The sequence below is a fragment of the Vigna angularis genome, chromosome 3, assembly GCF_016808095.1.
Source record: "Vigna angularis cultivar LongXiaoDou No.4 chromosome 3, ASM1680809v1, whole genome shotgun sequence".
In the NCBI taxonomy this organism is placed as follows: domain Eukaryota; kingdom Viridiplantae; phylum Streptophyta; class Magnoliopsida; order Fabales; family Fabaceae; genus Vigna; species Vigna angularis.
In genome coordinates this window covers 35,303,070-35,375,158 of record NC_068972.1, presented here as the reverse complement: position 1 = coordinate 35,375,158, position 72,089 = coordinate 35,303,070, and the positions used below count along the sequence as shown (strand labels likewise).

Below are 72,089 nucleotides of genomic sequence, written 5' to 3'. Positions count from 1 at the left end.
ATGTTCGTGATCTCATGTTACAATCTAATAAATTAGATGACTCGTTCGAGGTCTTGAGTACCACATTCGTGGTCTTACATTATAATTTAGTAACTCAGATGCCTCATTCTTGGTCTTGAGTGCCACATTCGTGGTTTGAGGTTACAATTTAGTAAATTGGATACATTATTCGAGGTCTTGAATACCATGTTCCTGGTCTTACATTACAATCTAGTGACTAAAATGTATCATTCGAGGTCTTGAGTACCACGTTCAGGGTTTTACGTTACAATCTAGTAACTCGAATGTCTCATTCAAGGTCTTAAGTACCACATTTGTGGTCTTTTGTTACAATCTAGTAACTCGGATGCCTAAATCGAGGTTTTGAGTATACCACGGTGCTGGCCATTACAATGTAATAACTCAGATGCCTTGTTCGAGGTCTTAAGTACCATGTTCATGGTCTTATCTTACAATCTAGTAACTCGGATGCCTTGTTCAAGGTCTTGAGTACCACATTCATGGTATTTCGCTACAATCTAGCAACTCAGATGCCTTAACCGAGGTTTTGAGTACCACGGTTATGGAATTACATTACAATCTAGCAACTCAAATGCCTCGTTCAAGGTCTTAAGTACCATGTTCATGGTGTTAGATTACACTCTAATAACATGAATGCCTCGTTTGAGGTCTTGAGTGCCTCATTTGAGGTCTTGTGTTATAATTAGTCATTCGGATTCTTCGTTCGAGGTCTTGAGTTCCACGTCCATGATCTTACGTTACAATCTGATAACTCAGGTACTATGTTCGAGGGTTTTAGTACCATGTTCGTGATCTCATGTTACAATTGGTAACTTCGATTACTCGTTTGAGGTCTTGAGTACCATGTTTGTGGTCTTACATTACCATTTAATAACCCAGATGCCTCATTCGGGAGGTCTTGAGTACCATGTTTGTGGTCTGAGGTTACAATGTAGTATTTTGTATGCTTTGTTCGAGGGCTTGAGTAACACGTTTCTAGTTTTACGTTACAGTCCAGTAACTAAAATGTCTCATTCGAGGTCTTGAGTACCACGTTTGTGGTTTTACGTAATAGTCTAGTAACTCAGATGCCTCGTTTAAGGTCTTAAATGCCACATTCATTGTCTTTCGTTACAATCTAGTAACTCAGATGCCTTGTTTAAGGTTTTGAGTACCATGTTCATGGTCTTAGGTTACACTCTAATAACTCGAATGCCTCGTTCAAGGTCTTGAGTACCACGTTCGTGGTCTTATGCTATAATTTAGTAATTCAGATGCCTTGTTTGAGGTTTTGAGTATCACCTTCGTGGTCTTACGTTACAATCTAGTAACTCAGATCTCATTCAAGGTCTTGAGTACTACGTTTGTGGTCTTACATTACAATTTAGTAACTTTGATGGTTCGTTTGAGGTCTTAGTACCACATTTGTGGTATTTCGTTATAGTATAGTAACTGAGATGTTTCGTTCCAAGTATTGAGTATCACGTTAGTGATCTTATGTTACAATGTAGTAACTCAAATGCCTTGTTCAAGGTTTTGAGTATCCCGTTCGTGATCTTTACGTAACAATTTAGTAACTTGGGTGCCTTGTTCAAGGTCTTGAGCATCACATTCATCGTCTTATGTTAAGGAACTTCAATATGAATAAAAAAAGGATTTTTATGAGGGATTAGGATGTGTCTCATTTAGACCTTGTCCGTCAAAACCCAACTTAGTGACAAAATCTGGGAAAAGGAAAAAAAGTATACACATCCTCATACCCTTAATTATAATGTGCGTGTCACTCCACATCCTTAGGATGAGTTTTCCTCCAAGCTCCTCTAACTTGTATGAATCGTTTTAGAGTGCATCAATTTTTCTTTGGTTTCCCTTTCTTTTTTCGCTTTGTCAACATGTAGGTTTTACACATTAATATAATTCTTTCTTTTCTTTTCTTTTCACTTGCTAAGTAATCACGTACACATGCAAAGTCTTCTGGGAGTGTAAAATATTTGCGTCAATATGTCGCATATCAAATCCATGCGTTTCTTTGATGGTAATATGTCTTTAAGTGCATGACACTCCACATCCTTAGGATGAGCTTTCATTCGAGCTCTTTTAGCTTGTAGGCACCGTTTTGGAGGGAATCCACTATAATTCATCTTAGTGGGGTGCAAACTTTATTTCTGCTTTATATTTCAATTATTTCTACAATCGAAAAAAAGACTTATAAAAATAGTTATTGCACAAACTGTCACGCCAATTTAAAAACTAAATTTATAATTTAGTTCTACTTTTAACTTGATATACACAAAAAAACTCATAGTGAAAAGAAGTTATGAAATATATTTTAAATTTATTCAAACTTTCTTTCATTATATATTATTTCTAATTAAAATATGGACATTATAGCGCAAACAATTTTAGGAGCAAGTGTGTTACTTTATTCACCAAGAACCAATTTTATATTTGTCAATATTAAAATGAAACTTTTCTTTCACATTTTTATTCTTGAAAAGATACATGATCTTTCAAATGATACATTGAGTTTTAAAAAGTTAAAAAAAACGTAAATTTTACGCATCAATAATCTAGAGAGATTAATTTATTTTGCATAATTACACGTGAGTCTTCATTAATGACGACATTCTAAAATATACCCTAAACCTTTCAAAGGATTGACTTTTAAATGTTAACAAGAGTCGTGTAAATTTTTATTTTTCAATTAATATTTAGATTTTGCACATTAATATTATAGATACCAACTTACTTTATATAGTTACAAGTATACCTTTATTAATGACAACATTTTAAAAGATATAATGAACCTCCTTCAAAGGAAGCATTGACTTTTACAAAATTAATAACATTTATGTAAATTTTTATTTTGTAATTAATATTTAGAGCTTACACATTAATATTCAAGAAAACGATTATTAATAACAATATTATAAGAGATATATTGAACCTTTCAAAAGATAAATATTGAATTTTACAAAAATTAATAAGATTTGTCAAATTCTTGTTTTTCAATTAGTTAATATTTAAAATTCATACTTTAATATTTCTGAAATCAGTTTATTTTATATAATTATACATGAATCTTCAACGATCACACTCTAAAAAGTAAAAATGATAGCATTTAAGTTTTTCATTAAATATATGTAAGAAGTTATATAAATAAAGTTTCAAGTTGAGCGTTTCAATAGGTTCAACTCTATTTCATGTATATAAAGACAAATGTACACAGACAGGTATTAAGCAAAAAACAGAAAGATTCTAAGAATGTCTCGTTATTCACTGATCTCAATTTTGCTAAAAGTTCTCCTTGCAGTTACGATGATTGTCGTAATTTCATCTGGTATGTACAAATTATATTTTAGAACATATATTGCCAATATGTTTTAGATTTTTGTTGGCAAATTGATGTTATATATTTTTACTGAATGTGACGAACATATTAGATTTAATAATACCATAATTAATAAATAAATTGTATGTAAAATTGATAATCTAATAATATTATTGAACATTCTCAATGATTTCTTGAATCTTAAATTTTCACGTGCATGTACTTTTGGTTTTGACGATTTTTTGGTAATTTGAATTTTGAATAACCCATGAAATATTGTAGGAGTGATGAGCAGCAAACAAATCTGCCATGGAACATGCACTCAGTTTCCTGATTGCAATGGTCACTGCAAATTCTTAGGGTATGAGTCAGGCACATGCGTTCCATTTCCGCTTACAAGGGGAGCTAGTTGTTGTTGTTCCTAAGATTAAGATTATGTTGTAACCAAACAATGCATTCCTTCAATAATCATAAGCTCCACTATTCAAAATAAAAGGCATTATTAGCCATTCTCTTTAATATCTGCCAAGCTTGTCGAGCTTGCTTCCTGACTTTGATGAGCTTTTTCTTTTTCATTTTATTACATATCTTTTTTGTGAGTAATTTTTTTTTATAATTTTTTTGAAAAGCCGTCGATATTAGTGAGAGTTTTGAAAAAACCACCAGAATTAGCAGTAGTTTTGGAAAAACCGCCAGTATTAACGGAGGTTCTTAAAAAACCGCCGGTATTTGTAGGAGTTTTAAAAAAACCGTCGGAAATGTGTGCAGATTTATTTTGTTAGTTTTTGACTGTGATAAAATGAAATTATGATCAAATTAGTTTTAATAACCACACAGACAATAAAATAATATGAATTAAAACTGAATATTATGTATAAAATAAACTACATTATTCAATATATTAATATAATTCATACATGTAATTGTTCATATATAAAATTTAAAAAGAAAGATGAATACTAAATTAAAATACTAAAAATATAACTAAGAAAATGTTCATTAATAATGTTGATTTTGATACATAAAGTTCATAATAGACATAACCAGCGTGTTGTTCTCAATGATCAAGATCTTCAAGTTGATGCACACTTAACACAGCTGCACAAAATTCTTCAAAGTTCATCCTTTTATATTGTAATGAATTCAACTGTTATAAAAAGAAATATAAAGATGTAAAGTTGGTCCATTCATAAATAAATAATTTCCAGATTTAGTAAAGAAGTTATATTGACTCACAAAAAAAAAAAGGAAACTGAGAGACCAATAACGAGGGTGGAAAGTACCAACCTTGTTCTAACGAAGAAGCAATATAGAAAATATTTGACATGGTTTCATGATATCAACTCTCTAGACTCATTGCCACCAGGTATATAGTCAATGCAAATGTGATTCAAATTATTTACACCGAAAATATGAGAGTATATATAACTATATCAATACTTTTGATACTGCTAGTTTATTATTATTATCACACATTCTTAATCACCCTAATATACTTTTGTATCAAACCCATAGTATTTTATCACAAGGTCATATCAAAAATATCAAAACAAAAGACAATACTCGCGTCAGTATTGAACTAGAATTGAAACAAACTCATACTCGGGCACGCACACCGTCCCTCACCATTTCTGAATTGGTATATTTTGTTTTTGCTCATCAATATACAACCTTTATAAAAATTACTGCACCTAAACGCACTTTATTTCCCATTAATTCGCACTTTATTTTCCATTAATACTCTGGCGTTACAGAAAGAAAAGGACAAAAGGAAACCACGTAACCATTCAAATTCAAGTAAGACTTACTAAAAAAACATTTGTTACGTTAACATGTCTGCACCACTTAATAAAATAACATTCATAAATTCACCTAATAAAATCTCTTTCATAACTAATAAAATATCAAACGTATATATATCTAATATAATACGTTTATAACCTACATAATATAATATCTTTAACAATAAATAATAAAATATCTTTCTTAAATCTCTTTAATATAATACGTATATAAAACCTACCTAATATAATATAACGTAATTGATATAATATCATTCATAAATAATAAAATATCATATAAAAAAACTAATCATTCATGTATATTTATCAGTAGCATCCAAATAACCCAACTGATAACCAATTACTATTACACTATAAACCTGTTATATGCATTAGCTTTCAAAGATTTCCATATATCACTGTATGCGTTTAAACCTTTGACAATACAGAACACACCCTATGCTACAAGATCACGTTAAAGCCTCTAAAAGCAACTTTTACTGCAGGAGTATATAGCATCCTTAGAAAACACTGACCTAGGACACGTAAAACATACCAAACAATGCAGAGAAAATATGTGTGCACTGGTATAAAAAAAAACACAGGTAACAGTACAACCCAGAAGAAATGACTAAAATTTCCTGGCAAAACTTTTCGTTCGATCCTCCAAACTATCTTCCCAATGGTTTCTCACTCTCATACATCAATACGTTAATATCACAACAAGCCTACTATAGCATGTTAAAACTTCTAGACAAAAAAAAATTGCTCTCAGTCCAAAACAAATGCCCAACACTACTCATTCAATAAACATACCCTACATTATCCATTTTAGTACTATTACTAAAAACCTATTAGAAAAAAGAACTTTAATTAAAAGAACAAGTAAACAATTAACAATAAGTAAATAGATGACAGTATGATATCAAGCCTAAAAGTTAAAAGTAAATGAGACTTGCACGTAATAAGTGCAACAAACTAAACTAATGCAAGAGAGTAAAAATAAAAGGCAATAACAAATTTCTAAACCTGATAGAGCTGTATAACAGATTCAACATGTCTTCCTTAGCTTTTTCAAATTGACAAAGGACAACTACCTATAAAACAAGTAACCAGAAAATGCATGAAACGTTAAATGGAAGAGCTGGAAAAAAATTATAAAAATAGCATTGCCTCATGGTAGATCATCGTTAGATGAGATCTTAAAATGTCCACCTATTGCTTGTATAACACTGATAGGTTTCTAATCAAAAAACCTAGAGAATTCCTCACTAACACACGCACAAGACTCACTGAGCACTGGATAAGCTCCACTTCTTATTATTAACAACAAGAAAGTCAGAAATAGGGTATCTATGGGAGCCTAACCTCCCCCACAGGAATAACGAATCCTGTACAGAAAATGTAAGTAGTCCCAAAAGTGTCCTTTAGCAGATAACTACTTCCTATATATACAATTCTAACCCGCGCCCTTTCTAACTGTTAAGACCGTTAGAATAACTAACTCTACTAACTCTTCCTTCTCCTCTCATAGACTATTAGTCTCCTATCATTACCCCCTCCCTCATTAACAATCTTCCTCATTAACAATCTTGTCCCCAAGATTGAGCTCCGAATATTGGTCTTGGATGACCAATCTATCTTCCCATGTAGCTCCTTCTCGCCCACCTGCTTGCCACTCAACCAGGACTTGGGGGACTACATCTACTCCTTGCTGTAGTTGTCTTTCCTCAAGAATCCTGAGTGGCCAAAAGGTTGGCCCTTCTGCCTGCAGCCACTTTGCCCACCCTCTTGCCTGAAAGCTTGGGATGTATTCTATTCGAAATGGAGGCCTGTCGATGAGGTCTAATTTTCAAGTAGACCATATCACCTTTGTAAGGCCCCGGCAACTCACAGAGACCATCGACTGCCCCCACAGATCACCACCAGGCTTTCCAGTGTGCTTTGTCCTCACTCGCACACTTTCTGGGAAAACTTCCCAGAAGGTCACCCATCCCAGAATTTCTCCAAGCTAAGCACGCTTAACTATGGAGTTCTTATGAGTTAGGCTACCGAAAAGCAAATGCATTCGGTGATATGAGTAGCCAAATCAATCCCTTTAAGCTATCCTTCAACTGTATAGTCCCATACCTACACAGTCTCCAGATCCCTCTCATTCCGGTGTATGTTCGATTCGTCCATGTACCCCTTCCACTCGAAGCCTTCCCAGGAGCCGCTCCTTGTCTGTGCCCCCTACACCATGCCTCTTGCACCGGCGTCACTCCCCGCCCTCGTCAGTGCCCGGATGTCACAACCTTCCTTAAAACTGATCTCCTTTCTTTTCTTGTTGGCCTGTTGCACCATACTGTCTTGGGCCCGTCTTAAATGAAATTTTAATTGTTTAAGGGTCTCATCACGCGTCATCAAGTCTTGTGCCACCGCTTCCACAACCGTTTCTCCTGGAATAAACCTGCTGAAAGATGGGAGGGCCTACCATACACCGTTTCAAACGGTGTGCAACGGGCTGATACCTGGTAACTGGTATTGTACCAGTATTCGACCTAGGACAACATTTCATACCACCCCTTTGGCTGTTCCGAACAGAAACAACGCAGGTATCCCTCAACAATCCTATTCACCACCTTCGTCTGCCCATCCGTTTCGGGATGGTATGTAGTGCTCATTTTGAGTTGCGTTCCTTGCAACTTAAACAATTCCTTCCAAAATATGCTTAAGAATATGGGGTCTCGATCACTCACAATCGACACGGGAATCCCATGCAATCTTACTACTTCCCTTGCAAATATTTCTACCACTGTCTTAGCCGAGTAAGGGTGTTTTAACGCGATGAAGTGGCCGTATTTGCTCAATCTGTCTACGACCACAAGGATCACGTCATGGCCGTGTGATTTCGAAAGTTTAACTATAAAGTCCATGCTCATATCTTCCCATACCACCTGTGGAATAGGTAAGGGCTGTAGCAGCCCTTGGGGGGAAGCAGCCAAGTATTTATGCTGCTGGCACACCTCACACCTTGCAACATAATCTGTAACCATCTTCTTCATACCCACCAAATATAATGACTGGGCGATCCTTCTATAAGTGCGGTAAATTCCAGAATGGCCTCCTGTTCTAGTTACATGGAATTCAGCTAGCAGCTTAGGATCCATGCTGAACTCGCAGATATCACCATTCGACCCTTGTAATGCATACTATCATTCTCCAGTGTATAAGCCAGATGACTATCAGGGTTCTTCTTAATATCACCAATTAGCCTTTTCAATACTTCATCCTCCTCCACTTCCTTCAAAACGTCATTAAAATCTGGCCAGAACGGCCTGGATATCAATTGCAACTCCCCTTCCTTCGTATTACCCTCATCTCTTCGAGATAGAGCATCCGCCACTCTATTTGTGCTCCCCTTCTTGTAGACGATTTCGAAATCATACCCCATCAATTTAGCCAACCAATTTTGTTGGTTTTGGGTGACTATCCGCTGCTCCAGGAAGTATTTCAGACTTCGTTGATCCGTATGAACAATAAACCTTCTTCCTACTAAGTAGGGACGCCAATGCTGAATGGTCATGACTAAAGCCATCAATTCTTTTTCATACATTGATTTGTTCAATGACCCTGCAGATAATGCTTTGCTATAGAAAGCAATGGGTTTGCCCTCCTGAGTCAACACCGCCCCTACGCCCCACCTGAGGCGTCACACTCTATGTGGAAAGCTTGCTGGAAATCGGGTAATGCCATAACTTGAGCTGTGGTCAAAGCTGCTTTTAACTTGGCCGTGGCGGTGCTTGCTAGTTCTGACCACGCAAACTGACCCTTCTTCAATAAATCGGTCAGTGGTTTTGCTATCCTCCCATATCCCGACACGAAACGCCGGTAGTACCCTGTGAGGCCCAGGAACCCACGCAACTCCTTCAAACTCCTTGGTTCTCCCCATTTTAACACCGCGCTCACCTTATCCCCATCCATTTCGACCCCCATTTCAGAAATTTGGTGGCCCAGATAGCGAATTCGTTGCTTCCCGAACTCACACTTCTTACGATTGGCTACCCAACGTTGTTGTTCCAGTATGCTTAGCACCAGCTCTAGTTGCTTTAAGTGATCTCTCCACGTAGGGCTGTACACTAGTATATCATCGAAAAAAACTAGCACGAATTTCCTAAGATAATCCTGGAACAGCTTATTCATCGCTCCTTGAAACGTGGCTGGCGCATTCATGAGTCTGAAAGGCATCACCAGGAATTCAAAATGACCCTGGTGAGTGCGGAACACAGTCTTGGGTACATCGGCTTCATTCATTCTGATCTGATGGTAACCCGCTTTTAGATCAATCTTGGAGAAGTACTTCGCCCCTTTCAATTCGTCCAAAAGCTCTTCTATAACTAGAATGGGAAATTTATCAAGGACGGTGGCCCTGTTTAAGGCACAGTAGTCTACACAGAAACGCCAACTACCGTCCTTCTTTTTCACCAATATTACGGGGCTGGAAAATGGACTCGAACTGGGTCGGATGAACCCCGCCTTCGTCATGTCGGCAACCTGCTTCTCAATCTCGCTCTTCATAAAGTGCGGATACCTATATGGACGAAGATTTATAGGATCCACACCCTCCTTAAGGGTAATTCGGTGCTCCTTGTCACGTGATGGAGGTAACCCTTCTGTTTCTTGGAAAACGCCATAGTGCGGCTGCAGCAGCACCTCCATCTCTGCTTCCTGCTCTCCTGTCAAATCACCTTGCCACCCGTCACCCCTATCTTGCTCCACCTGATTCAGGCTCCACACTAATGCCCATGACTCAGCATCCACTATCTTGGATAACGTTCTGGGCTCTACCAGCTGTCGTGCCAACGTTGGGTCACCCTTTATCTTAATCTTCCTGCCTTCCACGTTGTATATCATGGTCATCTCCCCCAGGTAACTCTTACTTCACCCAATCCTCCCAGCCATGCAACGCCCAAAATGACGTCCACTTCCCCGAGTTCGAAGATAAAAAACTCCTCCTCTACTGTGGCTTCTCCCAACTCCACTATGATCTTCTCACAGCGGCCACGCGTCACCCTCTTGTGCTCGTCCCCCAAACTAACCGAATATGGTCGCGTATCAACCGTGGGATGTTCCAACTCCTCCACCAACTTTCGGCTAATGTAATTGTGGCTCGCGCCGCTATCTATGAGCACCACTATTTCCCTCCAATTCTTCCTCTTATTAGCTTCAGGGTCTTGGGTGTTGTTAACCCTTAAGCGGAGCATGCAGACAACTCCATGGGTTTCTCCTCTGTACTATCCACTTCTTCGAAAGCCTCTTCTTCCTCATCCTCTGCTAATAGCAACACTCGCAGGCTCTTCTCAGTACACCTCTTGTCGGGTGCAAACGGTCCCTTGCAACGGAAGCACCAACCTTCCTCCTCCCTTTTGAGAAATTCCGGATATGGTAGATTTCTCACCATCCGTCCTCTGTTTTCGTTCCCGACTAGTTGCCCCGCTCTCGCATTTGCATGCATCGTCGCACCATCCCTTCTCACTGATCTTGTACTCTCTGTTCTCCCCGTTTGTGGCGTAGTGTTTCGACTGGGTTCCGATCGCAGCACACTCCCCGTTGATAGTGTTCCCAGTAGGTTAAATTTAAACCCATTCGCGTATCCTCCTTGTGCCTGCATGATAGCCCCCTCGACATCTCGAGCAATCCGCATCGCCTCCATCAATTCCGATGGGTTTTGGATTCGCACCTGGCTCTTCACATCGTCACGCAATCCCGCAAGGAAGTAACCCAGTACCTGCTCATCGGGTATGCCCCTCGTCTGGCCCATCAACACCTCAAAATCACGAACGAACTCCTCCACTATACCCGTCTGGCGTAAGGTCGCTAGCCTCTCGAACACCGTTCCCCTGAAACCTCCCCCGAAACGGTTGATCATGGCTGCCTTCAGTCCCTCCCATGATCGATTTCTCGCTATTTCCGTCCAAAGGTGAACCAATACGCCGCACTCCCCTCCATACCGACGTACGCAATTTCCACTTTCTCATCGTCGCTCGTCACCTTCTGTATATTGAAAAATCTCTCCGCTCTATGGAGCCAACTCAGGGGTTCTGCACTGTCGAAAGTGGGTAACTCCACTCTTTTCCTCCATGGTCTCTGTTCGTCACTCCCAATGCCAGTTCCTTCGCCTCCGACCTCCCTCACTACTCTTTGTCGATTGTCGTTCACGGAACTATCATCGGAGCTCCCTTCTGCCTAATCGGCCTGCTTCCCCAAGATCTTCATGATTTGTTGTAAGTCCCTCCTTACCGTCGCCGATTCTGCCTTCATCCCTTCCATCGTTATCTCAATCGCTTCCAACCTCGCCTCCGTCGCACTCTCCATTTCTCGCGTCATCACCCCAACTTGGATCCGGCAGGTCGGACCAAATTAATAGGTTTCTAATCAAGAAACCTAGAGAATTCCTCACTAACACACGCACAAGACTCACTAAGCACTGGATAAGCTCCACTTCTTATTATTAACAGCAAGAAAGTCAGAAATAGGGTATCTATAGGAGCCTAACCTCCCCCACAGGAATAACGAATCTTGTACAGAAAATGTAAGCAGTCCCAAAAGTGTCCTTTAGCAGATAACTACTTCCTATATATACAATTCTAACCCGCGCCCTTTCTAACTGTTAAGATCGTTATAATAACTAACTCTACTAACTCTTCCTTCTCCTCTCATAGACTATTAGTCTCCTATCAAACACTATTTATCTTCTTAATCCATTCAACCTTATCAGATGCACTTTCAGCCTTCAAAACAAACACTATGTGCTACAACATAAAAACATAGTAATTAAAATGGTTTCAAAAATTTGTCAGAAATAAAAGTGTGCATGTTCCATTGACGACTATATTAACAGAGGATTTTACCTTTCAGAACAGATTTATAAGGAACTCTATTGGTAATTTTTGTTCACCTATCATGAACAAGAACTGCAATGTCACATGATGCCAAAGACTCCTTATTGGACAGGAGCTCCTAACTCCATCTTCTCGTATCTCTCTCAGCACAAGATATTTTTGTTTTCCTGAAAAAGAAACAATTTACTAAGAGACGAAACAAAAGTTCAGATTTATAAAATGAATAAAATAGAAGTAGGGGCAGGTACTGAAACAAATAAGAAAGACAGTTTTTTTGCCTTGTAAGTAGTGCTATTGAAAAATGTCAACCAGGTATCACTTATCATAGGAACATCAACTACATTTACACCATAACGATCTTCATTGGTTGGATTGTAACCTTCAGAGTATGGCCTACATTATTGATTAAACAAGGTATAAGGTGTTGGAAATTATAATATCAATAAGCTTAAAGGTAACACAAAAAAGGAAAAACCTTTCAATAAAAGAATTCAATAATGTAGATTTCCCAACCTTCCTAGGCCCAAAAACAAAGCACTGCAAAATGTTTCTATCTGAATGTTGCTTCTTGCGATCCAAAAGCCGCTTCTTTGTCACACGGACAACATATGATAGATCACCAGGATAACCAATGTGAATCAGATTCTCCATGCTAAAAGTTGAGTTTAGAAGTGTCATAAGTGACCACTGTGAAGAAAAAGTTAAATTTTGTTAAAACAAACAACAATCAATGTCAATGCAAATAAGGAATTCGGAATAAAGGATATCAACATAATATGTTAAAAGGTGCGCTAACGAAGAACGAGAACGTCGTTGTAAAACAGGTTTCTTCTCAAATCCCCAACCTACTTCTCCGGTTTCCCTCCCAACCGGTTGGATAATCAATGTCCTTCATGTAGGTCTCCTCCATGGTGGCTAGCCTATCCAGATCGAGGTCGGCGGAGGAAGATGGCCGGTCCTCGAGCCACGTCACCTGCGCGACCAGGTAGGGTTTGGTGCACACCACACTATTCACTCGGAACCGTTCCTGGCCCTTACAGATGAGGAAAAAGCGATCATCCACGAGGCTCTCATGCTTTATGACTTCGTCGACGCAGCCAACGGCGACAGTTCCGGAGACGACATCCGTGTAGATGACGCCGAAGCGAAAATCTGTTTGAAGGAATGCTTGCATCATGATGCGGTAGCAGAACTCAAAGATCTGCAAGGGGAGGATGGCACAGGGGAAGAGCACCAGAGGGAGAGGAAAGAGAGGAAGCTCGACAATGTCATCGGAGTTGGGGGAGTTTGCGTGATGCTTCTCAGAGAAGGAAGAGGAAAAGCAGCGGAGAGTGGAATTAAGCTTCCGGCAGTGGTGGCGGAGAATGGCGAGATTGATATGGTGCTTGTGGTGCAGTGAAATGAAGATTATGGTTTGGGAGAAAATGAAGGCGGAATGGAGATGAAGATAGTGGTTTGGGGGAAATGTAGGCAACGGGGAGGGATTAGAGTTTGAAAAAAAAAAGCAGAAGGAATGAAGGCGCAGAAAAATTATTTTTAAAATCAAAAAACAAAAATGTTAGGGGCAGTTTGTGTTCTGAACCGCCGAAAATTTTCGGGGTTTCAAAAACCACCGAAAAATAACCTCTCCTAAAATTAATTATTTTTGTAGTGTTAGATTTTTTTTATAAATATAGAAAAATTTTATTTATAATGCTACAGTAAAATATGTATAATACTTCCATGAAATACGTACGATGCTATAGTGAGAATACATTGTGAAACATGTGTTGTTATACAATACTGTTACAGTAAAGATGTAGTACAATTACAATACTGCTATAGTGAAATGTAGTATAACTACAGGACTGATATAGTAACCTTAACTTCAATTATAAATAAGGATGAGAAAATGAAGTTTTTCATAAAAAGAGCGAAATTGAGAAAGAGTTTAGTAGTAAATAATGAGATTTTAGGGTTAAAATATGAGTTGTAGAGAAGGTAGAAAGAGCTCCTGAAGAAGTGTTCTTCATCGAGGAAGTAGAATCAGGTAAGAGAAATTGACCTTTCTTTGTTATTATTTTGTAATGAACATTGATAGTTTAATATTGTTGTGATTTGGGAGTAACTATCCTTATTATTGGTTTTCTGTGTGAGCATTGTTGATGAAAATTGTTTGTGATTTTGTATTGAATCTATGAATGTGCAAATGCTAATATTGTAAGTAGATGCTAATTTTCTTTTGATTGTTCTATGTTCTTTGATTCAAAATATATTATGGGTGAAACTTTTGGGTTGTGAAAGTTTGATTACTTTATTGATTTTTTTTTAGACGAGGATAATGTGAAAATTGGGAGAAACTAGTTGGGGTACTTTGGCTAAGGAAAGACAATGTACTTAAGTTGTTCATTGAGACACTCATCTCTTTCTTGGAAATGTACTTAACAAGCTTTCACTTATTTATTTTCCTCCTTCAAAAGTGAAAAATAATTTTTCATATAGAAATAATCAATAATGTGAGGATTTGGATTTTTTTTTATTAGGTCTTTCTTATTTTTTCCATTTTCTAAGTTACTTTAGTAAAACCTTAATTTCTAATTAGTCTACTGTTGGATCAACATGAAAATTTTATATGTGGTTCATAAAACATAGTTCCACTTTGACCATCAAGATTTATAATTTAAGATATGTATTTAGAGAAATTAATTTTGAAATTTTTGAGTAAAATGACCACCACTTTCTTTATGTCTCTAAGTAACCTAGGTAAAGTCTCAATCCCCACTTCATTTACCGTTAGATTAAGTTAAAATTTTGATTTATTATTCTTGAGATATATTACTATACTTTGACCATTCAGATTTTCAACTAGATGTTTGTACTTAGGAGAATTAATTTCGCATCTTAGGTAGAATATTATTGAGATAATGTCCATTAGTCCATAACTACGTGTGAAGGACAAGAATTGAGATGAGTCCAATAGTTGCGTGTGACAGACTAGTGTCCATTAACTGTGTGTGAAGGACAAAAACTAAGATGGGTCCAATAGTTGTGTGTGAAGGACCAATGTCTAATAATTATGTGTGAAGGACGAGAATTGAGTCATGTCTAAAACTGCATGAGGATTGATTTGTTTTGCTTGGTAAAGTATGAGAAATTATGAATGTTTTACATTTGAAGATGTAGTGATAGAGGGATTAGATTAACTAGTACAAATATAATCCGAGTAGATTATGAATAAGATAATGACCCTTTATTGGCACTTTAATACTATTGAAAATAACTTGAATTGGATGTTTTGAGTTGTGAATATGAATGTGACTTGTGATTTATATTTGTGGTCAACTCAACCCTACTTGTTTGTATTGTGCGATGATCGTTTAATGTATGTGTTGTACGAGAGTCGATAAAATTTTAGGAGAGACAAGAGATGTTTAACGCAACGAGATGTGCTGAGAAATTTATTTGGGATTTTGGAAATGTATTTGAATAATGTTATTTTTGTAATGTAATTTTAAACAATATTCCAGTTTGGATTTTTTGATGAACTGTTATGTTTTAAGTTTAATATTTGTATGGTATCACACCATATTATATCAAATGAATGTATACTACCTATGAAAATCAACCATGGCAAGAATTGAAGTATGTGTTTAAGAAAAAAAAAATTGAGTGACATAAAAATAAATATTTACAAATTGATTATGTTAAGATTTTGAATCTAAAATAATTTCATTATATATATATATATATATATTTATGAGTTAACTTATAACTTACATGGTATCAAATTTTCCTATATCTCTTCTAGTAAGAAATTAACAAAAATCAAACAAACCTTTATCCATATGAGAAAACCTTAACTCCTCTCAGTGACATGGGAGACACTTCATATGATCAATTATTTGATGATTATGATAAAGACAAATTTAAACGACGTTACTCAAGCTTATGAAGTCATATCTAATACTTATTGAAGTTTTCAAAAATCTAAAAATTCAAAATATTTCCAAAGAGTTTGAGAATTTAGACAAAGCTTTTTAAAAGCATAACCTTTAGTTTGGTACTATGAACAAAATTTGAGTTAGGAGAAAAAAAAGTTTGTTGAATAACCTTAAAGCTTAGGACGAATATATTCTGATAAATTAAACAAAATTTTTTTTTGAATTATTAAAAGTATTGAATAAAAAACTAAAGTAGAAGATGCTAACAAGACAATAACAAAACAATAAACTATCTACTATGTGAGAATGCTTAATTAAGAAAAATCCTATCGTGATATACTATTGGATGACAATATCTCAATCTTCTTACAAGAAAATCAAAGAGACCCCATGATAAAACAAGGATTGGTTTTGAACAAAATTTCCTTATTAAAGTGTGTGCATCATCTAAAACATCATAATGCATCATTTAGTAGTCTTTGTAAGTAGGAACCGTACATAAACTTACTAACTAAGAGGATCCAATGTTGTGTGGATACCTAAAAGTAGAATAATCCATTTGAATATATTTTCAATGGAAACATGAAGACCAGTACCAAAACGATAGATGCTCGCAATATATGACATACAAAAGGTATGTTTCAATAACTAAGAAATAAGAAAGGAGGTAGGATAATATTCAAAGAAAACAAACATGAGAGGATAACTTGAGTCGATCGAATAAGTACAAAATATTTACCATGTATTGAAAAAAAAAATCTTTTAGTAAATGGTGTGAATCACAATCTACTTAGTATTGTGTGTTAGTGAGTGTGATGTTGTTTTAAACAAATATTGATGCGTAGTTTGAAATATGGAAGAGACTAAATTGTTTACTTCATATAGATAAGGAAAACTTCATAAAATTGATGTGGATGAATTGTTTGCTTAGAAGATCTCTTGTGTCATGATTATTGAAGAAGATAATTGATTCTAACATATAAAGTGTGGAATGCTATCAAGAGGTCACTCTTAAACTAACAAAAACTAAACCTCGAAAGGAGTTTGCAAGTAATGTCATTCAAAGCAAATGCATGTGAATCACGTATATAATAAAGTAAGAAATTCAAAACCTATTTTAAAGGTATCAATGAAGTTCTCAAATACCTCTTGAGCTGATATATTTGGTCTTGTTTTGATGTATCGGAAATGATACAATCTAGTGATGTGTTTGTTGAAAGGTAGATGGATCTATCAACTCAAATAGGTGTTAAAGATGAAACAACCTTGGAGGTTGAAGACAGTTATAAAACATTAGAGAAACAAGGCAAAAATGTGATCAAAGTTACAAAAGAAAGTAGAAATTTGATTAAGGCTATAAAAGAGAAGAATACACCACCTTGAGAAGTAATTCCAATGTTAGGTGCAAGAGAATTTCACCACTTAAAAAATAATTTCAAAATAAGAATCAAAATAAAAAAGTTTCATACTCTTCAAGTATTCTCACAAATCTCTTTGATTTTCATATTCCAGTGTAAGTTTACCGGAAAGGCTTGACCTTATTTATATGATAGGGTTTTGACCAAAGCTTAAGTAAAATAGTAAAAGCAATGTAAGCATATGAAAAGGAAAAGTATGTGTGAACACACAAAGAAATGACTATTTAGAGTAGACATAATCTTAATGATGATGTTCAGCTAATTATTACACTTAATCTACCATTAATCCTATGATTAACATAAAGTTAACTTTCTAATCTTAGTTTAAGCAAATGAGATGTCTCTTGAAAGATGAAGATGTATTTAGACTAGCTATAATATTACATATTTGGAAATACCATGTGTAAGTTTGGAAAAAAAACTCACAGCTCGTGGGTATCTGCGGATAAAATCTATTACGAATAGTTAGTATATGCAGATATTTATGATCTACGGATAGTGGGTATTTTAATATCCGTTGCTTGTAAATAGGTCGGATGAGTATTATACTATCCGGCCTGCGAGTACCTGTCACCCATAAAAAGTAAAAATAAAAATTTAATTTATATTTTATTAAATTAAATTAAAGTTAAAATAAAATTATTTTATATTTTATTAGGTTAAATTTAATCAAAAATAAATTTATATTTAAATTTAATTTAATTTATATTTTATATACTTTTTTATAATTTTATTTCATTTTTATTTTAAAAATATATTTTATATATATATATATATATATATATATATATATATATTAATATTTGTCGGTATATACGGATACCAGTAAATTTTAAATAATATCCGTGAATTTTTTTAAAGATTTGAAAGTTTTTATATTATTTTTTATAATTTTTAAAAGTTGATTGATTTGTTAACATTTTATAAAGAAAGTTATATAAATTTGTTTTTCTTGTTTTAAATTGAATTTTTATAATTCAACTTATTAATATAAACGTAATAAGAGTAACCCATGTTTGCATTTTATAATATGTTTTAATAAGATAAACAAAAATCATTTATTTAGTTTTTGAGTGATTGAAATTATCTTTCCTTTTAGTTTCTTTAAAATTTCGATTTTTTTCTTTCTTTTCTTTATTATTATTTTTCTTTTCTTTTTCGATAAATAACTAATTCTTAAGATTTAATTCACAAAAATAAAAATCATAAAAGTCAAGATGGGTTTGCATTAATAATTAAGTATTCCAAATGATTTTCTTAATTTATTCATATTTTAATTTTATAATTTAATACAGAATATATTTATTCATATTTTGATTTAATTCAATTTTTTAGTTGAGGAAATGTTTTAGGTAAAACGAGGGAGACAGAAGGCGAGAAAAAACAAACAGACAAAACATCTTCAACGGCTTCAAATTTGGTTTTGAATGTATTTATTTTTTATTTTAAAAAATAATTGCTAAAGTTTCTCAACTGGAACGTTAGAAGTAAAAAAACACCATTTATATTTTATTGAACTACTTTTCTTATTTGATAATTCTTCTTAAATTTTATTTTTCTGGTTTATCATTTTCAAATTAAAAAAAAAATTGTTTTTACACCCCTTAAAAAAAGTTACTTCATTTAACAACCCAACTTTTATATTAGCAACATGAGGCAAGCAATTAGACTTCGCCATGTGTTCACTCCCAACAAATGCCTTGGCCTTAAGAAAACAGATTCTCAAGCATCATGAGCCGTCAGATCCATAACGGTCAAAAACACAGGACGGTGATTTCTACGCTATATATAGGCTCATTCCAAAGTTCAGAACCTCAGCATTCTTCTCTTCAAGATTCAGCCAGTGCGTTTGGGAACAGCTAGTGCATTCAAGGTTAGTTCTTCTTTCGCGCCTGTGTAAATTACATTGAATCTATTTAATCTATTTTGGTTCTTGAATTTGTTAGGGTTTTGTCTTCTCATCTTTCGAACTTATTGCATTGAAGTGATATAGAGCTTGCTTCTGTTTAGGGTTTGACAAATGATTGTGTTGATTTAATCATCCATTCCATCCTTTTGCATTGCTTGTTCGTCTATTAAACTGGTTAATGTTCAACCATTCAGACTTTGCAGTTCTCTTTAGAACAGTTTAAATTTAAATTAGGGTTCCAGTTATTTGAATGGTAAAACTCTAACGATTAGAGTTTTGAATTCTTGTTATAGTAAGGTAACTAGTATTGTTAGAGAGGTTTCTGTTTACCCTGCTGACATACCCAATTTCCCCTGCCTTCTGACATACGCATTTTGAATATCTATTAATTAATATTCTTAATTGATTATATACACATTTCACTATTATTTTATTTTTATTAATATAAATTATTTTATTTTTTTGGAATATAAGTTCTATAAATTTAATATTTTTATTTTAATAGTAATTAAAAGAACTCATTTTTATTTTTTATTATAATAAAAAAGTAAAATTAGGTTTATGGACTGTGATCGTTTATGTTTTTCTTCTAAAATTTATTAAAAACGCTAAACTAAAATTATTTTAAATTTGAATTGTTTTATTGACATAAAATAATTGTAAATTTTTGATTTAATATTAAATAATAGTTAATAATTTAAAATATTAGTTAATTATATTTTCTTCTCAATATAGATTGAGATTATTTTTCACTTAAAAGTTCATCAATAATTATTATTTCCTTATAATATAATTATTTTAATTTACATACATACAAATTATTCTTTTCAACATTCGTGGTATATTATTTTATGGTCACTGTTGCTCAGAAATTTCTTTTGATAGATCGATAACCGTACACAAAATTTTCTGTGAAAGTTATTTGCAAAATTTTCTCAATCAATATTATAAAATATTTTGATAAAACAATAATATGGTGTGATTTTGATAAAAAGGATTGATACTGTACACAATTTTCTGTGAAAGTTAGTTGACAATTTTCTCAATATTATAAAATATTTTGACTGATTTTGAAGAATAAAAAACATGGTGATTTTGATAAAACGATCTCAAGAAATGTGTTTAAAAAATAAAATTGTCATATTTTATTATAAATATAATATTTTAATAAATTTTGTATTTAAAAATAATTAAATTTACTCTCTCTTTCTCTAATAAAAATTTATTGTATTTACTATGCACAATTTTTTAATCAATTTTATTCTTTATCAGATTTTATTATCTTAAAATTTTTATAAATATACTTTTTGAACTTAATATAATTTTTTAGTTATCTTTAACTAGTGAAAAATATCCGTATAAATATAATTTTTTTTACTATAACAAAAATGTTAATAAGTTCTAAAATAATTTTTAGTTATTAAGATAAAAAATATAATGTAATTTTTTAATTTATAAAAATTATGTGATAATTTATTTGTTGTGTCTTTCGTGACACTTCAAATTCTCAGTAGACATTTCATAAATAATATAAATATCATACAACTTTACAATCATCCATTAAGGATAATAAAAGAGTTCAGACTGAAATACATTATTCTTTCAAACCTCACATAAAACACTCATACTTTTTCTTTTCTAAAACTATTTTCTATTAATTTGCTACGTCCTGCTTGGTTCAGACGTTGTTCCTTCATCTGCTCCTGTATAACATGTGCGTTATATGATCACCACAAAATATGATTTTTCCGGTACAAACAAATAAGTAAGGGTGAACTATCATGCAAAATTCTAAAAGGAGGCATAACATTATTATTATGCATAATGCATTCACCATAAATTCATGTAAGATGCAACTATTATACTAAACTCTATTTTCCGGATATAATGTTGATGAAAGTCTCGTGTGATCATGCACTTGTGGTGACCTCTACTCCTCTCACAACATAATTTTGGCCAAATACAATCTATCATATCACCCACAAGGTTAGTCCGTTAACATCTATGACCATAATTGAACATAGATTACTACCATTCTCACCACATAACACATCATTCTCTATTTGAGACTGCATAATTATTAGAGTATTAGGTTAATCACCAACAACAGGACCCTCAACATCAACACATACACTAATATCATGTCATTATAGAGTTTTTCCCCGAGACTCATATTATATCCAACATCATAAAATACATTCATCACAGAAATCATACAAAATCCAAATTAAATTAATAATAATAAAATATCATTATAAATGGTCATTGGAGAAGAATCAAATGTTTGGCGAATCAAACTTACCATAAATGTCAGTCATATGTCACAACTTACTAGATCAGACCAGGGCTGCTTTATGATCGGATGTACCAACTATAGCTTTTAAGATTCGTTTATCCTACCATAAAAAAAATAACCTTAATAATATCAACGTTCTGGGGAACCAAGAAGTTGAATCTGGCATAGCTGGTTTTAGACATCTTCTTATCCTTCCAGAAAGATGAAAAAAAAAAGGTTTAAACCCTCGGATCGTTCTCATATTTGTTGGGCAATCTCGAGTGGGTCCTCGTTTTTTTCAATTGTCTCAATTGGGTCCATATATTTACAAAATGTCTCAATTGGGTCCAAATATTTGAAAAATTAAGCCAAGCCTTGTCCGTTAAGTTTTCACAGACGGTGTTAAAATGTGATGACGTGATCCACGCTGATGTAAAAAGTGTTTTATTACGTGAAATTTTTTTTAAATTTAAGAGTTTTTTATGTGACAAAATTTATTATGAGAATAAGGTTCGCTCCTTCTCCTTCACGACACTGTCTAGGCGAGCTTTGTGATGCCGACAAATGAAGATGGTTCGAAGAGGTGCAAGGAGAAGGCACATTGTTCTGGGTTTCTGTAATTTAAGATTTTAACGAATGGGGTTTTGTGTTTAGGGTTCTTCGTGGTTTCTGTTTTCTGATGTAGGTGGAAGGTGTTGGAGTTCACGATTAAAGGAAGGTGAAGGCGCGAATTGGGGCTGCGAAATTCTAGGGTTTTTGTTTCTAATTTTGGGATGATTTTTTGGGTTTGCAGATTAAGAACTGCCAAGGAGAAAACATGATTTGCACGAGATGATGGGGGGACACTAGATCGCTTCTGCGTCGCGATGGAGGTGTAGTAGTTCGCTACTGATTGCGTTTTGGATGAGGGAAGAACTCGTGAGGAAGGTTTGAATGACGCCGCTGCTTACGGCGCGAAGAAGAGGCTATGGGTGGTGGCGCGTTTTGCTCTACGGTAGCGGCGACAAGGTTGCTCACGGTGGCGGTCTCGACGGTGCGGTAGAGGTGAAGGCATTGACTGTGGCTTGCGGTATTGACGCCTTCTGTCGGTATTAGGACAACCGATATCGTAGATTCACGCAGCGGAATAAAATAAGCGTAAAGCGTGTTACGGTCACAAATCAAGTTACGATAGTCTGTTTTTATAAAATTGATTTTCTTAGAGAGATTTTATCGAACAGTTAATGTGCGGAAAAAAAATATAAAGAGTGTAGGGAGTAGAAAAATTCACACACAAAATTTTTATCTTGGTTCGAATCAAAAGATTCTATGTCCAGTTGTTAATCACTATAAAAAGTGATTAACATTTTCACTAAAATTAGTTTAACAGATTACAATAAAATGAATGTAAAGATGAAACCTTCCTTCGACGAACGAACTGGAAGGGAACTTCCTTCGACCAAATGAACCGAAAGCGACAACCTACACTTTCCTTCGACCAACGAACCAGAACAGTGCAGAAACAATCTTCCTTCGACCAACGAACTGGAAGATAGCAGCTTTGCCAACTTGAAGGGAATCACTCCGACCTTTGACACACAAAGTGCGAGCTTCTCCTATTCACAAGACCAGACAATGCAATGAACTAACTTTTTGGAATTTCCTCAGATTACACTGTACTCTCAAAAAGCTCAGGTTAACCAATCCTCTAAGGGTTTTAAAACAACTATATATATAGCCAGCTGGTCTGAAATTGAAAAGACACATTACAACTGCCAGTGATAATCGATTATTGTTAGTGATAATCAATTATTCAAGTTCGTTACAGGGTTTTTCAAAAAGTGATAATCGATTATTCTGAGAAACAATCGATTATTCCAGGGACTTGGGCAGTTCTCATCAGGACCAGTGATAATCGATTATTTGAAGTAATAATCAATCGATTATTCCAGAGCGAAATGGTTTTTCAAGAAAGCTCATGATAATCGATTATTCCATCACATAATCGATTATATGTGTAACTATTTTAAAGATACGAGATTTCTAAGCTTTACATGTTTAAAATATTTCCTAATACATTTGCAAACTACAAAAGTGCTTTTAAAATAATTATAACTTGATTCTTCGAGTTTATTTCTTGCAGCATCATCAAAATCATTTATCTTCAAAGTACCAATGCGCCTTATTGGTAACAATCTCTCCCTTTTTGATGATGATAAAAAAATTCACTTGTTTAAAAGCAACTTTGGGTTATCTGCATAAAATACAAACTAAAAGACAACGAAAACGGGTTAGCAACAACGACACTAGGAGTTGATTCTTCTCCCCCTTTTTGATCATAAGCAAAAAGATGAATAAGAATGCTCCCCCTTAATATGATCTCCCCCTTACTAAAAGAATGTATGCAATAGAACAAGAAGGCATTTTATTCATGAAAAGAGGGAATACAATTTCATCATAAAGAAAGACATGAGCATTTAGAAACATCATATGAAGTCAAAACAAATAATCAATCAAGCAAACTAACATAAAATCCTAATACTAAAACTCCGGACTGGGTGGTCTTTCTGGAGGTTGAAGATTGAGGCAATTTTCAATGTTCCCAAGACGAGTGTCAAAGTCGTTGAACTGGTCAATAACATATTCTTCATGAGTTTGTTGCCACTCAAAGATTTGATCAAAATGAGCTTGTTGAGCAAGACTCAGGTCCTCTAGTTGTTTGGACAACCTGACAAAATGTTCCTCCATGGATAGGGTGGAAGATGAAGGCATTTGGGAAGGACCGACATCAGTAGGAGCAGCAACTTGTACTGGTTCAACCGTATGAGCGTCCATATCGTCATTGTCAACATCTTGGTGATCATCATCCTTGTGAATGATCACGCGGCCACGAGCAATAAATCCCATTTGGCGAAACGTTGTCTCCCCAATTTTAGTTCCAATGGCTTGGATGGCTTGAGTGAGTTCACCTTCCACATTTACTCCTTTGTATTCAAGAATTCGAGAAGTGAGAAGTGCATAGGGAAGATGATAAGCATGATACTTCTTAGCCTTCAGCATAATGTCGGAGATAAGTGCAGGCCAATCAATGTGTATGTAATTTAGAATCCCATACAATAGAAGAAGATCCTGCTCAGAGCATTGAACATGATTGGTGGCACGGGGGCATAAAAGCCATACAATTAGATAATCAATTAGGCGTTCTTCCACCTTGAATTCGCCCACTAACAGTTGACGACGATTTGTTTGCTGTTGAGAGTGTCTCAGAAAAGAATGAAAAGTAAGAAGGCGGTTGAAATCTGGGACTCCAAGATGAACTTTGACAGCATCATCCCAGATAGTTGTGCAACATTTGTCCAGATATCATCATCCAATATAATTGGCACCCCATTTACCTTTGTTGTGAAGATCCCAATGTGGTAACGTAGATTGAAATAGAAGACACGGATGAGATCAGGGTATATGCATCCTTTTTGTTCTACGAGATGCGTGAGACCTTGAGCGCCAAATAAATCTGGAAACCAGAACCCATAGAATCTGTAGAAATCAAGTCGGATGAATTTGACCACCATTATCCGACGTTCTTGCCAGAGGTGAACGTATTCAACATGTTTCTCTTGATCGAAGATCCAACCGTCAATGGTTGTTGGTCGAGGGGCATGGGGTCTGGAAGAGGAAGCACCAGCTGGCCTTCTGTGTGATCTTCTTGAATCAACCATTGAGATTGTGATGTGTGAGTAGAGATGAAAGGAGAGGGAAAATCTGGTGCAGATTTGAGTTGAGCAGTGTTTTGGGTGCAAAAGTGTGACTGCTAATCGATTATAAGGGGCTATTTATAGGAAGAATTCGAAAACTAGCCGTTTATGGCCGTTTATAGTCGTTTATAATCGTTGTAACGACTCTATTTTGGGCTTTGCACGCGCGATAATCGATTATTGTAAGTGATAATAATCGATTATCTGTTCATAAGTTAATTTCCAAAAATTGCATGATAATCAATTATGGATGAAGATAATCGATTATTTGTTCATAAATGCCCAGTTTTGGGTTTGAGTCAGGATAATCGATTATTCCATAAGATAATCCATTATTTGCGATTATGAGGCTTTTCTCAAAAGCCAAGAATAATCGAGTGTCTGTTCAGATAATCGATTAAATACGCTGAAGTTACGAAAAGTCCAAAAATAGCAGAATTCTTAATTCTAAGACATGTCTAACACTCCTAACTCTCGTCTGAGTTCATAGAATCTATCCTTAGGCAATGCTTTTGTAAATATGTCTGCTAATTGATGCAAGGTATTAATGTGTTCTATTTGGCAATCTCCTTTTTGAATATGGTCTCTTAAGAAATGATGTCTAATCTCAATATGCTTAGTTCTTGAGTGCATTATGGGGTTCTTGGTTAGGTTTATAGCACTAGTGTTGCCACATTTCAGAGGAATGTGATCAAGGAAGATATCAAAATCCTCCAACTGTTGTTTCATCTAGAGAATTTGGGCACAACAATTTCCAGCAACAATGTATTCAGCTTCAGTAGTAGACAAGGCTACACACGCTTGTTTCTTTAGTGCCATGACACTGAAGAACAGCCCAGAAAAGGACAAGTTCCAATAGTACTTTTCCTATCAATTTTACTGCCACCATAATCTGCATCAGAATATCCTATTAAGCTAGGTGTAGCATTGGAGGGATACCAAAGTCCAAATGAGGTGGTCCCTTTAAGGTATTTCAAAATCCTTTTGACAGCTGTTAAATGAGATTCCTTAGGATTTGCTTGGTACCTAGCACACACACATACACTTTGCATAATGTCTCGTCTACTAGCAGTTAGATACAGTAGATATCCTATCATTCCTCTAAACATAGTTTTATTTACTTCTTCACCAGATTCATCCTTTTCTAAGTAGCAAGAAGTTGCCATAGGGGTATTAGCTTCCTTACAAGTATCCATTCCAAACTTCTTAAGCACTTCTCTACAATATTTAGTTTGGGAGACAAAAGTTCCCTCATCCATTTGCTTTATTTGCAGTCCTAAGAAGAAATTAAGCTCACTCATCATAGACATCTCAAACTCACCTTGCATTATATTTCCAAATCCCTCACACAATGAATCATCTGTAGATCCAAAGATAATATCATCTCCATACACTTGAACAATCAAGATTTGTTTTCCTACTTTCTTAATAAATAAGGTTGAATCAACCTTTCCTCTAGAAAAATCATTCTCAATCAAGAAAGTACTAAGTCTTTCATACCAAGACCTGGATGCCTGTTTAAGGGCATACAATGCCTTTTTCAGTTTATACACATGATCAGGAAATTTGAAATCTTCAAAATCCAGGAGGTTGACTAACATATACCTCCTCTTTTATAAAACCATTCAAAAATGCACTTTTTACATCCATTTGATATAGTTTAAATTTCTTCAATGATGCATAAGCAAGTAAAAGTCTAATTGCTTCTAACCTGGCCACTGGGGCGTAGCTCTCATCATAATCTATACCTTCCTCTTGACAGTATCCCTTTGCAACTAGCCTTGCTTTATTCTTTGCGATGTTTCCATCTTCATTAAGCTTGTTTCTGAAAACCCATTTTGTCCCTATGACTTGATAGTCTTCTTTTCTAGGAATGAGTTTCGAAACGTCATTCCTTTCAAATTGATTTAGCTCTTCTTGCATAGCAACACACCACTTAACATCTTGAAGAGCTTCTTTTATATTCATGGGTTCTATCTGAGACACAAAAGCTACCGTTAAGCAAAAATTGTTTACATTGTGTCTAGTAGTTATTCCTTTTGAAATGTCTCCAATGATGTTGTCCAGGGAGAGGGCACGAGGTTGTTTGTAGCTTCTGGGATCCACTTCTTGATTTTGAGTTTCTCTATGATTGTTTTCATTCAGTGGTACTTGTCATTTTCTGGGTTGTTCTTTAGTGTCATGGCACTCAAAGAAACAAGCGTGTGTAGCTTTGTTTACCACTGAAGCTGAATATATAGCAGCTGACAATTGTGTGCCCAAATCTTGTGGATAAAACAACAATGGGAGGATTTTGATATCTTCCTTGATCACATTCCTCTGAAATGTGACAACACTAGTGCAATAAACCTATTAGAATTTAGGAGTTATAGATATGTCTTAATCTTAAGATTCATGATTTTCTTTTGAAGTTTTTCGTATTCCCAACGTATTTAATCCATTATTATAGGAATATAATCGATTATTTCGAGCTTGTAGAAAAGGTTTCCATTGGCCCATAATCGATTATTACGAGTCATAATCGATTATCCTAACTTGCACTGAAATCTGGGTAGTCATGAACAGACAATCGATTATCATGCAATTTATGGAAATTAACTTATGAACAGATAATTGATTATCACGTACAATAATCGATTATCACGCGTGCAGAGCCCAAAATAGAGTCGTTACAACGACTATAAACGGCTATGAACGGTCATAAACGACTAGTTTTTCAATCTTTCCTATAAATAACCGCTCATAATCGATTAATAGCTACTTTTTTGCCTCCAAAACTCTGTCCAATTCATTCTTGCATCAACATTCCCTCTTCCTCTCATCACTATTCACATATCCAAATTCTCTCATCTTGCCATGGTTGAATCAAGAAGACCTCGCAGAAGGGCAGCGAGAGCTTCTTCATCCAGACCCCGTGCTCCTCGCCCTACAACCATTGAAGGATGGATCTCTGATCAAGAAGAGCATGCATAATATATTCACTTCATGCAAGAGCGTCAGATTCTGGCTGTAAAATTCATCCGTTTAGATTTCTACTGATTCTATGGCTTCCAATTCCCTGATCTATTTAGGGCTCAAGGTCTCACTCATCTTATAGAACAAAAGGGGTGTATATACCCTGATCTCATAAGAGTGTTCTACTTCAACCTGAGGTACCGCGAGGGAATCATCACAACCAAGGTAAAAGGGGTTCCCATTATTTTGGATGATGACATTTGGACAAATGTTGCACAGCTCACCATTTGGGATGATGCTGTGAAAGTTCATCTTGGGGTGCCAGATTTCAACCGCCTCCTTGCCTTATAATCCTTTCTCCTTCATCCTGAACAACAAAAAAATCGTCGTCAATTACTGGTGGGCGGCTTCAAAGTTGAAGAACGGTTAATTCATTATCTGATAGTGTGGCTTTTGTGCCCCCGTGCCACAAATCATGCTCAATGTTCTAAGCAGGATCTTCTTCTTCTGTATGGGATTTTAAATCACATACATATTGATTGGCCTGCACTCATCTCAAACATTATGCTGAAGGCTAAAAAGTATCATGCCTATCATCTTCCTTATGCACTCCTCATTTCTAAAATTCTTGAATACAAAGGAGTAACTGTGGAAGGAGAGCTTACTCAATCCATCCGAGTAATTGGCACTGAAATTGAGGAGACAATGTTTCGCCAAATGGGTTTTGTTGCTCGTGGGCGTGTGATCATTCACAAGGATGACGATCACCAAGATAATGAAGATGATGATATGGACGCTCACATGGCTGAACCAGTCCGAGCTGCTGCTCCTTCTGACGCTGGTCCTTCCCAAATGCCTTCATCTTCCACCCTAGCCATGGAAGAACATTTTGCCAGGTTGTCCAAACAACCAGAGGACATGAGTCTTGCTCAACAAGCCCATTTTGATCAAATCTTTGAGTGGCAGCAAACTCATGAAGAATATGTGATTGACTAATTTAACGACTTTGACACCCGTCTTGGGAACATTGAAAATCATCTCAATCTTCATCCTCCATAAAAACCAACTAGTCCAGAATTTTAGACTTTAGGCCTTGTGTTTGTTTGTTTTCTTGTTTGTTTTGTTTCAAATTAGAAAGATGCTTCTAAATATCTATGTATTTTCTTATGCTAAGAATGACATTTTCTCTACCACTAAATAAAATGTTCTCTTGTTCAAATATTGTGCATACATTATTTTAAAGAGGGGAGCACCTTTTGAGGAGGAGATGATTATTCTTTTTGCTTCTAATAAAAAAGGGGAAGAAGAACAAATTCATAGTGCAGTTACTGCTAACTTGTTTCTTTGTGAGTTTGAATTTTTTTTTTGCAGAAAGTTGTTTTTAAACAAATGATTTTTTATCATCATCAAAAGGAGGGAGATTGTTACCAATAAGGTGCATTGGTATTTTTAAGAATGAAGTTTTAATTTATTTTAAAACACTTTTGTAGACTGAAAATGTATTAGGAATAACCTTGAACATGTAAACACATAGAAATTTCCTGTCTTTAGGATATCTAATCGATTATTTAATAATCGATTATCACGAGCCTTTTTGGAAAACCATTGCTCTCGCGGATAATCGATTATTGCTTGAATAATCGATTATTCTGGTTTGGATGAGAATTGCCCAAGTCTCGCAGATAATCGATTATTTCTCAAGATAATCGATTATCACTCTTTTGAAAACCCTGTAAAGGACTTGAATAATTGATTATCACTGGCAGTTGTATTGTGTCTTTTTAACTTTAGATCTGTGGGCTATATATAGTTGTCTAAAACCCTTAGAGGAACAATCTATGTCATTTTGAGAATACAGTTTGGCTGAGGAAGTTCTCAAAGTGATAGTGTGCTCTTGTCAAGTCTTGGGAAAAGGAGAAGCTCGCGCTTTGTGTGTCAAAGGTCGGTGCAGTTCTCTTCAAGTTGGCTGAGTTGTCTCTTCTGGTTTGTTTGTCGAAAGAAGGTTCTTCCGTTCGTTTTTCGAACAATAGGTGTTCTCGTTTCTTAATCTTTACTTCATATCTTGTAATTTATACAAACATTATTTTAGTGAAAAAGGTTAATCATTATTCATAGTGATTAACGACTGTACGTAGAATCTTTTGATTCGAACCAGGATAAATTTTCTGTGTTGATTTTCTTGATCCCTACACTCTTTACATTTTTTGCACATTAACTGTTTGATAAAACGTTTAAGAGAAAATTAAAGGAACCATTTTTTAAATTGACCGAACAAGCTCTTTGTTTTTAACAATCCGTATCGTATTCTGAGTTTTATTATTTCCGCTGCGCAATATCGGTATCGATTGTTCCAACAAATCTGGCATAGCCGGTTAGACATCTTCTTATCCTTCCAGAAAGATGCGAGAGAAAAAGAGAAACAATAAACGTTATGGAGAACCAAAAAGTTGAATCTGGCATAGCTGGTTAAACATCTTCTTATCCTTCCGAAAAGATGTAGGAGAAAAAGGTTACACCAACACATAGACATACACAATAATTCAATACATGAATAGTAATTAGATAATTAACATAAAAACCTAGGAAAGTTAGCTCCCCTTACCTCTCTATTCCACATTTAAATTCTTGATCAGAATCTCTACCCTCTTTGCAACCAGAATTTCCTCCTAACTTTCTCAAAATTTCTCACTTAAATTCTTGGAATTCTTCTTCCTTGTGCAGATTTTCCCTCTCCCCCTGCTATTTATAGGCCAAAATTTGGCACTATTTAATAATTTTTTAATATTATTTATTATTTTAATATTATTTTATTAAAAATAATATTTTAACACACTACTTGCAAAACCACTTGCTTTTACTTTCTCGAGTGCTTATCCATTAGTGACTATTCAAATTTTTTTTTTCTATTCACTTTTTTTTTCAAAACCCTTCTATAAATTATAGAAATACGTTCTGAAAATTTTGAACCTATCCTTTAAATTATCTATCAAAAAAATATTTAATTTAACTTACCATAATTTTTCTATTATATTTTGTACCTACAAAAATTTACTAATAATAATAATACTAATGGAAAATTCATACTATTTATTAAGGTGAATATTTTCATGGGCTTTACATTCTCCCCAACAACAAAACTTTCGTCCTTGAAAATGCGACATTTCAAGAAAAGAGATGGGGTATGATTCTTTCACACCATCTTCTAGTTCCCATGTAGAGTTACATGTTTTCCTATCCCAAACCACTTTGACTAAGTTGATAGTTTTTCCTCTAAGTTGCTTTGTGTGACGATCTTCTATACTAACTAGTTGTACTTCTACTGAGAGATCCTCTCTGATGTGAATTTCCTCTACTTCTAGAATGTGAGAAGGATCAGGTACATACTTCCTTAGTTGAGAAACGTGAAAAAATGAATGGAGATTGACCAACTGAGGGGGCAAAGCAATCTAGTAAGCGACTGACCCAATTCTTCTCAAAATTTGATATGGACCAATGAACTTAGGAGAAAGTTTCTTCGAATAAAGAGCCCTTCCTACGCTAGTGGTTGAAGTCACCCGCAAGAAGACATGATCTCTGGCTGCAAACTCCAGCGGTCTTCTCCTTTGATCAGCATATGACTTTTGTCTACTCTACGAAGCCTTCATTCTTTCTCGTATCAAATTTACTTTGTTTGTGGTTTGTTATAGTAATTCAGGTCCTACCAAAGCCCTTTCATCGTCCTGGTACCAGCATAAAGGAGTTCGACATCGTCTTCCTTATAGAGCCTCCTCGTAAGGTGTCATTCCAATACTAGCATGAAAGTTGTTGTTGTAGGTGAATTACACTAGAGGAAGTATTTCATCCCAACTACCCAGATGATCCAATACACATGTTCTCAGTAGGTCTTCTAACGATTGGATGGTTCTTTGAGGTTGTCTTCTAACGCGGAACTCATTCGTAATTTGCTGCCCATAGCTTCCTATAGGGTTTGCCAAAATCTAGAAGTAAATCTTGGGTCTCGATCTGACACAATACTTGAAGGGACAGTGCAATCTTACTATCTCTTTTGTCAAAATATGTGAATTTATTACACAATTAATATAGTAATTATGCGTAATCCCGCAATTATGTGTAATCCCTAAAATTAAGGGATTAAGGTTAGTAATTATTGGGCAGATTTCCTTTTATTAAGATTAGGTATTATTGGGTGGATATCTCATGATTTAGAGTCTTTATTTCAGGAGATTTTTTACCTTAATTAGACAATGGTTTGTTTCTTTTTAAACACCTATGTATTGTTTCAAAAGTGTGAATGAGAGAATTATTAATTCCAGCATCCTACTTCTGTTTTCGACATGGTATCAGAGCTCTAGGTTTTTCCTGGAGCCCTAGTCTTTGTTTTTTTGGTCTCACGACCTTCATTGTCATTCCTCAATTATTGCTGGCCTTCATTCCCATTCTTGTCCAAAAAAAAGGGCAGCCTTAATTGCTGTTGTTATTCTTTCTGTTGTGTTAACCTAACCTTCAATTACAATGTCTGGCGCTACATCAAGTAGAGAAGTCTCTAGTTCTTCACACAAAAATGGAGAACTCCAAGGTCTCCAAGCGTCATACAAGCTGGATGGAAAAAAATTTCTCTAATGGTCCTAGTTTGTTAGAACCTATCTCAAAGGAAAAGGATGTCTGGTTCATCTCCTTGAAAATGGTCCAAGCATGGAGGATCCAGCATTCCCAACATGGGATTAAAAGGATTCCATGATTATATCTTGGTTGTGGGACTATAGGGAAGTTATCATCAACGACACTTGTATGTTTCTTAATACAGTTAAAGATATTTGGGACTCCATAAACCGCACATATTCTAAAGCCAATGTTGTTGCCCAAGTATATGAAATCAAAATAAAAACTACAGCCACAAAACAGGAAAGCATAGGAATCATAGAATATGCGCCACTATTTTAGAATCTATGGCAGGAACTTGATCACTACAGAGTTTTTGAAATGAAATGTGTTGAGGATGCAATCCTCTTGAAGAATTTCATAGAGAAGGATCGTGTGTATGATTTTCTTGCAAGACTAAATCCTGAATTTGATCAGGTTTGAGTGCAAATTCTAAGGAGAAAGGATACTCCTTCACTAGAAGAAACCATCTCTATTGTTCGTCCAGAAGAGAGTCGGAGGAGTGTAATGCTTGAGTCTCAACCAATAGATGGGTCTGCTCTACTTACCAAACCTGAACCGGTGCAGAAAGGAAAAGAGCAAAATACTATTCTCTATGGAAAGGAAACAAAGATAATTTATGGTGCACCTATTATCAGAAACCGAGACACGCAAGGGAGAAATGTTGGAAATTGCATGGCAAACCTCCAAGAAATGAGTGGGTGAGTCGTGGAGGACAACAAAAGTCCCAAGTGCACGACATAAATAGAGATTAAAGAATCTCCAGTAGTAGACAGTTTCAATATGGAAGAAGTAAATAAATTGAAGAAGCTATTGGGGAATATGGAGGAACCCTCTAGATCATGTTTTCTTGTTTTCTCAAATAAAACTTCTTGTATGATTACCTCATATAATGTGAACTCTTGGATTGTGAATTCGGGAACTACAAATCATATGATACATTTATTCCACTTATTTCATTCTTATACACCCTCACCAAGTAATAGAAAAATTATTGTTGTTAATGGGTCAATAACTACTATTGTAGGATATGGTAATATCCAAGTAAACCCAAACCTTATACTTAAAAATGTTCTCCATGTTCCCAAACTCTTAGTCAGTCTTTTCTCCATAAAGAAACTAACCTCTGATCTCAATTGCTCTGCAATGTTTTCCCCATCTCTATGTGTTTTTCAGGAACAAGACTCGGGGAGGAGGATTGGACTTGCTAAAGAAAAAGATGGTCTTTACTACTTGGAAGTATCTCAAGAATCCCAAACCAACCAAGCAAAATCCCTTCATAGTATAACAAATAAGGATGAACTATGGCTGTATCACTATCGTCTAGGACATCCATTATTTAAGGTGCTATAATTTATGTTTCCTCATTTGTATGAAAACTTAGATATCTCAAAACTTCATTGTGAAACTTGTGAGTTAGCCAAGCACACTCATGCATCTTTTCCCAACAGAAATAATAGAAGCTCTTAACCTTTTCAATTGATTCATAATGAATGATATATGGGGACTGTCTATGGTACCAAATATTTCTGGGGCCCACTGGTTTGTAACATTTGTTGGAACAATCGGTACCGATATCACGTAGCGGAAATAAGAATATTCAGAGTACGATACGGATTGTTAAAAGCAAAGAGCTTGTTCGGTCAAATTTTAAAAAACATGGTTCCTTTAATTTTCTCTTAAACGTTTTATCAAACAATTGATGTGCAGAAAATGTAAAGAGTGTAGGGAGTAAAAAAAAGTCACACAGGATTTTTATCCTGGTTCGAATCAAAAGATTCTACGTCCAGTTGTTAATCACTATAAAGAGTGATTAACGATTTCACTAAATACAGTTTTACATATTACAAAATAGTGAATGAAATAAGAATGATAAAACCTTCCTTCGAGGAACGAACTGGAAGGAAACTTCCTTCGACAAACGAACCGGAACCAAGCAGCAAACACTTTCCTTCGATAGACAAACCGAAACAGTGCAGCAGAAAATCGTCCTTCAACTAACGAACCGGAAGAAAACAGCTCTGACCTTTGACACACAAATCACGAGCTTCTCCTATTCACAAGACTTGACAAGAGCAATGAACTAACACTTGAGAACTTCCTTAGATCACACTGTATTCTCAAATGATTTAGATGAACCCTCTAAGGGTTTTAGACAACTCTATATAGCCTATAGGTCTGAATTTAAAAAGACACAATAAAACTGCTAGTGATAATCGATTATTGTAAGTAATAATCGATTATTCTGAGGAATAATCGATTATTTGCGAGACTTGGGCAATTCACATCCAGACCACGATAAGCGATTATTTCAAGCAATAATCGATTATCTGCGAGAGTAGTGGTTTTTCAACAAGGCTAGTGATAATCGATTATTACATCACATAATCGATTATATGCGCAGATATCCTAAAGACAAGAAATTTCTAAGTGTTTACATATTCAAGGTTATTCCTAATACATTTCTAGTCTACAAAAGTGCTTTTAAATAAATTACAACTTCATTCTTCGAGTTCTTCTCTTGCAGCATCATCAAAATCATTATCTTTGAAAATACTAATGCACCTCATTAGTAACAACATTTATTGATGATTGCACTAGGGTTACTTGACTCTATTTGCTTAAACAAAAATCTGATGTCAGCACTATCATTCCCATATTTCACTCAATGATTAGAACTCAATTTGGAGTTAATATTAAAAGGTTTAGGACCGATATGCTAGAGATTATTTCAACCAAACCATGTCCTCTTATTTCCAAAGAAAAGAATATTGTTGACTGTAAGTGGATATTCATAGTAAAATATAATGTTAATAGGTCACTTGAACGATACAAAGCAAGATTGGTGGTCAAGTCAAGCATATGGAATAGACTATGAAGAGACATTTGCACCAGTTGCTAAAGTGAATACTCTAAGGATTCTTCTATCCTTAGTTGCTCATTTTGATTGGAAACTACTATAGTATGATGTTAAAAATGCTTTTCTTCATGGAGATCTAGAGGAAGAAAAGGGGTTGAAGGAGATAGACAAAATAAGGTGTGCATACTTAAGAAGGCACTATATGGACTAAAACAATCTCCCAGAGCATGGTTTAGGAGGTTCTCAAAAGTTATGAAGGAATTTGGCTACAAACAAAGCTAAGGAGACCACAAATTGTTCATAAAACATTTAGAAAAGGGGAAGGTAACAATTCTTTTGGTGTTTGTGGATGATATTATAGTAACTAGGAATGATGAAAAAGAAAAGGCAAAATTGAAACAAAGACTTGTCCAAGAATTTGATCTCAAAGAGCTTGGAAAAATGAAATAATTTTTAGGAATTGAAGTAGCATACTCGACCCAAGGAATCTTTATATCCCAACAAAAATACATAACCAATTTGTTGGCTGAGACAAAGACTATTGGATGCAGGTCCGCAACCACTCTAATGGAACCCAATCACAAATTGAGTAAATCTGGAGATGAACCAGAAGTAGAAAAAAGGATGTACTAGAGGTTGGTTGGAAAATTAATATATTTGGCGCATACCCGACCAAATATTGCTCATTCGGTAAGTGTAATAAGTCAGTTTATGCATGAACCAAAGGAGTCTCACCTTCAAGCTGCCTACAGGATTCTACATTACTAAAAAGGCACTCCCGGAAAGGGAATCCTATTCAAGAAGAATGAAAGATTGAACCTTGAAGCCTACATCGACGCAGACTATGTAGGATCTCTAATCGATAGAGGATCGACTACTGGATATTGTACTTTCCTGGGTGGAAATTTAGTAACATGGAGAAGTAAAAAACAAAATGTAGTGTCTAGATCATCAACCGAATGAGAGTTCAGAGAACTTGCTCAAGGAATATGTGAATTATTATGGATAAAAATTATTCTAGATGATTTGAAAGTTGATTTGAAGGGTTCCATGAAACTGTATTGTGATAATAAATCAGCAATAGAAATGCACATAATCCAATTCAACATGACCGGACAAAACACGTAGAAATAGATAGACACTTCCTCAAAGAAAAAGTAGACAAAGGTTTAATATGCATGGCATATGTCCCATCCAGGCAACAAGTAGTTGATGTGTTAACAAAAGGTCTCAAGAGCCTTATCTTCCGAGATCTTATAAGCAAGCTGGGAATGACCAATATTTATTCCTCAGCTTGAGGGCAATGTCGGAATACGTGAATTTATTACACAATTAATATAGCAATTATGTGTAATCCGCAATTATGTGTGATCCCTAAAATTAAGGGATTAGGATTAGTAATTATTGAGCAGATTTCCTTTTATTAAGATTAGGTATTATTGGGTAGATATCTCCTGATTTAGAGACTTTATTTCAGGAGATTTTTTACCTTAATTAGACAATGATTTGTTTCTTTTTAAACACCTATGTATTGTTTCAAAAGTATGAATGAGAGAATTATTAATTCCAGCATCCTACTTCTGTTTTCGACATCTTTTATGTACAATTGTGCCAACTTATCCATCGATATTCTCAGATTTATTGCTAGGAAATGAGCACTCTTAGTCAACCGATCAATGATGACCCACATAGCATCGTTACCTCTCACTGTTTGTTGTAAATGAGTAACAAAATCCATAACAATGTTGTCCCATTTCCATTTTGGTATTGTCTAATTGTTGTAGCATTCCTCCAGGTGTAAATGATGTTCCACTTTTGCCTTCTGACAAGTTAAACAAGCCGCTACAAACTGTACTACTTCCTTCTTCATTTCATGCCACCAAAAGGACTCTTTAAGATCTTGATACATTTTAGTCATATCGGGATGTATGCTAACACGACTCATGTGTCATTTTTCAAGGATTAGTCCCTTTATCTCTACATTGTCTGGTACACATACTCTACTTCTAAGTCTTAATACACTATCAGATCCTAGCCTAAATTCTTTAGCCTGTTCTGTTCTAATCATTTCTGTTATCCTTTTCAGGCTAAGGTACAACAATTGCTTCTCTTTAATTAAATTGAGAAAGTCACTAGATATAGTCAAACTACTACATCTAATGAAATCTACTCCATACTCCACTTGTAGCTGCAGATCTTTAAATTTCTCCTCCAATTATAATTCTTTGATCATCATGTGTGAAACATGTACTGTATTCCTACACAAAGCATCAACTACCACATTTGCCTTCCCCGGATGATACTAGAGTTTAATTTTTCAAAAATTCCATCCACCATCTTTGCCTCATATTCAACTCCTTTTGGTCAAATAAGTACTTCAAGCTTTTGTGATCGCTGAATACTTGAAATTGAGCACCATAAAGGTAGTGCCGCCAAATCTTCAAGGAAAACACCATTGCTGCCAGTTCTAGATCATGAGTAGGATAGTTCTTCTCACGAACCTTTAATTGTCTTGAATCGTATGTCACCGCCTTTCTTTCTTGCATACTCAGAGTATTAGTTGTCTGGGAAGCAGTACACTGGTGGAACAACATGAAGCTAGTATTAGAGGAAAGTGGTGAGATTATTAATTGGGAATTTTTTAAGAATAAATTTTATGCTGAGTACTTTCCGGACAGCGGAATGGAGCCCCAAGAATGGGAGCTCTAATATCAAGTTGAAAATAGGACTGATTTTATTATTCAATCGTGAAAATACATTCTCATATCCTCTATTTGTAATAATCTAATTCTCCTAAAAAGGGAAATAGGGAAACTAGGAAAACAAAAATAAAATAGAAAATTATATATCTTTTTTTTCTAATTAGGAAGATTCTAAAGATATCTTCTCTAATTACAACAGTAGTCATCCACAATAACAAGAGCATAATAATTACCACCAAAATTTTTGATCCTAGAAGGACCAGATAAGTCCATGTGCAACAAATCTAAAGGTTTGGAAGTAGAAATCATATTTTTATATGATAAATAAGATTTGATTTGCTTTCCTTTTTGACAAGCTACACATAGTTTATCTTTTTCAAATTTCAACTTTGACAACCAATCTTTAGAAATCAATTTATTTAATTGTTGCATATGAATGTGTGCAGCCGTTTTTTGCTATAACCAAGGGTTCTCGTCCTTTGCAATTAAACATGTTATTCTATGGCTAAATGCACTCTCAAAGTTAATCAAATAATAAATGTTGTTATGCTTAATTCCTTTTAATGCAATTTCAAATGAATCTTTATGCTTAGGAGTTTGTGCTTTAACCCTTTCTACATATAAAACATCCATGATAGTCAAAGTGTTTCCTCCTCTAATATCTTCAGTCCCAATAATTTTTCTTTTGTTGTTATCCCCATAAGTTGCTTCTTTTTCTAAAGATTTATTAACCTTATCTTGTCACCCGTCATATAGGCTTTTTGGGTTTTGATAATTCGTACAAAACAAGTGAGTAAGAATTTAGGTCCCCAATCTTCTTATGGGTTCTTAGGGTTGGTAAAATAAAAAGGTTAAATCATTCCGATAGTTTTTATTTTTGGTGATTTTTTTCAATTAAGTCTCTCACTTTTTTTTTATCTAAATTGAGTCTCTATTTTTTAAAAATTGAAACAATTAAGTCATTATCGTTGGTTTCATAGTAACACGTTAAAGATGGTGTCATGTGTTTATACAATAAGAAGACTAAAGGTAAAGGGCTTTATCCTAAACTACTTTGACAAAGAAGTAGGATCAGAAGTTATCTAGCACTCAACTTCCTAGCTTAAACTTAAACTTAATGATTACTTAGATTTATAAGCTATTTCAACAAAACCTAAAAAAAAAATAAAGAAACGAAATTAAATCAATTGAATAAATTTGATTTATATATATATATATATATATATATATATATATATATAAATTGTGCCTCGAGGCAGCAGTCTTCGGTGCGGCCGCGGTTGTGGGAAGTCGACTCGACAGTATGCAATTTCTTTGACCTTATACTTCTCCTTTTTTTCCTCCTTTGCCTACTCATTACCCATATGCTTTGCAAAAGTAGAACAAAAAGATACCAAAAGTTTTTTTTCCTTTTCTTGTGATTGTTTTTGCATTTGTATCCATTGATAAGCTTGAGTTCTACTTCACTTTTGTCATGCCCATCTAGAAAAATTGGAAAAGAAATGTTTTTTCTGTAATGGGTCTCTCTGATTTTCTCACTGTTTAGTGATTTTATTCCAGAAAAATCAAACGGGATTTGGGAAATGGCTGCTGCAAGAGGATTGGTCCTGTCACGTCCTGTTACTTTTGTGACTGGAAATGCCAAAAAGCTTGAAGAAGTTCGTGCCATCTTGGGGAATTCCATTCCTTTCCAGTCGTTCAAAATTGATTGTAATAATAATAATCATTCTTCCCCTTTTCCTTTTAAATTACTTTTTCATCTTGAGTTGTTTATTCTTTCCCTCTATTTTGTGTTCAGTTGCCTTTCTTGCTGATAATTCTTCTTAGAGTTTGTTTTTCCATGCTTTTTATATCAAGTGCCCGAGTTGCAAGGAGAGCCTGAAGATATCTCTAAAGAGAAGGCTCGAATGGCTGCCCTTCAGGTACCTTGTTATAATTTTTTCTCAAATATGCTTGGCCTCGTGTGATTTTAGGTTGTCTTTCTGCTTTTTATTGTTTTTATACTTTTTTTTACGGTGTATGCTTAGGTGAATGGACCCGTGTTGGTTGAAGACACTTGTCTCTGCTTCAATGCCTTGAAGGGTCTTCCAGGTGGATATTATTTTGTGTTTTTTTTATGCAACGAAAGCTGGCATTATTATACAACCTGACTGATTTTGATTGACTGTTTTACACTTTTTCAGGACCTTACATGTAAGTTCATTTTCACCCTTAACCATTGTACTCAGTGAACTTTACCCCCTTTTGTTGTCATAATTTGTTCAAGCCCTCATATTACTTTTATTCATTTATATTGTAGCTTTTTAGCATGAAACTGATGTAGAAAAGTACAAGAAGCAGATCGTTTCTTAAAATAGGCTGAAACTATGGTAGGAAACTGTTAGGTTCCTTTGTATGGAACCTAACTCAGACAATCTCTCACACACACACAATCAAGAACTCAACAGGAAAAAGAATGATTTATGTATTGATACGAAAACAATGTACACAAAAAACACTAACTGAGGCCTAATCCCCCTCACTAGGTCCAAGACCTGTCTATACAAAAGAATATCACTACTAACTTTCTACGAGACCCCCCGGCCTTCTTATAGAGGCAACCCCTTCTAACTACCCAACATACTGTTTGGTCCTTCACCCTCCATTCCCTTAACCGTTCGGTCCACGTCCCCCTGTCTTATATCTTATCATTACACCCCTCTCCAAAACAACCTTGTCCTCAAGGTTGGAACAATGAAGCTTGAGCCCATGGCATTGTGATATGGTCTTAGCATAGGAAGGGAACCCGCTGGCTACTACCTGCAACTTTAGATCTGGAGGCTTGGGTGGTGGCAAATCCTCCTCCCATGTCTTCCATTCTTCCTGGATTCTATTAATGTTCAACATTTTGGTCACCACCTTTCCAGAATCGTAGGCCCTGAGAAAACGATCTTTAATATTTTTCAGTGCTTCAAGTAGCTCTCTCTCCTCTGCAGGTGTAACACAAACTGCAACCCCCTTTGCTCCCCTTGGTTCTCGGTGGCCACATCCGCCACCTTTACTGTTTCAATACCACTGATCGCTTGCTCTGCAACACCTTCACTATTAATTTTATTATTATTATTATTCTCTTCAATACTCACCACGTTGTGCTCACTCTCTTCTCTTTTCACCCAGTGAAAGAATGGTTTTTCCTCATGTTCTTCTTCATGGTTGTCCTCGTGCCTTTGTTCAAGTTTGGGCTTTTGAATGTGGTGCCTGAACTTACTAAGTTGCTCCTTCTTTTTGGACCCAATTTCCACGGGGGCATCAAGCGCATAGTTCCCTACTTCAGTATCGCTCTCTGGATCAGCCATGCTCCGCTCCTTACGCGCCCTCACAACACGTTCGACGGCCTCAATCAATTCGTAATCAAAATTCGGCGGCAATTTGCCTCCAGCTGCAGCGGTTCCCTTGAAGCGGTTGTAGTCAGAGAGCAACACATGCCACTTGCGGCAGCGCAAATGCCACTTGCGGCAGCACTAAGCGAGGTTGCGCTGCACGTCCAAGGCCACACAGTTCTGGGCGATGATGTTCCACTGTTGGTAGGAGAAGAGCACGACGGAGCACTCGACTTCCACCGTTGCGACTTCGTTTACCAAAATGAGCGACTCGATGATGCTCCAATCTGGAGCCGCTTGGGAGCGCATGCAACGAAACGCGTCAGCCGTACCTGAAACGTCGATGACGTCATCTTCGTAAATCTTCATTTCTTTTTGCCCTCCAAATCGCACCACCATAGCTTCCTTCAGTCCTTTCCAAGAACGATTTTTGGCTTTAGCCTTCCAGGCCCGGACCCAATACCTAACACTTCCCTCCATGCTAATGTATGCCAAGCACACTTTTTCTTCCTCTATCACCCCTGAGTCTCAAAAATTTTCTCCGCCTCAGCAATCCACTCCATAGGATGAAACCCTTCGAAAGTGGGTAATTCTACCCTTTTTACCCAATTAGGTTGGGTGTCTCCTCGGTCTTCATCCAGTTCCTCCTTCAAGATCTCTCTTCCCCTTCTCCGAATCTCGTTAACAGAATGTTGATCTTCCTCTGAACCATCTTTCTTTCCTTTCATGGCAGATTCATCACTTCTTGTTGAGTCCTTTATCTGAATCTTGATATTCTGCATCATTTCTTTTATTTCTTGGGTAGTTCTTCTCCATTATGCTAGCACTCTTTTCTGTTCGCTGGCCCACCTCTCCACAGTATTGATTCTTCCTTCCATCACGTTCACCTCTCCAAGGGATCCGGCAGCTTCTTGATCTGACACCCCCACTTTGATCCGGCAGTCCTCCCTTGATGATCCGAATGCTTCTTGATCCGGCAGGTCGGACCAATTTTTAGGTTCCTGGGTATGGAACCTAACTCAGACAATCTCTCTCACACACACAATCAAGAACTCAACAGGAAAAAAGAATAATTTCTGTATTGATATGAAAACAATGTACACAGAAAACACTAACGTAGGCCTAATCCCCCTCACAAGGTCCAAGACCTGTCTATACAAAAGAATATCACTAACTAACTTTCTACGAGACCCCCCTGGCCTTCTTATAGAGGCAACCCCTTCTAACCACCCAACATACTGTTCGGTCCTTCACCCTCCATTCCCTTAACCGTTCGGTCCGCGTCCCCTTGCCTTATATCCTATGAGAAACTGATGATGATAAATATTAGAGAATAGTTTTTTCTTTCTTTTATATATATGTACTTATTAGGTCATTTTGTATTTTTGGTCTTGGCTTATCTTTCTTGTGCTGAGACAGTTTGAAATAAGAAGGTAGGTTGAGAGAGCGTTAGTGACACAAAATGATCTTGTGATTTGGGGGAAATTGGGTCCTTTGGGCGGCATAGATCCTTAAACTCTGTTTTCTGTCCAGTAATTTGGTGACTTCTCCCCACCATTATTCTCTAATGAAGTACCAAGTATATTTCATTGTGTTGACTCTACGGATTCTAGTCTGCCATTGTGCATGATCCTTATTTTTAGGTATATGGAGCTTGATTTGCTCTATATCCTCTTTAATAGTCTCGAACCTTTTTTTTTAGGGTTTTTCTTTAATCTTCATTAAGCGGGATATTGGTGTTTGTTGTATCCTCACATTTTTTCAACACATCTATATTTCATCATTTTATACTGCAAAACCACCACCGTAAGCAATTTTTCCTCCATAGGATCCAGGTCCTGGTATGCTGATAGGTTTATTTATTCAAGAAACCAGATCTATAACACTCTCCTTACCTCAACACTCAATCAACAGAAATGAAGGTATATGTATACGTATTATTAACTCTGTAAAGTATAGAAAAATACAAGTATGCACCCCCAAGGAAGCCTCCCTTCCTCCACTGGACAAATATCCAGTCTATACCCAAAAGTAATATCTCATATCCCCCTCCTCAGCCAACTCAGTTTTATTTATACTCTCTCTCTTCACTAACAAACTAACCACTTTTCCTGCTATTTAATTCTCTCCTCTTTTATTTCTTCTTACATATGCCTTTAACTTCCTAATATATGCTCACTCCTTTAACCATGCAAAGTTTGTGTTCAAATAATGGTATAACCTTTCTCTAATAATTGAGCAACAAAATTTGAATAATCTCATGAACATATGGGACATAAAAAATTAAAATCAAACCTGGGTGACTGTTAATTGTAGCTGTTCATATAACTTTCATAGCAATAAGTTCTCCATTTCCAATTCTTACTTTCGAAATGACATATGTGTTGAGCTCTTTGACATTTATAAGTATAATAATAATAAATTTCCTCCACTGATCATAGACTGACAACTTACTATAATACCAATTGATAAGTACCCAAGTTCCCAGTTCCTCTCACCTTGACAACTTCTTGTTATTGTTGAGACTTGTATATCTTTTTCATATTTCCCACTTGACCACACTTGTGGAATTTCATATTTGGCCTCAGATAACACTTGTTGCATGGGTGACTATTTCTCTCGCAATGTGGACAAGGTGAAAAGACACATGTATTGTTGTTTTGGTTCTATTCATAACATTTGTAGTTGTTGGCATAGAAAGCTCCTTTTACAAATATTTCTTGCCTCCTTAGTTTTTGTGTCTGTAGTTCATTCAACAATTCTGCCAGTAATGCTTGATGAATCCCCTGCAATTGATTATGCCGAGAAGCTTGTTGGATTATTCCTTAATTGTTTCTGATTCCTTCATTCTCTGCATCTCAAATTCCTGGGTCAAGTTCAGCACTTGCATCCTTTTCATTGGAAGTGATTGTACTCTTGGATGTTTTCAGTGTCATTATTCTGGTCAACAAAATTAATGATACTGCTGGCAAACAGGGTTGTTCTTGCTTTTGATTTTCTTGGCTTCCTCTCTATGGATTTTGATTTGAGCATTTTCTATCTGATAGGGTTGAAACCTCGTACTCATCTTCAATGACTTCCCTTAGAATGTAGGTCATTGTCATTGAATATTGAATGTAATATTCAATTTTGCATTTCCTTTTAATATTTATGTAATATTCTCATCCATGTAGGTCATTGTCATTGAATATTGAATGTAGAAATATGTTAGGTTTCTTTACTCAGGAAACCTAAATCGTAAACTCTCTTCTCACTCACACACTCAACAGCAGAACTTATACTGTATTTTTATTCAATCTGTAGTGTAAAGAAAGAAGAAAAGAAAATACAAGTAAATGTTCCCAAGGAAGCCTTCCTTCCTCCACTGGCCAAGAGGTCCAGTCTAATCCCAAAACAAAATATTCCATCCTCCCTTTCCCCTCATTCTGTTTATTATTTATACTATCTCTCTCTTCTAACAACCTAACATCTTTTCCCGCCTCTACCGTTCGGTTTGCTGCTCACTCCTCAAATTCTACCGTTCGGTTTCTACTTTCCCTAACACTGTTTGGCCACCAACTTCCAATACTGTTCGGCTACTCACTTCTCTAATACCGTTCGGTCATTCGCTCTCCTCCTCTCTTCCAGCCTCTGTTCGGTAATATTATACTATTCGGCTCTTACTTCTCTCCTCTTACCCTTCAGCTCTTACTTCTCTCCTCTTACCCTTCGGCCCTTACTTCTCTCCTCTCACCGTTCGGTCCTTACTTCTCTCCTCTTACCGTTCGGCCATTACTTCTCTCCTCTTACCGTTCGGCCATTACTTCTCTCCTCTTATATTCCTAACAAAATATTCGTCTGAATTCTTTTACGCTTTAGTGTCTACACAATTTCGGGATCATTAGCATTTAGCAAGTGAGATTTTTTAGATTCATGATCAGTACTTCATAATGATTATTGTCTAATTTCATTGATGTATCATGCAGCAAATGGTTTCTGCAGAAGATTGGCCATGAAGGTTGTAACTAAACTGCATAATTTTGGATAAGTTTTCAATTTTTCAGTACAATGTTTTCAGGAATAAGGATATCCCACAAAATTTGATTTACTCATTCCTCTTGTTCATTTTCCAGGTCTCAACAATTTGCTGATGGCATATGATGATAAATCAGCATTTGCCTTATGTGTATTTTCCTTTGCGGCAGGTCCAGATAGTGAACCTATCACATTTTCTGGAAAAACTCCGGTATCTCTTTGAATCCCTTTATACATAATTACAAATTCATATATTTTCTTTGCCAATTTAATATTGGGGTTGTAATAATATGAATCTTCTTATTTACATCTGGTTACTAAGTGATTCAAATTCTAGGATAATCTACTTTTCCAAATTGAAAAATGCTAGCAGCACTTTCTTCAACACTTCTTTAGGAAAAAATATATTTTTAATCTGATAATTTTTGTTAAACTTGATTTTAGTCCATATACTTTTAAATTGATGAATTAGTCTTTCAAACTCTTAAAAATATGTGAAGTTAATTCCTTTGGAGGTGCTTAAATTTAATGTTTTTTGCCACTAGAACAAAGTTGACTAAAATACATATTTTGTTGAGTCTGAATACTAATTCATCAATTTGAAAGTACATAATTTACCAAAACCAAGTTTGATGAACATTACAACGAATAAAAACACAGGTTTCCCCTTTCCTATACATTCTTCATTATTTAGTGAATGGTTCTTACTTATTCAACGAGTTTCACTTATGATGATCAATTCACTTAGACTGTAACTTACTCAACAATAGAAAGTGGTTGATATGATATGTATACCCTCAACAATTGTTGTTTTAGGAATTGAATAATTCGATTGTAACTTTCTCACCTGACCTATATTAAAGGATAATTGATATAACTTGTACCAATTTCTCCCCTAACAATTGTCTCATTATTGAATCAAATCCTTATCGTTAGGACACAACTTTTTATACTTAAGAACATAACAACTTAAAAGCTATAATTCAATTGTGACTTGGTTCAAGTGAGTTATGGCACAAGACAATTGATGCACTATGCACTATATACTATAGTTTATACATCATTTTTTATGTTTATTTCCTTGATTATTATGACATATTATGTGCAAGAAAGAGAGAAGAAATTGTACAAATTAGGTATCTGAGTATGGTTGATGTATGAGTGTAACTACTTTTTTGGTGCATGGTTAGGGGAAGATTGTTCCTCCGAGAGGGCCTAATGATTTTGGATGGGATCCTATTTTTGAACCTGAAGGCTATGATCAAACGTATTTCAATCCCTTCTTTCATGCCATTTTTCGTTCAAACGTTTCATAGTTTCTTGCAAAACCTAATTCTTCCCATTTACACTTTGTAGCTATGCAGAAATGCCCAAAGAAGAAAAGAACAAAATTTCCCACCGCTCCAAATCTCTTGCATTGGTCAAATCTCATTTTGCAGAAGCAGGTTATACTTTTCAGATCAATAACGTCTGAAATATCATTTGGTAGATTATTATACACTTCAAAGGGATTTTTTAATAGTACCAATTATGGCACTATTTTGATTTTTTTTTGTACAACTTCTCCCGTAGAAGGACAAAATTCACACACAAAAAACAGAAAAGTATACCAAAAAAGCAATCTTTCAAGTTTATAGACGTTTTTTATCCGAACAAAATTGCTGGAAGAGAATAAAATATAAATGATTGTGTGAAAAGAAGCATAAAAAATAAAAGTACAATTGATGAAATATTGGCTAGATTATTTTTTTTATTTAAATTAAGAATGTTTGATAAATAGTAAATGTTCGATACTTTCCAATTTAAATAATTTCTTTATTTTTAAATATGGCACATCGAGTTTCATTTAAGGAATTCTTCCCAAATCGATTAGATTATGAATGGTTTCCTTGAATGTATGGTTATAAATTTAAAAGATTAATAAAATCCATTAAAATCTCCGTTTTGTTATTAATATCATCATTTAGATTGTACACATTTTATTTTCTATTCTACTTTTTACACAATTTAATTTTTTAAAATTATAATAAATATATTATCAATTTTAGTTTTTGCACATACGTTTTTGAAATTATTTTTTTTTCAATTTGATTTTCTTTTAAATTTAGAAACTATCTACAATAAAATAGTAAAAAAATTATATTTTGACTTTTATAAGTATAATAATAATAAATTTATTATTTTTATTATCAATACATATGTTAAGATGTTAATAAATCGTTACAACAGTTGAATTAACATGCTTAATTTTAAGAATAAAAAGAATAATTAACATGTTATTGAAAACTATGTAGTAATTAACATTTATTTTAAACCATGTCATTTTTTGTTCATTAAAATACTTTAACGGTAAACACTAATTTTAATTGAGAAAAAAACATTATAGTAAATATGATCAATAGTTTTTTAGATATTAATGTTGAACGAAATTGGTAAGTAGTTAATACCATGATTTATTTAAATTTACAATAAATAGTTTTGAAGTATAAAATTTAAAATAATTAATTAATTAAAATAAACGAATTAAATAAATACATCAAAATAAAATGTGTAACAGAAATAAACCAGTCCAAAAAGCACTTATTCTAAAATTTTCCAATTCTGAAAAACGAATAACTGTTTTCCTTCTTTGTGTTGTGACTACACTACAAAACATGTAATAATATATTACACTAATGGATTTTTTTTTTAAGGAGACAAATTTAATATCTCAGACATTCACAGGTGCACAGAAAAACCGCATTTCGAACTGCGGCAAAAACAAACCGTAGTTCGATCTGCGGAACGCACAAACCCCCACGCAGTTCAAAATGCGTAAAGTACGAATATCCCACCGCATTTCGATCTGCGGCTGAGACAAACCGCACTTCGAAGTGCGTTAGATTTTTAGGGTTTAGTTTTTTAATTTTTTTATTAGGTTAGTATATATTTATTTTATTAGGTTTTATTTTTATTAGGTTAGTATAATAAATTTAATTTTTTATGTTAGTTGTTAAATAAAATGTTTTGTTTTAATATATTTTGAATTATTTTATTTGTTTGTTAAATTTTGTTGAATTTGTTATTTTTCAACATATTATTATTTTCTTAATATATTATTTATTATGTATTTAATTTTATTTAAGTTTTTTAATTTTTTATGAAATTGAAATAATTATTAAATTGTTTATTGAATTAAATAATAATTATTATATGTAATCTTAAATATTATTTTGGATTTAAAGTGCAACAATTAATTAAAACGTACTTGGAAGTGCGGTTAGGAAACAATTAATTACAACAGGAAACAATTAATTAAAATATGAAACGCACTTCGAAGTGCGGTTAGAAAACAATTAATTAAAATAGGAAACGCACTTCGAAGTGCGAAACAATTAATTACAACGCACTTCGAAGTGCGGTTAGGAAACAATTAATTAAAACGCATTTCGAAGTGCGACCACTAGGAAACGCACTTCAAAGTGCGGTATTAAATTTTGACTTTTTGTTAATGAAGGGTAAACAAGTAAAATTAGGGGTGCAGGATGAAGGCAGTGAGGTTTTCATCTGGAGAACAAAAAAAACTATCTTTATTGCTACTTCACTCTCGACCTCACACTAAGACAACTGAAAAGACGGTATCTTTAAGCTCGCCCCATTAAGGTCATCATCGCAAAGAGAAAACAATACACAGTCAAACAACACAAAAGCAAGGGTAAGCTACTGATACAAAACAAATCGTATAATATTTAGAACATAGCAACCATGAATCACATATAACATACATCAACCCAAACATCTTAACATGCAAGGACCTAGACTGACTATCCGGATTTAGAATGAATGTCGAGCTATAGCGGGTTGTGCACTTATGGTGACCTCTACTGCTTTGCAAAGTCATTGCCAATGGATTTCATCCTACCACACTCACAAGGTTAGTCTATTCCACGCCTTGGATCATACTGGAAGCACCCAAGACCAAGACCTCCTACTACTCTCACCACATGTGTCAATCTTCTCTACTTGAAAATGAAAGACCATTAGAGTTTCAGGATAAACCCCCAAAACTAAACTACCTGCATTCATTCTAATAAGACTTGAACAACACTAAGAAGTTTCACCTTGGAACTAACTTCCATAACTTTGAAACCATTGATATTACTTCACTTTTACATTGAATCCATTTGAAACCATACACACATTCTTGTTTCCCATTTCATACTATAAATCAATTCATACTTCACAATAAGTATTATAAACTAATCATTCATACAATCACATACATTGAACACACTTTAAGAAAATATATAAAAACTTAGTTGAAAATCTGATATTTTCGCTCAGCTACCAAATATGTTCACTCAGCTAAAAGTGTTTGTCAGCCCACTAGCTCAGCCCCAAGACTCGCTTAGCGAAAAAAGAAACAGTGGGCTCTGCTTGCTCACCTCTCGCTCAACGACAACTCTTGCTCAACTAGAAGTGTTTTGCTTGCTCAGCGGACACACATTCGCTTAGCGAGACTACATAATTCTACAACATCAAATCTGTAGAATTTGCACCCCTCAACCCCCTCACGGCCTATCCTATTCATCTTTTCCAACTTCTAACATCCCTAGATTATATTTTAAACTAAAATTGACCTACCTAAACATATCTAAACCAACCTAAACTCGTTTTAAAATAATTGACCACAAGATTTCAATCTAAAATTTATCAAAACCTCACTTTAGAGACCAAAATTAAACTTCACCAGTTCTAGCTCATAATTAAGAACCTTAAGGGTATGAACAAGTCACAAGTGACCCAATAGCAAACCCCAAACACTCCACTTGATCTCAACTCACTTACTCTGAAAACTCACTACTCAAAACCTCTGAAATTGACAAAAACAACTAGGACATAACCTGTTTGCAGATTTACTAATTCAACATCAGATTTTTACTCAATTAAAAGTCTAACAAGTTTCAAATGACCAAAATAACATGTCCTAACTACCAATTCTCACCTTAGACTGGTAATTCTAAAATTCACCTATCAAACCTTCATTTTTACTATAAAAAAATGACTTATAATTTAGTCCAAATCACTTCTCCTTAACTTCCTAACCAAAGTGATACCATCAAGCATTTCAACAAAAGCATTCATGAAATTAATCAATTCCAAACAAAAACAGCAAGGTACACTACATCATTCAACCAACTTCCATCCTTTCAAACACTCATTATTTAATAACAATCATCTTTAACACAACCAACAACATACCTTAGTTATACACACCATTAGATAGCAATTCATACATCATAATTTAACTAAGATAAAACATTAACTTCTCTTACCTTACACCGAAGCAACAAAACTCTATAAACACCAAACCCTTGCTTAGAGCTCAAGGAACTCTAGAAACGTCTACAAAATACCGAACAGAGATCAGAGAGAGAGTCCTTAGGACCTTTGATCAACAGGAAACTAGGAAAAGACACCACAACTCACATGCGACAAGAGATCATTAAGTGTGATCTTAATTAAGAATGAAAAGAAAAAAAGGAACCGAAACTTACTTGCTATATTGAAGAAACTGATTGGGTAGAAACGTAGACCTCATTGTCGTGATCGATTAGACTCCTCCTGATCGTCAAAGAAATGACTCAAGAATTAAAACTCTTAGAGAGAAAGTAGAGAACTTTAGAAAAATGATTTATAGAGATGATACGTTTTAAAATAATGAAACTCGTTTATAACAAAACTATTTATAAATAAACCATTTAATATTAAAATAATTGAGTCTCACTATTTTTAAATTACCATCACTTCCAAAATACCATTTTCTTAGGTTTTACTAAAATTATAGTTTCTAAATTTTAAATATATATATATATATATATATATATATATATATATATATTATTTCTCAAAATTTTAATTTAAAACTTTTAATTCTTAAAGCTATTTTTTTTTACTTTTTAAAATTTTCAATCAAACTATGCACGTGGAATCAGAAGATAATTATTTGGTGGCACCGACATGAATCAACTGTAGCAAAATACATACATCTCATGTTTTCATGGCATTTATTGAGTTCAAGATCTGAGGAATAAATTGCACTTTTGTTGAATCTTGTGTGTTTCATAACAAATTGACTACACTTTTGTTTCTTCCTGAAATGCTTGTATCATGCTTCTTTTCTGTATTTTGAAGACTTTCTCTGTCTTTAAATATTATTTACGGCTTTTATTGGAAAAACTAAAAAGTTCAATAAATTTCATTGATTTTAGTAAAACAAATGTAGAATTTTTTATTCCACCATTTTTCCCTAATAGTTGCATATACGTAATTAATTAAAGGTCATAAAAAATAAAGATATGAATGAGAAAATAATAACTAAAGTTACCTTAAGAAATTACATATAAATGAAAAAAGGGTATTTTTTACAAGAGTTTTTTAAAAAAAGAATGCAATTATGTTTAAAAAAACTCATACTTGGATAATTTTTTATTTAACTATCACATAACTAAACCATTTTAAGACAAGAAATATTATTCTATTCTTAAAATCCTTACTTTAAAATGATATGTTATGTGGGCATGCAAAACAAAAGCAAATATTTAAAGTTTTTTATGAAAAGTAATTATAAGTAAAATCCAGAAATACTTTGAACGAAGAGCAACATGATTAAAAAGCAAATATCCTCCGTCCATATAAAGTCTTGAGAGTTATGAAGAAAATGACTCATCCATCAATGTTTTGGGCAGTGTCCACTGAAAATGAATGCAGACTCTGTGTACTTAGAAAAATGGAACAACGAAAGTCAGACACAGAGATACTATTTTACTGCCAACCTTGCAAAACTCGAGAAAGACACGCTCGTTTTGTCGGTATTGCTATTTTCAAGATCTTACATTGCATTTTCGTTACGTTTCTTAAGCTTCATCACACATTCCCAATGTTTTTTTTCTTACCAACATTCTTATATCTTCTTCATTCTTCATTACTATGATGTCTGAAATGTGGAGCAAGTATAGTTACATTACCACCACTAATGTAGAGATCAACATCTAAACACTGTTAAAAAATTTAGTGGAACATAGTTACCTAAGTGTGAATAGAAAAAAAATATATATTAAACATGTGTATAGTTTTTAAATTTAGATACAAAATTAAATCTTTTTTAATTTTGATATATTTTTATATTTGCTTTTTTTCTAAATAAAAAGATACAGTGGTTTTTACACTAATAACGATGATTAATTTTTTTATATGTTATATGACAATCGAGACTGATATTTTGTAAAAGTGGGTAAAATGAACTCTAGTGTTAAAAGACACCGAATCAAAAAGTAGTTTTTTTAAATTAAACTGAAATGAAAATTAATTTAAAAGAATTAAATTGAATTGTATTTTTTCTACCAAACATTAAATTATATGAAAATTTGTTTTTTATTTTGATACACAACATAATTATGAGTTGGACCAGAATAGGTTGAGAAGGATTGAGTTAAATCAAAGATTGAGACAAGTCAACTTGATTTAAATTAGAGACGAATCAACTCAAGGTCGAGATGGGTTTGAAAGGACTAAAGGTCAAGACGGATCAAGATGAACCACAGTTCGAAACGGGTCAAGTCAGATAAAGGTTGAGACGAACCAAGTTGGACAAAATGTTGAAACAAACCCGACTGAAATTCAGTTTGGACAACCACGATCGAAACACGATCGAGTCAATCCCAATTGAAATTTGGTCGAGTCGGCGCCAATTGAAAGTCTGTCAAATTCAACCAAAACTTGATTGAGTCGATCAACCGAAATTCGACCTAATCAACCCTAGACAAAAATTGGTCAAATTCAATCAAATCGATCTAAACCTAATTAGGCAACGTCGACCTTAGCGGAATTAGGTTGAGTCGACCTTGGCTGAATTATATCGAGTTGGCCACGATAGAAAGTCGTTTGAATCGGTCTTATCAAATCTGATCAAGTTGACCTCTACCGAAAAACGATTGAATTCAGCCAAATCAGTTCTTGCCAATAGTCAATCAAATACGATCAAGTTAGCCCTAACTAAAGTTGAGTCGAGTTGGTAGTTGCTAAACAAAACTCCAACTTTAAAAATTCTCAAACAAGTAAAAGTTTTGAAACATACTGCTTTTAAGTTAATAAATAGTTAACTGAACTACAACTTTAAAGATTAATTTTTTTAAATTAAACTATAAAATAGTATAAAATTCAATTTTTATTGTAAACTGTTAAATATATTTTTTATGACATAGTATAATTTATTAATAATTCAATGTACTTCAGTTAATTACGTCCATTCCTACCAATTTGAATTTAAAACTCAAACATCAAACATGATTTTACATATAAAAAAATTAACACAACTAAATTAAAAATATTATATTCATTTGAAAACGAAATTATATCAATTTTAACATAAAAATGAATTCCAATTTCACTGTCAAATATTTAAATACTTGAAAACATATATGAAAAGAAATATTCATGAATCTATCATAATTTGTTAATTATACTCAAGTTCAATTGAAGGTAAATAATAAGTTAAAAAATAAAAAAGACTCACATACAAATTAACATGTTTAATAATAAATTTCAAAATATCTCTATGAAAGAATTTACTGAGTTTAGATATTATAAAAAAATAATATCATTACCACTCGCCCCCGTAAAATACATTTACAGTAACGAAAAACAAAAAAAAAATACAAAAGTGTTTCTCATTAATAAATAAAGAAGTTACTTAAGCAATACTATCAAACATTCTAAAACTCAATAGAAGTTAAAAAAACTAAATAATCTACTAATACGGTACTAAGTATAATAAGGAGAAGGTTAACTAGTGTTTTAAGGCATTGATTAAAATATAATTAATAATCATTGATTCCATTATATTTATAATGAAATCTGAAATAATTAATTCTACTAATTAAAAATAGGATACTTTTTAAAGTATAATTGATGATACTTAATTCCACCACGTTTATGTTAAAATTTGGAATAATTAATTATACTCATTAAAATAATATAAATTCATATAACAAATTTTCTAAAGCGAAAAAAATATCGTTTTTTTGTGTTTTATTTTTAAAATTGTTTTCTAAACAAAAAACAAACATTTAAGAATTTCTAACATTTCTATCAAGAAACAAGTAAAAATATCTCTCTGATGATTGAAGACAGTCTCTTGGTGAAAGCTTGAAATGTGAAGACTTGAAAGGCGGAGACATGAAACGTTGGAAATTATTAGCCTTTTTCAAATTCTTCTGTGATGAAAATATTACACATTTTCATAGAATTTCTTTTTCTTTCTTTATATTGTTTACTGTCACTCCTTCAAATTAATTTTCTTTATTTGTTTTGAATATACGTAAATAATAAATAGGGTGATAAATTATCAATTATCATATATGTTGCTTTTGTAACATATGTAAATTTACATATGTTATAAATGTAAATTTACTTAACGTAGATTATAAATGTAAATTTATATATGTAATGTACTTATATTTATAATCGACATAAATTTATGTTTTCACAATTACGTTACACTTAAACCTAACCTAACATAACATAAGTAAAAAATCAACGGTTTTTTTTAGTGTTTTGACAAAAATTTATAATGAAATTATCTATTGTGAAATATTTTAAATTTGTCCATGAATACATTGACTTTTTTTATTAATAAAGTTAAATATTCATATGATTTAGTAATTAATGATAATTATTCTATTCAAAAGAGTTTGAAGGTATAGTAGTTCTGTTTTATGTAAACAAAATCATCTCATTAAAGAAAAGTTATTACATTTAATCTACCATTAAACTATATGATACCCTTTTTTATAAGTGTTTAGTTTCTTATATGAGAAAAAAAAATCATTTCAATCTCTAAATTTTGAAAACAAAAAACGTAGTTTTGGTTCCTAAAAAATAATTAAAGTTGTAATTATCATGGCTTGATAAGCAACATAATAGAGTTGCAATCATGCTTTTGGGGCCAAGAGACTAACCCTAACAAATCCAATTTTTCTACATCTTGAGATCCAAAAATTCACCATCTCTAGGAATAATAACAACAATAATCATAACTTATCATTTGTAGAAAAAAAAATTTGTTTTCTTGAAATGTAAAATAAAATCGCAAAGGGTGGGGTCCTTTGTTTGTTCTTAAAGAAATAATTACGATAGTTTCAAAAGTGTGTAAAATTTTCTTGAGCCCCTCACTCTCACTCAAAGTTGACTACCATACAATTCTAGTGAATATTGAAGAAACAAAAATAGCATTAAAAAATTAAATATAGTTTTAAGGATATTACTTAAATAATGATATTAACATTAATAAAGCAAAATTAGAAACACTCAAAAAAGTTAATAATTTAAAACTAAGTTTTGGCAACAAAAAAAGTAATGAGGGATACATTCTTAACATGAAAGGGTTGTTAGAGAATGCGTGAGTGACTTGTTTGACCTTGTGAACTTTGAATGCCCTTCTTAAGGGTAGTATTGATTGAAGCTTTTTCTTTGTGGGACCATTAGGGCTACGACTAGGTCTAGGACTACCCTTTAACGTTGTCGGTGCATCGAATTTAGATTCATTATTCCCTTTTTCTATCCTTCTCCTCAAAATTACCATTGGATTGAAACTTTACAACATGGGTCAAATGAAGTCTTATGACGTTACTTTTTCTTACTAAATACATACCATTACATTTTTAAACAGACAACTTTTCTTTCTATGTTTCTACCCATTAAATTCACCCTCCAATTACATGCATAGTGCTACAAGTCTCACCATACAAAAATAAAATTTAAAATACTTTTATAGTAAAAAAGTATTAAATAAAATGGACTTTTTCTATTTTAAACCGAACTTATATTTTTAATAAAACAACATTCTTTATGTTACCCGATTAGGATTATTTATATTTAAGTTGTCCTTTTACTACCTTGTTATGAGAAAATGTTAAGTTGGTGAAGAATGATATACCTATAAATAACTCTCAACTTTAAAACTATGAAACATTTAAATACTCTGGAGTGACTCACTTTGGAAGCTAATCGACATATTTCTATAAAAAACATCATCTTTATGAATAACAAAAACTATCTCTTAAAATAGTAAAATATTGAAGATTTGAATTTGGGATTATTGATGAATAAATGTACACCCATTGATTAAGGTGTTTGATGATGAACATTTGTTGTTTTATATTTTGAATGGAAAACTAAAAACACACAATATTTAGATAGACAAATTTAGGGCCAGACAGACATTAGTTCGTACCAATCTTGGAAGGATAAAGAAAATGATGGGCCTAAATGTTTAATTCAAGCATTTTAAAGTTACGTCTTAAGAAAATATTCTACATACCAATAATACTTAGATATAAATCATACTATGCCATTCATTGTATCAGATAACATTTCATTCACTAGCCATCTAACACAAAAAACACACACAACAATTACATGTATTAACTCTTTAGACAATAAAAATCATCTAAGTTAATTCCTATTTGATGTATTCTAATAAATAGTCTTAGTCTTCTGCATTTCTCAAAAAAATATCATCATTTAGAATCTAAACTTTATTATCACTGATAAACTCAATTGGGGTCATTTAATTAAAAATCTTACAGTGTAAATAGAAAATCATAGTGTCAAGTTCTTCAAGTGGTTCTTAGAAGAATTAAAAACTTAGAATTGAAATTTTGACAAGTTTCAAACCATGAATCAATATATAAAATATCTTATATCACCTTTAATTTAAAACTTTAAAATAATGAATTTGTAAAATTTTTTTAGACCACAAATGTTTCATATATAAAATATTTCACATCACTTTTAATTTAAAACCTTACGATAATAAAATTCACCTAAATTAATTTCTATATTATAATAAATAATCTTCTTCATTCCTCATAAAGTATCTCCATTTAGAGTCTAAACTTTACCACTAATAAACTCAATTGGGTTATCTAATTAAAAATCTTATAGTGTAAACAGAAAATCATATTGTAAAGTTCTTCGAGTGGTATTGGAAGAATCAAAATACTATAATTAGAATTCTGACAAGTTTCAAACCATGAATCAGTTATATGTAAAATATCTGATATCATCCTTAATTTAAAATCTTAAAATATGTGCATCTTTTTCTTGAAAAATGAGTGATCCATATATAAAATATCCAATATCACTTTCAATTCAAAAACATTAAAGAAAACAAATTTAAGTGTTTCTCTTTGTATATTAGTGATTGGACTATTGATTCCTTATAGATGTTTATGCAATTGTGAGTGGAATAGGTGGGGGATTAGCAAAGAAAAAGTGGATAGGAAAGTGAAGGGAGAAGTTTGGTATTTGAAAACCAATATGATCTGTAACCTAAATTTGGGGAAGAAGTAGCCACATGGCCTATGGGTCCTATCTCACATGCAGGGGAGATATAGTCTTTATTACAAATCTAACCATGTGCATTCACCACTCATCACTCATAACTGTCTCTCTTTAGCACTCTCCATTGCTCTCTCCGCAGGCATTTACTACCTCCCTCCAACCACTTCTCACAGCCCACAACACAGACTAAGACATTTTAACAATACTCCTTTTCATTCTACTCAAACTTCCTCTCATACATTTCTCCAAACCCATTAGTGCAAACACTAATCACCTCCTATTTCTTAATCCCACTAATCGTTAAATTACTACTTTTCACATTGCTTGAGTTCATAGTCTCATGTCAATACTTGGAGTTAGTTTATCTTGCTTTTCTCAGTCACATTTTGTAAGAGAAGTGATTACCCTCCTGCTAGAATTATCCACCTTTGATACTGTCATTAGATATTTCAATAAATCTGATATAATATTAATCATTTTTAAGGCTAAATGAATTTGACTACAAGTATTCATTCACATAAACTTGTGACATTAACATTTAGATATGTTTTGTAAACAGTCTAATGAGATTATTGAAATGTATCATAATTAACTGTTGCTGAGAATTCTAAAAGATGATCCTTTTTTCTTTTGAGGAGAGTAGGTTTAGCTTTTCAATTAACATTACTTTCTTGGAGGCCTTTAGAGACTTCAATTGTTTCACAAGCATTGCTTTGTGTACAAAGGAAAAATTGAGGACAAAGGTAAATGTAGAACGATACTTTAAAATGATGGTATGTCTTGTTCAGTATTTCAGCCATGATAATGAGAAAGGCAGGGAATATCTTAAGAATTTGCTAGTTAACATTAAGGGGAGGGGGGACAACTTAGGTAAAGGGGGTCATCATGTTAATTAGAAAGATAATGACGGAGGGGAGGATCATGGGGTGCACATGAACGAATCGAACATGTTGGTAGAGAAACGAACACGGGAAGATATGTTTAATGATTTACAGCCATAATTGCATAACAAAAGCAAAGATTACTTCCATTGACAAGGAAAAAAAGGCTAAAAAAGTTAAAAAGCAACACCACAGCTATTACAATTCCATAATCGTCATTGATAAAGTGTTTCCATATAACTCAACTTTGACAATCATGCTTTTGCTTGTATAATTAACTCAGCAAAACAAATAGTAAAAAAATAACAAAAAGGAAAAATCATATATATATATATATATATATATATATCTGGGCTCATTCAAATCCTATAAAAAAAAACTGAAAAAGACTGAACAGTATGTAAGTAGACATGATTTGACATTTGGAAAAATATGCATATAATTGGTGGTGGGTAAGGTTGATTTGATGAGATGAGATGAGATGAGATGAGATGAGCTGGGAAGGACCAAAGGGAAAGGCAAAAATTGAAAGGGAAACAATGGATGGCGCTTCTGCACCTGCTCCTACAATTGCATTGTTTGTTTCAGCTGGAGCAAGTCGAGCAGCTAAGGTTGACCAACAGCAAAACACACAATGTGGCAATGAGGTAACATAAACCATATTGACATGTGTAATTAATGTACACTTGCCAAGAATGCAGGATGACGACGGAGTTCTGAGGAAAGCAATGGATATATGATGATGTTCTACTATAATATGGTAAAAACTTAGAATCAAACACAAAAGAAAAATAATTGCTCTTTCATTCACATGGCTGGTGGTTGATATGTATGCTAGCACTGACGGCCTCTTTTGCAACCTAGTGCACCGGCATTGGAAGTCATGGAACCAACCATGGAAGAAGATTTGGCACCTAAGCTTGAGGCCCTGGCATAGCTGGCTGAGGCTCCGGCTCCTGATGGTGTGAAAAAGGCACCATTCAGCAACAAATCTCCCTCAGACCTCCAATTCCAACCCTTCCACTGACTTTCTGCTGTTTCCACTCTCTTAGTCACCTGTCAACACCAAGAATTTTTTTCTCAATCAGTTAGTGAAAGTGGCTTAACTAAAACGTCATCAATTTACAGCATCACATGGATTGATTGTCCTATTGTACCTCCTTTGCAAAAGGGTTAACAGGAGCATTGTATCGGTTTCCCTGGCTGTTAATGGTGGGGTTAGCACTTCCACCAATGGCATACATTTCCCAGTGAGTATAGTCATTGTTCACCACGTGAAAATATCCATGTCTACACCTGCATTATTCATGACCAGTCTTTTGTTAGATTAGATAATATAATATTCCACCTCTGATTTGAAATACATCATTGCAGGAGGGACAAAATAGCCCTATCCAGTTGTTGATTAATGGCTACACCATCTGGTCCCGCACAACTAATTCGTCTAAAAAAATTGTGATTTCCTTAAACTGAAGAAGAAAGCTTACAAACAAAATTAATGCACCAAAGAGGGTCGCTGCGAGTCTGCCCATCCAGACCAACCAAACTTGTGGTTACACTTATTTGCATTTAAAGCACACAAAGAGGAAAACAAGCAAAGAGTTTTCAATGCAAAAAGTCACATTAAATATTACCGTGGCATTCTCTGGATAAGTCCCTCTCCGAAATGGTTGTATGCGATGGTCACTTGCATGAGTTTGTCTCTTGTGTAAGAGTCACTGTGGCCCAGCAGAATCACCTGAATTTGCAAAGAAATACAAACTTGATCCATGATTCAACAATGGAAAAAGTGCACTTTGACACAGGAAACGAGAGTGAAAGTACCTCATTGTGGTGAGTGAAGTGGTTGTTTGAAATAGTAATGGCTGTTGAGCCCAAGACAGCATCCACAAGGCCATCAGCACAGTGGGACAAGGAGTTGTGGTCAACCCAAATGTGGCTTGAGCTAAATATGGAGATGGCATCTCCATCAGCCATTGTCCTCCACCCAAAGTGGGTGGGGGAGCTCCTCACCATGGCATTTCCGGTAGGTACGCAATCATGAATATGCAGGCCATGGATGATGACATTGGTAACAAACTGAATTGTGATACATGCCCCATTAGCAATGTGCACATTGGCTCCTCTTCCATCAATGGTCTTGAAGCTGTTCATAATTAGCTCTTGCTTCAACTGAATAACCATGTCCCTCTTGAACACAATCCACAAGGGCCTGTCCTGGATCACAGCATGACGAAGAGTGCCAGGTTTGGGGTTCACAGGATCATCATCCCTGGGGTCAGTCACAACATAGAACTTTCCATCACGACCACCAATGGCATTTCTGCCAAATCCAATGCCACAATCTGCAAGACGCTTCCTGTTGCGCTGCCAGTTGGGGTCACAACGCCAGCAATCATCAATGGGGTTACCAGTTCCACAAGAGAAAAACCCCAGATTCCTTCTCTGTGTACTATTCTGGATGCTCCTGTAATATCAACAACATTGTTTTCTTAGTGCCATCATTGTCAAGCAACTATCTTTATTTGATGTTATCTTAACAAATAAATAGTTTAATAAAATGCCAAGATCTGATACAAGTTGAAGACATTCGGTGTTACAAATTGAACAACATTGCTTTCATGATGCCATTACTGTAATCATACACCCTTGTTAGGTGTTGTACAAGTTCTTTCAATCTAGACTAAGCAATCAGTCCTCATGTAATTTCCAATTTTGTTTCCTTCAAACATTAACAGTTTAAAACCATGACTATGGGTTAAAAATTTAACACAATTTGTTTGCATATGCTCGTGTTAAATTCCTCTGAGGCATGTATGTGAATGCAGACAAAATGTTATCTGGCTTTTTGGATCCACAATAATTAGACCTCATCTAAATGAGTAGAGTCAGCTAACGGGAATAAAATAAAGCAACTGGACACTACCCAAGATCAAACTTTTAGTAAATCTCCTTGAGCCTAGTGGAGGAAACAACGATGTCAAAAATAATTTATCCATGTGACGAGTGAAGACAAAAGGAATTTTCCTAATTGTAACGGCTAAAAATTCTTGCCTTTTTTTTTCTGGAATAGAAGATATGGTAAATATGCTTTTCTGTCTTGACATGGATCCTACCCAAATATGCAACTGTGGCCACGTTGCAAGGAATCACTAACCAACACATGGTAAATTTTTATGCAAAAAACTCAATCCAAATATCAAGCACCGAAAATTTTGGTCAGAACTGCTAGAAGTAACTGTTTTTAATGGGAGAGAAAGAGTTGTACCCGGAAGTACAACACATTTATGAGGAAACACTCATTAATTTGCTTGTAGGCAAAGGGATTAGATTTATAATGGCATGTAAAAGCATCATGAGCGTGAAGAAGGGTATATCATGAGAAAGTGCATGTGACTGAACCATGAAAAAGAGAGAGAGAGAGAGACCATGACCGAAAACGTTTCTGGTTAGTGACAGGGTAATTTCCCAACTTGACATGCCACAAAAGGGTCAAAAAGAAGAAAAGGTTTAGTCTTCAAAGTTTCAAATTCATTTAACTGTGGCAAAATCAGGAAAGTAAAGTGATTGAAAAAATGGGTGAGTTGGATAAATAGTTAGGTCTCAATTCTCAAGAGGGGAGTTATGAGTGCCACCAAAATGCCACGGCACACCACTATCCTACCCTCATTACACTCAATAGTCCCTACTCCCATGTGAATGAATAAATTAATAAAAACATATTAAAACATTATAGATCATTATAGGTTCATGTAATTTTGTCTTTTACTTTAACTTATGTGCTTTGCTACGAAGGGACATTGTAACAAGGTTGGTCTGTGTACAGTGAAAATGAAGAGAGAGAGAAAGAAATAGAGACCCACATCTCAACCATTGAAACCACTTCCTCTGGGTTAGCCACTGCAGCTTGTTCATTTAATTTTTCAGCCTCCAGTGCCCTGAAAGAAACAGTTACAAACACAGTCACAATCTTAAACAATAAATAAGCAAACAAACTACTAATTCAATGATTATATTATTTCACTAAGTAGGGTTAGTTATAGTAGCCTTATGACAACATTAAACTTTATATAATGAATCAATTTTTCTTTTACTAACAAAACTTTGACTTATTCACTAAATGTAAAGATAGCAGCAATAAATAAACTACACCTTTTGGTGAAATTGTAAGGAAAATTAATATATATATATATATATATATATATATATATATATATATATATATATATATATATATACTTTATTGCAGTCGGCAACCGTGACCTGTTAACAAATGTCCTTTGTGTACTATAATAAATTAAATATTTAATAAATACAAAAGGAGAAACAAATTGTTTTCCTTCAAAACAAATAATCACTTATTTTAGAAAAACAAATTGACAGCACAATGTTAAAATAAAATTAAAGGAGAATAAAAAACGCAACAGGGACACTTGTCGGTGAGAGATTTGAGTGAGTTCCGTGAATACATTTGCTCCGTAAAAAGTTAAAGTGAAAAACAACAACTTGATAAAAGCCGTTAAGATAAAAATTTAGTCACCTTATCCTCCGGATAATGACCAAAATACTCTTGAGAGAAAAAAATATTTTAACACCTTGGGAGGGTAGTTTTGGAAGAGGAAAAAAGTTTGTTGACGGTTAACCAACTCTTTAATGAGGTGGTGTGGGGAGTTATTTTGCTTTTGCAGAACCCCCAAAGCAAACAGACAGAAGAACGAACATAACCGAATAAACGATCCAGATCGAAGCATTAACGATTTTTCAACGGCTGTGATCGTTTGCTCGATCCAATGGCTGAGACTTAAAGTTATAACTCAGAACACAAGGTCCAGATTAACCGGCGTTTCATCAAGGAACCAGGACCAGAGTTAACAGTGGAAAGAAAGAACACTAACCTCTCCGCCATTGACGAGTTCTGCAAGCTCGGCAACCTGTGTTTTTTCACTTCAACATTCCTATAGCCAAAACAAAAAGGAAAAGGAAAAAATGTCTCAGAGCAAGATCTTCGTTTTCTCGCTGTTTTCACAAAAAACGAAGTGGAATTGGGATTTTCCTTTTCAAAAACCAAACAAGTCGCAATGTGTTTAGCTTTCTCTGTTTTGTAGTTAAAAGCTGTATAGCAGTGGAAATTACACTTCAATGGTTTTCGCATCAGAGATCGCACATTGCTTAAAAATACAACCCAGAGAGTGTATATAAACGAGTTGCAACCCAAATCACAGGAAGTTTCTTTTGGGGGTGAGAAAGTAATAAGAAAGAATGTTTCGGTTTCGAAATCCACACAATGTAGCTAAAGCTAAACCAACCCAACACAGAACACATAGAAAAGAAGCTTCTGACACTGAAACAGAGTGTTTGTTTGTGTTGAGACCTGAGGTGAGAGATCTGTGGAGTGGTGGTGGCCATGGCTACTTGTAGGTGAATGAACAGCGCCAGAAGGAGAAAAAAGAAGACCCACATGGAAGAAGAAGAAGAAGAAGAAACCACCGCCATTGCAGAAAGTTGAATTCTCTTCGCTCTTGTTGCTTTGGAGAGAATGAGAATGTTGAAGAGAAAAAAGAGAGAGAGAGAATTGGAAGGAGTGGACTCAGAAGGACAGGTTCCAACATAACGGTTTTTTATAGACACTAAACGAGAAACGCCAACCTTATGACGGCGTTAAGTAACTGATCGTTTATCTTGTTTGCGTGTTGGACGTCCCTCTGACGGCGTTATGGAAGAAAGTACCAGTGTGACTGTTGTTTGTTGATTGTTGCTTTTAGCTTTTGCTTTATTTTCTTCTTCTCCTTCTTCTATTTGTTTAACCCTTAGTCACTTTTTTACTCTCTCTCTTTCTCTCTCGCACGTGGGTGCAGTAGCTGTCACATGCCGTCGCAGGGTATGGTACTGTTACTAATTACTGATACTAACGCTAATACTAAGATCTAAAATCTCACATCACCACCACGCACCACTTTCGCTCTTTTTACTTTCTACTTTTTTTTTCCGCTTTATCCACCAGTCACTGCCCAACTAACTTCAAACGGTTTTTAATTTCTCTACAATATCATTGTGACTTAATAATTCACTCTTCTTTGTCTTCTCCCACTTTTCATTTCTTATGATTCTTTTTTTTTAATTTCATTTGCCTTATCTATTGCTTAAAAATTCATGTTTTCAAGGCTTTCATCACTCCAATGGGATTGCAAACCCCTAATCCATAATGCCTACATAATACTTATCTTTTAACTAAATATGATATAAAATATGGAAACTAACCAAATTCTAATAAGAATACATATGAAAATTTACACAACTAAATAAAGTGCTTGGATGAGATAAATTAGAAAGTAATTTATTTATTTTAAAATTTTAAAATTTTCATATTAAAAAAATATTGAATAAAATAATTATAAAAAAATTTGAAATTTAAGTAATGTACTAGTATTCTATTTACAGAAGTAACTAAAAATTATTTTATCAATTGACTTGAGTGAAAGGTAGAGACAGATTGACTCAGAGTTAGAGACATGATGAATCGAACTAAATTAAAGGTTGAGATGAGTCACTTCGAGTTTAGGATCGAGACAAGTTGGAGTCAAACTAAAGGTTGAGGGGTCAACTCGGGCCAAAAGTTGAAACATGTTAACCAGACTAAAGATCAAGACAAGTCACAAGCCTAAGATCAAGTCGAGTTTGTTCATGTCAGAGGTTGAGATGAATCGTCTCAAGACCAAGGTCAAGACAAGTTCACCTAAACCAAAGGTCAAGCAGGGAGACGAGTAAGTTCGAATCCAATGTCGAGACGAGTCAACTAGTGTTAAGGGTCAAGAAAAGTCGACCTAAATTGAATGTTATTACAAGTCGACCAAGGCCGAGGGTCGAGGGTCGAGACAATTAAGCCAGGCTAAAGGTCAAATGGAGTCGAGTGGAGTTAACTTGGGTTGATGGTCTAACAAGGTTGGCCCAGGTCGATGGTTAAGACAAGGAAGCCCAAAGCGAAAGTCGAGTCGACCTTGTCAAAGTTCAAGTTGGATTGATCTGGATTAAAGGTCGAGTGGGTCGAAGGTCGAGATGAGTCGACTAGAGCCAAGGTTTGAGACGATTCTGCTCGGACTAATGGTTCAGATGGCTCAATTGGGTCGAAGGCTGAGTCGATTCAGCATAGATTGAGGGTTGAGCCTAGTCGGCCCAAAGTGAGGGTTCAATCGAGTTGACTTGTGATATGATCATAAATGGGGCAACAATGAAGAGCTTTCAAAGTGACAACAAGCATAAAAAAGAGTAGAATAGGTTCTTAAATGTCATTTAGTATATTCTCTCTAGGTATGCACTTCCCCATCAACTTGGGTCAATGATCAAGCCGAGTCGGCCTAGGTCAAAGGTTGAGATGATTCAATCCAAACTAATGATTAAGATGAGTCAATCCAAGGCGAAGGTAAATTCGAGTTACCTAGATTGATGATCTAGCCGAGTTGACTTGGGTGGATGGTTAAATTAAGTTATCCCGAGCCTAAAATCGAATTAGGTTGTCCTAAATCATTTATCAAAATGAGTAGGTCGAGATCAATGATCGAGCCGAGTTGACCAATTAAAAAATACAAACTATTCATCATAAATTAAAGGTAGAGTTAAGTCAGTCTTGGTCGAATGTTGAGACAAATCAGTTTAGATTGAATGATTAAGATGAGTTGGTTCATATATTGAAAATTGAGATGAGTTGTCCAAATTAAATGTCAAGCTAAAACGAGTCTGTCCAAATTGTAGATTGTGACAATTCATTCCAGATAAAAATCAAACTAATTTAAATTAAACTGAAAAATAAAACTAAATTATTATATTTTAAAATAAAATTTTATCTTAAAAGATAAATTAAAATTTATTCGAACAAAATCATTGAAATTTAAGACATTACAAATTTTATATCCAAACTATTTAGTAAATGAAATAGAATTATTAGCTCTTCTTATATGTTCCTTCAAGAAAAAAAAAATGAAAAGGTCAGACAAAGTTGGAAAAGTCACAACTAGCTTCCATGAAACCTAATAAAGAGTAAAACATATCACTGTTCATTTATATTAATAGAGATTAAGTTATTAAGCTAAAATCTCACCTAAATGCATAAAAACATATACATATCAACCATGAAAGAAAAGTGAAAACTTTATATATGAGAAAAATAAACATTTACTCAAAAACACAAGTTGATTCGTCTAATTGTCTTAAACTTTGTTATATTCTAAAAATGTGGCATCTGATTAGAGAAAATATGAGAAATGATATCATAATCTTAGATAGAAAGTGGAGAGAATTTTACAAAAATGAAACTATCTTCCAAAATGTTTTCACACACATGAATAAAACATATTTTAGAATTTTAATTTGAATTCTCTTTTTTTAAATCATCATTACTAAGCACAAAATTGGCTCTTAAAAGATTAATAACTAACAAAAAGCTCTAAAAAAATTGCTCACTTAGAATTTGTTTAATAGTATGCCAAATTGATTCTTAAAATTAATATAATATTAAAATAATACTTTAAATTATACATCCTCAACGCTTTACTTCTGAACATTTGTTACATTTTTTACTCTCATATAAAGTATCAAGGGTTTTTTCATTACACTAATAAATCATGTACTATATCTTCTTTCTCTAATGCATAAAATACTCAATACCAAACCAAGCACAACATTGATATTTGGTAACCGTTATCTCATATCATATATAACTATTTAAAAATAATAGACATAATCTTTTAATCTAATTGTTATAATATTTTTAAATTTTTAAATGATATTTGAGATCAACAATTTAATTTAAATATCTCAAAATAATGTAAACAATTCAAATATCATATATAAAAAAATTAATCCATTTAAATTAAAATAATTATATTTATTTATTTTCAAAGTTTAAATATCAAAATTTAAGACAAAAGCAAAATTTTAATTTCTAAAATTTAAAAAAAAAACATATTTAATCATTCTAAATTATAAAAAAAATAAATTAATTTTTTAACTTATAATTGAAAAGCGAATGGTTTAAGGATGAATGACAAATGGGAGAGTGAAGGGGGAAAATGTTGAGCTAAAACCCAGGAAATAAATATAGGAAAAAACACAATACTAAAAAAAAGTGAAAAATTAGAAGAAAAAAAAAACTTATTTAATCATCACACTAACTTCTATAACTAATTATATCGATTTTCTGTTATAACCGTTTATATGGCTACGTAGAATTACCTTTTTAAACTACTTCCATACTAAAATTTCAATTTTAAGAAATAAAGTAATAGTTTACGCTTTAATTTTATATAGTTTAAATTCATTTTCCTTGATTTTAATTTCCCTCTCTTTTTTCTCCTATAGAGACAGTACACGTAAATGATTAAACAAACATAAGAAGGTTATCTGAAATGCTGAAATACCTCGCAATGACGCAATTGTATAAATATATATTTTGATCGGTTTTTGTTTTTACTTCTCTTATAAGAAGGTTGATTTTGATGGGGCGCAATTAATGTTGTTTTCATGTATCATTCAAGGAATTCAATTTTCTTACATCACAATCACAATTCAATTGATTATGCTTCAAGTTACCATTTTTAAGTAACGAGAAACCAATTAATGCTCAAAGATTATTATAATTAGACACCATAATATAGTAGTTATGATATTAAGTTTTAATTTAATCTCATTTGTCTAGTTATTAAAATTAATTAAAGATCATAAGGTTGATGATCTTTACAAAATATTTTTCTACACTTTTTTTAAGTCTATTTAAGTTATTATAAATACTTTTAGTTAATTCTTTTTTATCATACAATAAAATCTTAAATTTGTAATAAATAAAATCATTTATCGACAAGTATATAAAATTTCAAAATAAATTTATGATTAATAAATTTTTAATCAAAACTTATTGACAAATAAACAAAATTTATCAATAATCTTGTTTTGCATAATACTTAATGATATCAATCAGACGGATTAATCCTTTTAATAAATCTTGACTATACGAACTCTCTTAAAATAAAATGATAATGTAAATTGCATGTATGGTATGATTGCATGAAAGGAAAGCGTGGAAGTGAGATGTGGAATTATTATAATGTAAATTGCATAATGGGAATAATAGGAATGAATAAATAGCATAAGTGAAGAGAGAATAATATGTGCAATAAATTAAGGGTGGATGGTAGAGAAAGTGGGGACCACGGGAGGAATGGGTGGGGGCAGAAACACAGGATGATATCCCGGGGAGTTGCGACCGTACGATTATATTTGGATAAACACAAAAGAAAACACCAATCTCACAGTTTACTGCTGATTTCACGCCCAAAATGCACACACACAACGCGTAAGAATAAAGACAACTATAAACAACAACTAAAAGTTTCTAATAAATATATATATTTTATTTAATTATCTAACCAAAAGCGTTTCAATTTAACCGATTAGGTTTATAAAGTATTATTTTAATCTTAGTCTTCCCCATCAAACACGTTCACCAATCTCTCAACTAAAGGTTAAAATTCAAACCATAGTGAATTTAGAATCTAGAAACCAATTAAGATCATTTAAGAGACTCCCTTATAGTAAATCAAGGTTTTTTATCTCTTAATAATTGTGATTAATTTTTTTTATGTACATCCCTCTTTATTAACATATATACATTTTTTAAGATAAAATTATAATTATAAAAGTAAGTTTTAAAATAGATCTTATATAATTTCAAATATTTTTTTTAATTTATAAGACATATTTTAAAGACAACAATTGTAATAAGATATATGATACTCTAAAATAGAAGATAGATTATACGTGACAATTAATTTCGATAATGTTATCTTAATATTAAGGTAATAAGTTTAAGTCTTCCTTAATTATACATGTAAAATAAATTTTATTTTCATTTTATATACTATAATTTGATTTCATCTTTAATTGATATGTGAATTCATATTTTCATGATAAAAATATTTGAAAACATCAAACATATACATCAAAAGAAATCAATAACATATGATATCACAGATTCAGATTTCAACTAAAATATTTAAATCTCAATGAATTCAATAAATTAATGTTTGTCTTTATTTATATGATGTAATTTAGTCTAAAATCTCTAACCATAAGTATTACAAGTATGAAACTTGATTTCTTAATGAAATTCAAAATTTAATAAACTAAAATATGTTCATGAAATAGGTTACATTAATTGGAAAAAGGAAAAAAAAAAAAGAGTAATGGTGAATATTTTGTTTTCTTTGGTTGTTTTTGGGTTAGTAAATTTTTTATTTGGCGAGATTGATTCCGCGGAAACGTACGTTGAAAATGCGCGCTAATCACGGGCAGTGACTTTCTTTTGAAGATTAATGAGTTTGACGACTATTATTCCATCACCATTCAACCCTTACCAATAAAGTTACACTTTTTTATTTTTATTTATTTTTCTTTAATTTGCTACAGTTTTATATAACAGTATTCTTCATTATATAAAAAATTAGAAATTGGAAAAAATTACTTTATTCTCTTGATAGAAACTTGACATTGCACTTATATGTTTTGGGTGGGGTAGGTTATGACAACTTCAAACTTATAATTCTAACATATTCGAGTAGATAGATCAACTTCTTATCATCAAATACAATTCAACCTACTCGATTTTAGGTGTCGGTTCTCTATTTTTTATTACTTTTCTTTCACCATTTTTCAAATTAATTTTCCTCTATCAAACTCATTATAACTTTTATTTTTATGTGTTAGATCTCTTTTTTGATAAATCATTGTTGACTTTTTCATTTAAGAAAACTAACGACGATGATGATAATAATAATAATAATAATAATAATAATAATAATAATAATAATAATAATAATAATAATAATAATAATAATAATAATAATAATAATAATAATAATAAGTTGTTGAGTGTTTAAGTAAGTTATGTATGTAAAATTAACCTTAATTGATATATTTTAATAATATTATCTATAATGGGATTTTATTTTTGAAACACACACATTTTTATTTTTTTTAGTAATTGTTTATTTAAATTTAATTTTTCTTTAAAATTAAGATTCAAAGAAGATAAAATAAATTTTCTTTCTAAAAAATATGTATGTGCATGTATTTCAATTGTTGCAATACTGTTTTTGGCAATATGAACATGCTTGAGTTATAATTATTGATTATTTGGGAGTTAAGTTATTTAATTCTTGTGCAAAAAAGACCTTTAACGTCACCCTTTAGACGTCTGTCATCGAATATCCAACGTAAAAAAATGACCGGTGACATTTTTCGTAAATAAAACAACTATTTAGACGTCGACTATGGAGGGACCCGACGTCTAAACACTCATATACGTCGGCTCTCCCGAATAGACACCAAAACTAAACAAAAAGGTTTAAAAAAATAAATTTTTATTCTATTTAGACGTTTGTTATGGGGGAACTGACTTCTAAAGCACTTTAGACGTCTGTTATTGGGGGAACCGGTGTCTAAATACACAACTCAGAAATTTAAAAAGTCACTTTTTGACACCATTTAAACGTCTGATCCCGCCACTCCGACTTCTAAAGTACTTTAGACGTCTGTTATCGGGGGAACCGACGTCTGAATACACAACCCAAAAATTTAAAAAGTCATTTTTTACTCCATTTAGACGTCGGATCCCGCCACTCCGACTTCTAAAGCACTTTAGACGTTTGTTATCGGGGGAACCGACGTCTAAATACACAACCCAAGAATTTAAAAAGTCATTTTTTGACTCCATTTAAACGTTTGATCCCGCCACTCCGACTTCTAAAGCACTTTAGACGTTTGTTATCAGGGGAACCGACGTCTAAATACACAACCCAAGAATTTAAAAAGTCACTTTTTGACTCCATTTAGACGTCTGATCCCGCCACTCCGACTTCTAAAGCACTTTAGACGTTTGTTATCAGGGGAACTGACGTCTAAATACACAACCCAAAAATTTAAAAACTCACTTTTTGACTCCATTTAGACGTCTGATCCCGCCACTCCGACTTCTAAAGC

At 33.8% G+C, this 72,089-nt stretch overlaps 2 protein-coding genes and 1 pseudogene across 3 annotated transcripts; 1 reads left to right on the top strand and 2 right to left on the bottom strand.

Moving 5' to 3' along the window:
- Positions 1-11,828: 11,828 nt before the first annotated feature.
- LOC108324470 (uncharacterized) lies at positions 11,829-19,009 on the bottom strand (annotated as a pseudogene).
- Positions 19,010-19,108: 99 nt separating this feature from the next.
- Positions 19,109-47,456, top strand: LOC108326223 (inosine triphosphate pyrophosphatase). Of its 2 annotated transcripts, none has more exons than XM_017559595.2 (9): positions 19,109-19,204; positions 39,986-40,135; positions 40,283-40,347; positions 40,453-40,516; positions 40,609-40,618; positions 45,750-45,781; positions 45,897-46,009; positions 46,989-47,065; positions 47,155-47,456. In XM_017559595.2, the coding sequence occupies exons 2-9, from the start codon at positions 40,009-40,011 to the stop codon at positions 47,270-47,272; spliced, it is 606 nt and encodes a 201-aa protein (XP_017415084.1). In that variant the 5' UTR covers positions 19,109-19,204; positions 39,986-40,008; the 3' UTR covers positions 47,273-47,456. The 2 variants fall into 2 exon arrangements, with proteins under 2 accessions (XP_017415084.1, XP_017415083.1); XM_017559594.2 differs by lacking the exon at positions 19,109-19,204 and adding an exon at positions 39,680-39,726.
- Positions 47,457-59,259: 11,803 nt separating this feature from the next.
- On the bottom strand, positions 59,260-64,646 carry LOC108326560 (probable pectate lyase 8). The gene is made up of 7 exons (XM_017560123.2): positions 64,435-64,646; positions 63,959-64,018; positions 62,927-63,001; positions 60,888-61,530; positions 60,698-60,801; positions 60,221-60,359; positions 59,260-60,119 (listed from the first exon to the last, which is right to left on the bottom strand). Exons 1-7 carry the CDS (start codon positions 64,554-64,556, stop codon positions 59,898-59,900), a joined length of 1,365 nt encoding a protein of 454 aa, XP_017415612.1. The 5' UTR covers positions 64,557-64,646; the 3' UTR covers positions 59,260-59,897.
- Between the last annotated feature and the right edge of the window lie 7,443 nt (positions 64,647-72,089).

Coding starts and splice junctions, on each gene's coding strand:
- LOC108326223 (XM_017559595.2), top strand. CDS start 40,009: ATGGCTGCTGCAAGAGGATTGGTCCTGTCACGTCCTGTTACTTTTGTG. Junction 40,348..40,452: donor CTCGAATGGCTGCCCTTCAG/GTACCTTGTTAT, acceptor GTGTATGCTTAG/GTGAATGGACCCGTGTTGGT. Junction 45,782..45,896: donor GCAGAAGATTGGCCATGAAG/GTTGTAACTAAA, acceptor TTCATTTTCCAG/GTCTCAACAATTTGCTGATG.
- LOC108326560 (XM_017560123.2), bottom strand. CDS start 64,556: ATGGCGGTGGTTTCTTCTTCTTCTTCTTCTTCCATGTGGGTCTTCTTT. Junction 64,019..64,434: donor CCACAGATCTCTCACCTCAG/GTCTCAACACAA, acceptor TTTTGGCTATAG/GAATGTTGAAGTGAAAAAAC. Junction 63,002..63,958: donor AACTCGTCAATGGCGGAGAG/GTTAGTGTTCTT, acceptor TGTTTCTTTCAG/GGCACTGGAGGCTGAAAAAT.